The sequence below is a fragment of the Nelumbo lutea genome, chromosome 2 (genome assembly GCF_056320005.1).
Source record: "Nelumbo lutea isolate HS-2025 chromosome 2, American lotus-T2T, whole genome shotgun sequence".
Classification (NCBI taxonomy): Eukaryota; Viridiplantae; Streptophyta; class Magnoliopsida; order Proteales; family Nelumbonaceae; genus Nelumbo; species Nelumbo lutea.
This window is the reverse complement of record NC_142685.1, coordinates 844,929-905,876: the sequence shown is the minus strand read 5'-3', so window position 1 is coordinate 905,876 and position 60,948 is coordinate 844,929. Positions and strand designations below refer to the sequence as shown.

The 60,948-nt window shown below is 39.1% G+C and overlaps 2 protein-coding genes across 4 annotated transcripts; one reads left to right on the top strand and one right to left on the bottom strand.

Moving 5' to 3' along the window:
- Positions 1–7,655: 7,655 nt before the first annotated feature.
- Positions 7,656–10,712, top strand: LOC148867992 (methylesterase 17-like). Its single transcript, XM_088970382.1, has 4 exons — positions 7,656–8,140; positions 8,282–8,422; positions 9,911–10,045; positions 10,198–10,712. The coding sequence occupies exons 1-4, from the start codon at positions 7,865–7,867 to the stop codon at positions 10,474–10,476; spliced, it is 831 nt and encodes a 276-aa protein (XP_088826508.1). The 5' UTR covers positions 7,656–7,864; the 3' UTR covers positions 10,477–10,712.
- Positions 10,713–11,370: 658 nt separating this feature from the next.
- Positions 11,371–34,994, bottom strand: LOC148867991 (uncharacterized). Of its 3 annotated transcripts, none has more exons than XM_088970379.1 (8): positions 33,980–34,994; positions 30,407–30,487; positions 29,276–29,350; positions 21,720–21,764; positions 21,518–21,607; positions 20,888–20,989; positions 19,443–19,591; positions 11,371–12,066 (listed from the first exon to the last, which is right to left on the bottom strand). In XM_088970379.1, the coding sequence occupies exons 1-8, from the start codon at positions 34,721–34,723 to the stop codon at positions 11,925–11,927; spliced, it is 1,428 nt and encodes a 475-aa protein (XP_088826505.1). In that variant the 5' UTR covers positions 34,724–34,994; the 3' UTR covers positions 11,371–11,924. The 3 variants fall into 3 exon arrangements, with proteins under 3 accessions (XP_088826505.1, XP_088826506.1, XP_088826507.1); XM_088970380.1 differs by lacking the exon at positions 11,371–12,066 and adding an exon at positions 17,819–18,152; XM_088970381.1 differs by lacking the exon at positions 11,371–12,066 and adding an exon at positions 18,607–19,069.
- Positions 34,995–60,948: the final 25,954 nt, after the last annotated feature.

The following is a 60,948-nucleotide window of genomic DNA, read 5'->3' as shown; positions in this document are numbered from 1 at the left end:
ACCGGCTCAGTTTAAAACCCCTTCTGTACGAGCCCACCATCAGGTTGTCAAAGCACGACGAGGCGATCAACGACCTTCTTCTTGGCATCCTCGATGCCCTGAGAAAAGATCTCTGTCCTCTCCCTAATATCCTCTTGAAGGTATTTAGCCTGATGCTGCAAGTCCAACCTCAGATCCGCCATATGCTTCACCACCACTCCCATGACCTCGGTGTCTCTCTGAGACCTCGCTAGCCTGGCCTGTGCAGCATGAGAAGCTGCTTCGGCAGCGCAAAAAGCCTCTTCGGCAGCTCATGCCCGCCTCGAACTCCTCTCTGCTTGGGCCACTAAGGCATGGATAGAGGAGTTTACCTACCAAAAGGAAAAATAACGAGAATGAGCAACAGCGAGAAAGGTAATGACAAGGAGCCCGACAAGAAATCGCTGCATGCCCGCCTATATGGTTCAAAGGAAGCTCAGTCCAAGCCACAACCTCCTCGGGGTAAATGGCCTCCCTACTTTTTTGAAGGGCATGGTTCAGCGACAACACGCTCCTGAACTCGCCTTAGCCTCCCGAACCCCGAAGACCCAACTCGCATATAAGCAGTCTCAGTGTAAGGAGCCTCCGTATAAGCAGCCTCGGCGTAAGGGGCCCCTACCGCTTCTTGTATGGGCGGATCCACTGGCAGGTAGCCTGGCACCTCAGGCTCCGGATCTTGGGGCAGTTCGGCACAAGTCCGTTTGGCAACTCGCTTCCTCCTCTTCATGGCATGAAACAGGTTCCCACCACAGGTCTTCTCTGCGTCCATCACACCTGCACAAAGAGCTCGACATCAGGAAAACAAAAGAACGGAAAGGAAAACAAAAGGCAAGCCTCTGAGCAATGAACCTACCCGAACTCAGGCCGGCCTGGATGAGCTTGGCCTCCGTTAGATAATGGTGGCATTTTAGCCCAAGCTGGGCCCATTCCCGGAGGCCCTTCGTCGTCTCCCTATCTAGCATAACACCGGCATCGGGGGCAGCCATCCCCCACCCGGTTTGGAATGACCACCCCATTGCACTTCGCACCCCGAAGTAGTCATATTTTCATGCCGGGACCTTGTTGGGAAGATCGTGTAAAAGCTTGAAACCCGGGCGAGGAGACAGGTAGTATGCCCGCCTACGCCCGGGAAGGGGACCCACTTGCTTCTTAAGCATTAGAATGGAGGAAACGATCTCAAGGTCTAAAGGCAAAATCTGTTCGCAGAAGAGGGAGATAGTCCTAACCAAATTTCGGATAGAATTTGGGTGGAGCTGACCAATTGTAACGCCGAAGTGGTTCATAACCTTGACGATGAGATGGTGGAAAGGTAGGCGCAACACAGCGGCAAGCTGCTCCTGGAATATCACGATCTCGTTAGGACCGTGTTACCAAGGGAAGTTGCCCGAGGGTATAAAGTAGGTATACTCCCTAGGCCAGTTAAACTAGGTGATAAGGGAGTAAAGCCCCTCAGGTGTCATGGTTGAGGGCCCAAACTTGTCCAATGTCCGACCTCGACGGGAGGAGGACGCCAAACTACCCGAGGCGACAGTCTATGGGTTTGAACTCTTCCTTGAGCTCCTCCTTGAGCTCTACCTCAGGTTCACTAAGGCTGTCGGAGGTTGCAGCTCGGTTCGTAGAACCTGCATCTGACCCCCTCGAAGAACTGTCTGAGTTATCCGAGCTAGACATCGGGAGGAAAAGAATACTAGGAAGAAAGGACCAACTCACCCAGAAAAAACAAACGGACTACGGAAGGTTGACGTAAGCTAAAAACTTGGACGCGAGCTAAAAAAAATGGACGTGAGCTGGAACTTGGACGCGAGCTCAAGAAGCAAATGCAGGAGAATGGCAATGGAAAGCGACTGAGGATCCCCCACTATTTATACCCATAGTGACCGAAAACCGACGATTCTGATCGAGGCAAATCCAACGACCCACGATCAAGCTGACCGCACGCCTCCTAAGACCGAGATGTGATTGGTCGCACGTCTTTTGAAACTGAAGCAGCGCCGGTGCACGTCTCCCCGCATTGAAGGCAGTAGCAACGTGTTTTTCAAATTTGAAATAACGCCCACTGTCACGTCTCCCAGCCGCACGATTTTTTAAATTTTGAAATAATGTGCATTGTCACGTCTTCCAGCATTTAAAGACGGATTGGCGCGTTCCCTGACTTTTTTTGGCGCTCGAGAAACCCGAAAATCTTCTGACGAACGCACACTTCACGCTATTAGTAAACCGGTTCGAAGTACGGGTCAAATCCACCCGCCACCTCGCAAACTCCCCGTGCCAGGGCAAGCCCCTTAGCGCGAGGAGTGGGGGGCAATTGATGAAGGAAGATTTGGCCCGACCTCTTGACCACCCAACACGTGGCAGAAGCAACAGTTCAGCATGGCAGTACGCTCAAGGCGCAGGCTCCGAGGAGGAACCAGCGGTCCAAGCTCCCCCAAAAGGTGCCCGAACTCTCCCTTTGACCCCGAGCCTTACGAGGAGCGCAAAGGGCAACAACCCAAACTGGCCCGCCCAAGGGCAGTTCGGGTCACACCTCTACCCGAACTCAAGGCTTCACCTTGCACACCACTCCAGCACTTCGACTCCAGGCCACCGAACTGAACAACCGTACCTAACACCAAAGGAGTTCGTATCCTGAGGCGGCACACCTGACTGACTTAGGATCTGACGCTTGACAGCCGCACCTCAATGGCCACCTGCCATCGCCACCTCCAGTCAAAGAGACGGCTATGACGAAGAGAGCAGTGGCAGTTGTCTGCCTCAGTAGAGGTGATGACACCCGAACTGGCAGAAGTGCAGAGGTAATGATACCCGACCTAATATGAGCTTGGGAGTGAGTGCACGAAGTGGTTATAAAAGGCTTTCTTCCCCCGAAGAAGGAGGTATGTGATAACTTTGCGCCATCTGGTTTATTACCTTGCCTTTGAGAAGATACTAACTTGAGTTTCAGAGCACTCTCACCGGGTTTCTCCCCGGAGATATTTGCTTTCTTCTCCGTTTTAGGCACCTTCTACTCTAGTCATAGACAAGATCGTTGACAATTAAGACCGACCAGATTGCGCTCCATCAACATACGAAAACAAAATTTTTGGAAATATAAAAATAGAACGGGAGAAGTTGAAAACCTGGAAGGAGTGGGCCATTTCATTCTGGGCCACCTCCGACCTAAGCAAAATCACAGATGTAAAGTGGTGGTGGATTCGGGGAGGGAAGAAGACTAGAAATACGTAGAGGTATCACCGTATCAGGTAGCCGGACTGATGACGATGATCTTTGACAGTCTGAATATCCACAATAGCGATTGATGGGATTTGATGCGAATTGAATCATTTTTCTTGTAATTTTTGCAGGCGAATTATCTGCTTCGCTATCAACTTTAGTTGATTAGATTGGACCAGGCCCCTTTTGAGGGGGAGATACACACTTGAGAGAAGAGCCAAGCCCAGTTGGCGTACGGTTGACATGTCAACATCAAGACCATAGATGATTACGGACGAAAGGCAAATCGAGGTCGTTTGTGGGAGCCAGTTCTGCTGGCTGGTGAGATGCCAGACAAGGACAGGCCTGCCCTTAAATTAAGCGAATAACGGACATCCCCAACAGGATCAGGCTTTCTCCCGAACCACGAACCTCCCTCCCCCTTTCACCGTCCTCACCCAGATTAATCTAGATTTTAGAAGCAGCATCTATATTATATTATATAGTATATACAAACACGCCCTCTTTCTCTCTCTCTCTCTCTCTCTCTCTCGCTCATTAGGGTACTAGACACAAAAAGATAAGTTGCTCGTGAAAGTTTGGGATATCTGATCAGCCTGATCTCTCTCTCTCTTCTCCCAACTTCAGTGTAATAACTAAAGATTTTTTATTTTTTATTTTTTTTAAGGGATACGATTTATGTTGCAGAGAGGCCACGAAACGAATCTTCTGCTGGCTATTTCACATGAGCAACTGATTTAGAACACCACTATGACTCTATGAGTACGCCACGGATATTCAGATCCTTTCTTTTTCCATAGTTGAAAGTTTCAAGTTTTCAGTGCAGGTGTTCTATTAACATCTTCCGGCCACTTGAATAAAAAAAAAAAAAAAAGAGGACTTCTTTAAAAAAAATCAAAAATTGTGGTATATATGTTAAGAAGGGTATAGGCCCATCGTGATTCTTGAGTCTTGACTGACATAGACATGGCACGAGAGGACAATAAAAATAAACAATATGGATAATATTAAGTATTCCCCCACATTACATGGAAAGTTTGGATGTTCCGATTAATATTTCATCCCTCTCATCTGGCCCAAATCTCTCCTTTTGTCCCACAAATACCTCACACACACACCCCTCATATTCTGCCTTTGTTATTTTCTAATATATAATGTCTGTGAGACTTTTCTCGATCGAAAGATAAAACTTATGCTCTTAACAAACTATCACTAGATTTCCTAATTAAAGCCTAACATGGGAATCGATTCTAATTTTTAAAAGAAATTGATGTTGCACAATTTGGGTACTCCTATCTAGCACTGTTGACTGGTTCCTACCTGGCAACGAACGGCACTGAGAAGAAGATGGTGAAGAATTCTCGGGGGATTTGTCCGGTGGGAATACTCTGACGCTTAAGTTAGAACATTAGAGAAAATAGTGAAGAGTGTAAAAAAGGCTAAGAGTGTAGGTCACACTAGATCACTGAATTAGCTCGGGAGTAAGTAAGTTTCAGATAAGATCTTAGATGTTCAAGAGAGAGAGAGAGAGAGAGAGAGAGAGAGATTCCCTTCAACTAGGGAGCTCTTATATAGGCGTTCTTGTCAAATCGGGTGTAACCTCCACTAGGTTCTGTCATACCTGTTATCTACCAGGGCTGTGCAGGTAATCGTTGCAGGGTATTATCCAATCGGATGAATGACACGTCCCAAGAGGACAAGCACGCCACCATTTGTCGAGAGACGTGGATGCAGTCTGTTGAATTGGCAGGGACTGTGCCGTCGGTCAGGAAATGTGGCACAATCTGACGGGTACAGTCTTGTCAGATAGAAGCTTCTTGAAAGCATAGCGTCGTTTAGCCGTGAGCTATTCTGTCGCGTAGCGAGCTATCCTGTCGCGAATTACTTTGCAATAATCTCCTTAGGGTACTTCGAGGTGACCCCTCTCAAGGTTGCCTTTGGGGCAATTTTTCTGCCCAAGTGTTGGAGCGAGCCGATTATTCTAACTCACAAATTGGGGTAAACATGTCTTGAAGTATTCTCTTTCAGTAGCGAGCTCCCCCTATAACGATGTACCTAACTGCCGTATGAACTGATTACTTAGTCAACGTCAGATTGTGGTGTTTAGCTGTTCCTAGTAGTGAATTATATCCACGTATCATTTCAATAAATCGGATCAAATCATCATCCATCACAAATGTTTATCTTTTTCTTCTTCTTCCACGGCAGTCACAATCATCACAGGTTAATTGTTTTTTTTTGATAACATCATTTATTTGGTGACTCCAGCACGCACAACGTAACTTTGTCCTCTCTTTTTTATGCTAGTCATTGTCGCTCATGGGTGGTTGCGCCATTAATCCCACATTCTGGATCTCATTTTGATAAACTGCTGGACACATGTCGGATGAAAGACGAAGACACTAGTCTTTGGTAACGAAAGAAAGTTTCTCAAAGCAGGTTATTTCCTAAAAGAAACGAGATGCGTCCAACTCATAGAGGTTAATTACAACGATGAAATAATAGCAGGAGCAGGCTAATAGAATGGCCACGTCCTACAATAAAATGATAAACGTCCCGAGATACCCTTCCAAAGTGACAAACTGACAACCTTATAAAGTAGATAGCAGACAATTTCTTTTATAGTTGTTGAAGGTTAATATATTGCTATTTTAATTTTTATAGGAAAAAATAAAATATATACAAATTAAATATTACCATTTTAATATTTAGACATGAAAAAAGAAAAAAGTTTTAAAAAATATTTTCAAATATAAAATACATAAAAATATAAAAATTATAAAAACATAAAATATTATAAAAATTGTAAATAAAATAAAAAAATGTTTTTAAATTATAGAAACTATAGAAATTGATAAACAAAATCAGAAAATTAAAATTGTAGAAAAAACACCAAAAATTATAGAAAAACATGAAAATTACAAATAAATAACAAAAAATATAGGAAAATTTATAGATTGTAGAAAATAGAAAAATGTAAAAAAAAATAAAAATTATAAAAAACATTGGAAATTATAACAAAACACTAAAAAACAAGAAAACGGAAAACTGAAAAAGATCAATTTTCCTCTAACTCACCATTCAAGGTTGATTTGGTCATAAAAATTATTATTTATGTTGGCATAGACACCTCTATTAAGAAGTATTAATGGTATACTAACGGAAGATGAATTTTGAAAAATAAAAACTTAATAATATGATGAATTTTAGATATTTTAAAAATTTGTAATAAATACATTTAAGAAGAATGTTGAAAATTTATGATAAATTTTAAACAATTTCCCAAAAATAAATAGAAACTGACAGACAGTCTACCACCACAAGCACAAATATAATGCATGTGTTGACTCTTGAAATTAAATTAGTATTGGGCCAGTTATGGTTACAAGTTGTCAAAAAGACTCAAAACTCTGGCGTCAATCTGCTTATCTGCAGCCCTCGTCTGAGACGGTGACCTGTCAAGTAAATATATAACTATACATATATAGAGAGAGAGATTACTTGCTGCGCGCAGTTAAAAGTCGTCGTTTATATATATATATATATAATACAAGAGTTATTCTCTTTAAACGCAAGCGAATGCGACCCTGACCTCTACATTCAACGCAATTGACCTTGAAAACCCCTTCCATTCGCAAGAAGGCCTCTAATGCAACGCAACCGATAGATATGATTGACCGACCTTCTTCTATACATTATATTCTGTGTGCGCTACGTACGTGTGTCCATCTCCATACTCCATTCCCTATCATGCCAAAGCAATACCCTAAAGGAGGAAGTGACTAATTAGAAATGTATTGCTTGCTAGTTATACTTGCTATAGTTATAATTTGTAAAGCACAAATTAAAGCATATAATCATGTCCAATCTTGTTAATTAATCAAATCGCTTCATTAACAAAAGTAGATAGGAGTGATTAAACTAGACTTAATTTTTTTAATATATATATATATATATATATTTAAAAGAAAAAGAAACAATTCTTAATTTTTGTTAATTACATATAAAATCGAAAAAGAAAAATCAAGGAGGATTTTTGTTGGCCCATCAAAAATAATTTATGTATTAAGCTAGATAGGTCAAATATAAATTCAGTGAATTAAGCTAATTAAGAAGCAGACAAACGTCCTCTATAAAAATGAAATATATATTGGCCTTTGATTGATGATGATAAATCTCGGTTCCCAAGGACATCCGGTAGTCCTCTTTATTAATTTTATCACACTTGCAATATTCACGATATTATCTATTTGTATTTTTTATACGGTGTGGACTTTAAAGACTTAATTAGGAGGCGGCCCAAGTCCCAACCCGGCCGAAGACCAAAGTCGGTCCCAATTAAAACCCAAACCAAACTGGTCGGTCGACCTCACCTAAGGGGCACAAGGGCTGTCTCATAACTATATAAGCAGTGCAAAGTGCAAGGTGGAAAGTGGAAAGTGGAAAGTGGATACTGGAAAAGGAAGGGAGTTTTTTTTTTTTTCAGTAATTCATTTCACATAAATATAAAGCTGGGTTGTAACTTGTAACGTTTGTCATATTAATTAGGAAAAGTGAAGAGTGAAGACGCCTGACTCTAATAGGTAAGCTAGCTAACTAGGCCGACGGACGAGGGGAGAGGGAGAGAGAGAGAGAGATGGTAATAGCCAGTGAAGATGGGAAGGGGTTAGTAATGGGGATACCTCCCTTCTCTTCCAGAGCCGCTCACTTCGTGCTGCTGCATGGCATCGGAGGCGGTGCCTGGTGCTGGTATAAACTCCGGTGTCTCATGGAGAGTTCCGGTTACAAGGTAACGTGCATCGACCTCAAGAGCGCCGGCATCGATCCTTCTGATCCCGATTCAATTCTTTCGTTCGACCAATACAATCAGCCACTCGTCGACTTCTTGTCCCACTTGCCGCAGGACCAAAAGGTAAACTCTCATCCATCGCTACCTTCTTCTTCTACTTCTTCTGATTTCTGGTATTAATATATAAATATATATATTAATTTTGCTGGATTTAATTAGGCCAATATTAATATTAATTTTGCTTGGGTTGGGCTGATTGGTCAGGTAATATTGGTGGGACACAGTGCGGGAGGACTGAGCGTGACGGATGCGATTTATAAGTTTCCGAAGAAATTAGGGATGGCGATCTACATAGGAGCAACGATGCTTCGGTGGGGGTTCCAGACGGACCAGGATATCAAAGATGTAATTTTCATGACTAATTTGACTTGTTCTCATATTGCAACTATACATGAACTTAGCTAGTTAGCTAGTTGCCTAGTTCATACCATACTACCTAATCGTCAAACCCTTCCTCTTCTTCCTCCTCTCTCCTCAGACCTCACATTATCACATACATAGTACTAGTACGTACGTTTCTTAATTGCTTGTTCAAATTACAGAGTGAGTACAGAGACGGTAATTCCTTATTAATTAAGGGTATATCCTAATTTTGTATATATATATATAATCTATTGATGGAGTGGAGGATAGGATAGGAGGGTCCGAACTCTGAACTGTGAATTGTGAAATGGATGGATGGACATGGAAGCTGGAGCGGCCATTGGAATTGGAGGCGGCTGAGCTGCAGAAATGGCGCGTTGAGTCCTGTTTGGGGATGGAGGCAACCTAAAAGGTAAAAATAACATGGAATGAATGGGTTGAGACTTGGGTGGGGTTACATCTTACAATTTAGGATGGATTTAACTATTACACGACACGTATACCGTATACGTCAGGCCAGGCCAGGCATGAGTATGCCCAAAAGGTCAAGTTTTTACGTACTCTCCTCGTCCAGTCGTCCTCACTCCCCACTCCTCACTCCTCTCTCCTCCCTCCTAAGTCATATTATATACCACATAACATCACATATACTTTTATCATCATCTCCTTCCCTGCATGCCCAACCCTCTCTATCTCTCAAGGTTCAATAATAAATATAAATCAACACTGCACTTAATTACCCCCTATTCTTTCTTTCTTTTTTTTTTTTTTTTTAATTTTAGCGTTCTTGTGGAATCTGGAATCCTACACTTACGCCTTATCCTAATAAAAATTCATCAAAATTCAAAAGATGGTTCTCATTGATCAAGTCAAACTCTGAAAAGTGAGAGTGAGAGTGGATATATTGTTAACATTAGAAAAGAATTAAGTTTGACCAATCAGAACGACCCTGTGTACGTCTTACAAGGCCGTAAGCCACGGTTTTAAATCATCATCATATATCATGACGTATTGGTATTTAGTTATTTATCAATACCGAGGAGGACCAAGACTGGCACCGTTTTAGCTGAGGCCGAGGGTGAATTAGGATTTTTTTGGTATTCTGTGTCATACATCATTAATAACTTCCCCTTTTTTCCCAAAAGTACTGGTTGCGGGATTATTCCATTACTGAATAAACCAGCTAACACATGGCCCGTGTCATTCCATTTTCACCTGTAAAAAATTAAACAAGAGTTTGTAAGTACAATGCATGCAAGCTTTGCCTAGATTTTCTACTCATTTTTCCTGCCCACTCCCTATCCGCCCTGAGTTGCAGCCACACATCTCTTAATTCATAATAGAGATGTATGACTCTAATTCAGGGCGGGTAAGGAGTGGATAGAAAAAGTGAGTAGAAAATCCCGAATGGCTTTGTACATCTGATCTGACCTTGGTGGTGTATGATGATATGGAACAATGAACAAACAGGGGGCTCCAGATCTTTCCGAGTTTGGGGACGTGTATGAATTTGGATATGGATTGGGAAGGGATCATCCTCCCACCAGCGCCATTATAAAGAAAGAGTATCAGCGCAAGATCATCTATCACATGAGCCCTCAAGAGGTAATTTTCAATTTTGCCCCTGATCACATGTACATAATCTACTCCAAAAGTCATCAACTAAACTCATATGAATTATATATATCAGCCTCCCCTATTTCAAAACTCTTTTAAGTGTTGATTTATGTTTTTGTGAATTGTGGTGGGTGAAACAGGACTCTACTCTGGCATTAATGCTTCTGAAGCCAGGGCCGCTTCTGGCATTACTAGGAGCGCAGTTAATTGAAGGAATAGGTGCCGATGATATCACTCGAGTTTACATAAAGACATTGCACGATCAGGTCATCAAGCCCCAGCAGCAAGAAGCCATGATACAAAAGTGGCCGCCCTCTACTGTGTACACGTTGGAGAGTGACCACAGCCCTTTTTTCTCTGCTCCTTTCATGCTATTCACTTTGCTGCTCAAAGCCGCTGCTTCAGCAAACTGCATTTAGACTCTACCTATGACGTACCTATGTTTCTCAGCTTGCTTCTTCATCTCCATTCTCCATTCTTCATTCCACACGCATCAACCAACCTTTATATCAATATATATATATATATATATGTATGTATTTTTTACAAATAAAATTTTAGATTTTATTTATTAGCATTTAATTAAACAAGGTAAGGAGGCAGGGAGCTAGCCCTCACCTTAGACTTTAAAGTTCAATTAGAGAACAATTGAGTATATTTTCTTGTACGTGTAAGTCGAACAACATCAAAATCTAAGTCAAAATGGTACGCGAATAATAATAATAATAATAATAATAATAATAATAATAATAATAATTGATGACAGACAGGCCAGGCCACAGCAGCCACCTTTCAAAAATTAAGGCAGTTGGCATGCAATTGGGAAGGGAACTGAAATAAATAGAGGTAATAATTGCAATTGTATTGCATGGGGATGGGGAAGGTGCTTCAGCTTCGATACCAGAGAATCCGCACTCCAAAATAATACATGTTTAATTGTTTATATGGACTTTATTATTTACATATGGGGATGGCAAGGCTAAAATTTTCACCACTATTTATAATTACTATTATTTTGATTTCCAATTTCCTGTTTCCACACATACACATACAAAAAAAAATCCCATCTTGATAAACGTGAAATGAATAGTACTTATCCAATAACAAATAAGGTATTATTTATCAAAATTCATAGGTAGGTTTTGATTGGCAAAAACTCTTTTCATACCATATCTTAACATAATCCAAAAGTTTTTGCGTCTAGGCCTAGCGAGTGGAGAGATGGTGGTGGTGGTGGAGCCAATAGTCATTCGGGTTTGTGTAAACGGCATCAAAATAAATAGTACTTCATCCGGGGCCAACTGTACCTTCAGTTTTGGCTTTCAAAAACAAGGCTTCACTATTACTACTTTCACAGTTCACACGATCACGATGTGCGTGATGTTGAAAGCAAAACAACTACGCTTTGACAAAGGCAACCACATTACATTTATATATTATATCTTTACACATCACTAAACATTCCATTTCCTGATCCTGCTGTAAAAATCCATGTGGATTGTGGACCGAGATGTAGCAGACCTGAGGGAGGTTGAATCCAAACCAATATCCAAATTACCGACTCTCTCCTTCAGTTCAAACGTGGCCCATGTTTACTTTGGCCACTAGTGTGGCAATGGATGATACAGGCATCATGGAGAAATCAATAAAACCCCCTTTTTTTGTTTCTATAATTTTGGACATGAGCAATTAAGTCCTCCAACTCAGGTCCAGCACCCATATCCAATCCAGATAGCTGGGATATATGGCCTTTAACATCTTATCAGTTTCTATTGAAAAATGAAGTCACTATAACTTTGGAAGAGAAGCTTTGAGGTGCGTCTAAAAACATTATCTTTAGAATGTTATATGCCCCCACTCAGTTTCACTAAGTTTGCTGTTGGGTTATATGCTGTTGGATTACAGGCAAATCTGTTCTCAGGATACAACAGAGCCTTGGGCGAGAATCTGCAACCAGCAAAGTTGAAGAATATCTGGAGAAACCTTCTGTGAGACTGTAATAGACCGGACTGAAAGAGAGAGAAAGTGGATTTCAAAAATGTGTTTTTGAAGTCTGATTAATGCTCAAATAGTTTATGAAGAAATATGAAGAAAATGTAGGTATTGGCTTAGAGAAGGCACCTTGAACCGTCGCAATTTTAAACATTGTGACTGTTTAAAAAGTAGTTAACAGTTAATGACTATTAACTTTGAATTGTGCATCTTAATCACACCCGGTTGAATTGTAACCGTTGATCTCATCAACGGTGATCAACGGTCAACATCGCACCAAAACCAAAGCCACCCTTCGCGAGCCACGCGGGTGCACACGAAGTGCAAGCAAAGTGCGCCTCTAAGCGCTTCATTGCATTGCACACACGTTGCGCAGCATCAAAGCCCCATACTCTCCTCTACTATTTCTAAGGAGTGTAAATTAACTCCTATTAAAATACTGAAATCAAAGCGTACAATTTTCCAATGTGGGACAAGTTCAAAACTGGATTTTGTAAGAGAAAAGCTAATTTTTCAATCAAGTGTGTAGGTGCAATTTCTCATGTAATTGACCAATCAAACCCATTGGATTTAATCTTTTATGAGATTAAAATCCAATAGTCCCCCACATTGATTGATCAATTACATAGTTCTCTCTCAATTCAAACTACTATGACAGTTATGTATACAAAAGGTATTTATCAACTTAAACCTTTTTGTCAGTATAGATATATTAGAGCCTTGTCAAAGTTATTGGTGGTAAGACCTTAAACCAATTACTCTCAAGACAGGCTAGAGACACCCATACACACAATAATGTCCAGTCTCAAAAAGAGTTTCAAGTTTTGCTCAGCACTGCTATGACCATGTGCTTCTTTTCTGGTTTCATGAACAATCTAGAGAGCAAACCTAAACTCTCATGAGAAATGGCACAACTTCTATGTTCACATAGGTGAAGCTCCACCATGTGTTCCGTTATTTGACACATTTCAGAACTTCATTAAGAGTTTAACTCAACCTCTCATCATAATGGGCAAATGTATATATCAGCATTATTATGTTTAAAACCAAAAGCTAGAATGAAAAATCAAATTCCTCATGCCACTGTTTAGGTGCTTGTTTTAATCCATATAGTGATTTAACCAATTTACAGACTTTCTTCTCATTTCCAGGAAGAACAAATTCTTCTAGTTGTTTCATATAAACCTCTTCATTTAAATCACGATTTAGGAAAGCAGTTTTAACATCCATTTGATGAACAGATAAGTGATAAATGGATGCTAATGCTATGAGTGTTCTAATAGAAGTTCTAACCACTGGTGCATCGGTGTCAAAGTAATCGATCCCTTCCTTTTGAATAAATCCTTTGGCTACCAATCTAGTGTTATGGGCCCGTGAATAGGATCTCATCACGGGTCAGTCCATGGGGAAAACCTCATGTTTTTCCTTGTTCCTCCATTTCCTTGAAGAACCTATCTTTCCGCCCTAAAGGTGATTTGTTCAAGAGATCACCAACTCTCCTTTGCTTTCTTTTCTTGACTAAAATTTTTCATGCCTTTATTAAATAATATCAGCTCCTTAAATAGGAGATTACAAGAGGTAGAATCCTACTTTTAGGAGGACTCCTTGCTAATCTACTACTCTATCCTATTAAACTTATAAGATAAGACTGAACTGATAAGATAAGATAAGACTTCCTTAATCTATCCTACTGAATTGATAAGATAAGATAAGAACTGTAATTAGATAAGATAAGGCTCCCTTAATCTATCATACTAAACTGATAAGATAAGATAAGACTCCTACTAATCTCCGCTACTGAAAGCAGATAAGGTAAGAATACTGAATAGATAAGATAGGATGAGAACACTAAATTGCTACTGCTGAGAACACTAAATTACTACTGTTGTTGCACTAAATTACTACTGCTGCTGCCGGCGCCCACATCATTACCAAGATTTGACCTCCTGGATCGGGTTCCAATGAAGAAGGTTCATCCTCAGACATCTATAGTGAGATACCAAGATTTGACCATGCGTAGCTGCATTCTTTGTCGCGGCCAACTGTAGCCTTAAGGTACTTCTGAGATGTCTTGAACTGTAGAGTACAAAGATTGTGAAGGCCAAGCTGGTGCCACTGAACCACATCATCTGGATCCTCTTCTATTGCCTGTTTTAGTGTGTATAGAGCTTGCTCTTCCACTTCCGTCAAATCATTATGTCCAATTCCAAACATTGCTGCAATTTCATGTTGAGCGTTGTGAACCATGGCAAGTCCTGCCCATGCTATCCAAAGCTCAATTGTTGTAGAGTCCCCTTCTCTGAGTATTGAAGCCATTTCATTCGCAGCCCATGAAAGTTGTTCAGTGGGATCTTGAGACCTTTTTGCATCCTTGATACGATGAAGTGCAACAGCATATCAAATTGACATGCAATTAGGCTCCAACTTTGCTGCCTTCTCCAGGCATTTCCCAGCACTTCTATGATCACCAACCAAATAGTATGCATTAACAAGATTCATCCAGATATGTGCAACCCTAGGATCTGATTTGACTGTAGCTAACAAACTCTTTTGCAACATTTGTAGCCGCAACATGAGGCATGCGAGCTCCTTCACCAGCGATGATGACCTTGGAGTAGTTGCTTTTATTCTTCTTTGAACTCTCATCGATGGAATCCTCGATGACAACGGATTCCTGCTTAATCGGAACATTCTGGGTGTTGCTAACATACGCTAGGGCAACGACCTGCTGTTCGTCGGACGATTCTGCCATGTTTGGTCGGCGACGGTTGTGGTTGCGACCCCTTCCGGGTTCCTTTCCTTACTGAAAAAGTACAACTCCATCAAGCACCTTAATTCTCGGACGTCGTCCTTGATCTCGCGCACCCGCTTGCTGTTTTCCACGAGTTTGTACTCCAGATCATGAACCCTAGACATCAATTGCTCAAAATCACCCATGATGCGTTGCTCTGATACCAAATGTTATGGGCCCGCGAATAGGATCTCATCACGGGTCGATCCACGGGGAAAACCTCATGTTTTCCCTTGTTACTCCCTTTCCTTGAAGAACCTATCTTGCCGCCCTAAAGGTGATTTGTTCAAGAGATCACCAACTCTCCTTTACTCTATTTTCTTGACTGAAATTTTCGATGCCTTTATTGAATAATATCAGCTCCTTAAATAGAAAATTACAAGAGGTAGAATCCTACTTTTAGGAGGACTCCTTGCTAATCTATTACTCTATCCTATTAAACTTATAAGATAAGACTGAACTGATAAGATAAGATAAGACTTCCTTAATCTATCCTACTAAACTGATAAGATAAGATAAGAATTGTAATTAGATAAGATAAGGCTCCCTTAATCTATCCTACTGAAATGATAAGATAAGACTCCTATTAATCCCTGCTACTGAAAGTAGATAAGGTAAGAATGCTGAATAGATAAGATAGGATGAGAACACTAAATTGTTGTTGCTGAGAACACTAAATTACTACTGTTGTTGCACTAAATTATTGCTGCTGCTGTCGGCGCCCACATCATCTAGCCTTAAAAGTTTGTATAGTTCCATCAGTGTTGTATTTTCTTCTAAATACCCATTTACATTTTATTGGTTTTGATCATAGAGGCAAGTCTATTAGTACCCATGTGTTATTTGACATTATTGAATCCATTTAATCATTTATAGCTTTCTTCCAAAAAACAGCATCTCTAGAGGTCATGGCCTCATTGTAAGTTTTTGGATCATTTTCAATGTTTAGGACAATGAGTATCTTATTTAAAATCTTCTCTGTATCAGCCTCAACAAAAAATACAATTGACTGAGTAGAGATAAAATCTGAACTGAAGTGTTTTTCTGTTCTTTGTCTTTGACTTCTTCTAGGTCCTATTGTAGGTGTTACAGTTGTGTCATTTCTTCTTTCAGTCTCATTATTATCAACATATATTGAGATCTGAGTTTCTCTTTCAGGTTCTCTATCGTTTTCCGTGAATTCACTTTTTGTGAATTCAGAATAAAGTTTATTTTCAAATAATTCAACATCTCTAATTTCAATTATTATGTTGAACTCTAAATTAGAAGCATATAGGCTTTGCTATGTTCTGCATATCCAACAAGCATAATTCTCTTAGCTCTGAGTCATAACTTGGTTCTTTTAGGATGTAGAACTCTATAATATGCTAAGCACCCCTACACTTTTAGATATGCAAAATTAGGCTTTCTTCCTGTCCATAATTCATATGGGCATTTGTTATTAACTCTAGAAACAATTCTGTTATGTAAATGATATGCTGTTAAGAGTGCTTCCCCCTACAGGTTTAAAGGTGCATTAACTTTTAACATGCATTTTATCATTTTTGTAAGTGTTCTATTTTTCCTTTCGGTCAGACCATTCTGTTGAATGGTATAAAGAACAAAACACTGATGTATTATTTCAAATTCTTCATAGAAAGAATTAAACTCATTTTTAAAGTATTCAACACCCCTATCACTTCTAAGGATTTTATTTTTCTTTTATAGTTGATTTTCAACTTTAGTCTTATACAATTTAAACATGTCAAATGAATTAGTTGTAGAAGTTGAGAATTTCTCTCAACATTAGGAAAATGTTTCTTACCCATTTTAGATTTTACACATATCTCACATTTTTTAGTTGATTTATTCCTGTAAGCAATTATACCAAGTTTGCTCATCTTCTTTATAGACTTAAAATTCAAGTGTGTTAATCTATCATGCCATAAAGAGAGAATCAACAATATAAGCAGAAATTTTTCCTTCATTAATATTTAATTTGAACATACTATTACAACCATATTCCTTTCCAACAAACATCTCATTCTTGGATATGATTAGTTTGTCGGATTCAAGGACAACTTTGAATCCCCTCTTACAAATAAGATTTACTGAGACCAAGTTCTTTCTAATGTCAAGAACATGGAGAACATTCAGGAGAGTCGGTGTTTTTCCGAAGGTGAAGTTTAACTTTACGTTGCATCTTCCAACAACTTTGACACATGTTTTGGTTTCCCATCTGTACCTCATGGCCATCAATCACTTCTTCATGTGTCTTGAACAAGGACTTGTCCTTACAAACATCGACTGTGGCACCTGAATCAAACCACCATTTAAAAGACGATTCTGCCATATTGAGTTCAATAATCATGACCACTAGATTATCTTCTACCATATTTGTAGACTTGGTTTCGCCTTTTCGATGTCGACAGACTCGGGCATAATGCCCATTCTTTCCACAAACATAACAAGATCATTTCTTATTGTTGCTCTTCTTAAAGTTCGCATCATTCTTCTTTACTTGTAATGCAGGGTTAGTCTTCTTCGATCCGTTTTCCACAAAATTGACTCTAGAGTTCAACATACCGGTCAGGGTCTTATCCCTACTATCTCTAATTAGAGACTCTTCTTCAATACGTAGATGTTGAATTTGCTCCAATATAAGTTCTTCAGCCTTGTGCAGAAGGTTCTTCCTGTAATCCTTCAAAGAGGGTGGAAGTTTGACAATAATTGCTCCCACTTGGAAGTCATTCATGGTGAAGTCAAAATATTATGCAATAAGACACTTATTCGTACTTGTTTCTTGCACCTTGTATTTGAATTCCATGACCTTCTAGATTTCTTTTGGAGATGTAAGTTCCTTGTAGAAGTTATAGAGCCAGTCTGATAAGGCATTCAGTATGTGTCATCGGCACAAAAGTGAATCATCTTCTCGTTTTGCTCTTTCCTTCTTTAGTTTTTCTAAATCTTTATCAGTGGGTTCAAGAAGTGATTGCAGATTTGAGTCTAATAAATAGTATAGTTTTAATATAGTTAGAAAGAAAATCATCTTGTCTTGCCATCGGCTGAATTTTGCTCTATCGAACTGGTCTACTCAAACAAGATCTTGGTTCATCATCTTGGTCGAAACCATGCTTGTTTCTGCCTCCATTGCAAAATAACATTATAAAATTGTTGAAAAATCGAGTCATTGTAACTTTGGAGGAGAAGCTCTAAGGCGCGTCTGAATACACTGTCTTTAGAACGTCATTTGCCCCACTCAGTTTCACTGAGTTTGCTGTTGGGTTACAGGCAAATCCGTTCCTAAGATACAATAGAGCCTTGGGCGAGAATCTGCAACCAACAAAGTTGAAGAATCTTTAGAGAAACCTTTTGTGAGACTAGCAAACCGGACTGAGAGAAAGAAAGTGGATTTCGAAAATGTGTTTTTGAAGTCTGATTCATACTCCTTAAATAGTTTATGAAGAGGTATGAAAAAAATGTAGGTGCTAATTTAGAGAATGCACATTGAACATTCATAATTTCAAACATTGTGACTGTTTAAAAAGTAGTTAACAGTTAATGACTGTTAGCACCGCACCAAAACCTAAGTCGCCCTTCGCGAGTCACGCGAATGCGAGCAAAGTGCGCCTCATTGCGCCGCACGTGTGCACGTGTTGTGCGGTATCAAACCCCCATACCCTCCTCTACTATTTCTAAGGAATGTATATTAGTTCATATTAAAATACTGAAAACAAAATTTATAAATTTTTAATGTGAAACAAGTTCAAAACTGGGTTTTATAAGAAAAAAACTAATTTTTAATCAAATGTGTAAGTACAATTTCTCATGTAATTGACCAATCAAACCCATTGGATTTTAATCCAACAGTTTCACATACTCACATACCTGATTAGAGTTCCACTCATTTATATATTAGGCTGAGTTTGGTTAGGGAAAGGGAATTAGTGGGGTCGGGTCAGAAGCCACCTATGTCATTAAGTCATAGCCAGGCCCTATCCTGACCACAGTCCAAAACTATAAGCCCATATCCGGTTCTAGTTATATGTGGACTTGGACGGAAGAAGCCCATCCATTCATACTTCTATTCCACTACCAGACTAATCTTTCGAAGGAACAAAATTTTAGCCCCTGGAACTGGAAAGGTTCATTTAATTGAAGCAGCAGCAGCAGAAGAATATCTACGTGGTGCACCCGGAACTGTCATCAACCATAGCCCAACCCATACCAGTTCATCACCCCCGACCACCCTAAAAGAACCCAACGCAAGGACGTAAGCCAACTATAATAGAAATTCAGAAAACACATGAATGGACGTGCATATGCATGAAATGATGTAACTAGACTCTAAGAGACCAAGACTAAGAGTGTGGTGGGGCCTTTCCGAAGAGTGAACAGATAAAAGTCGTTTCTAAGGAACATTCTCCCCAAAGCCAGCGTGCCATTCTAAGGAAATCTTGTGAATTGTGACCGGTCCTAACTAGGCATCCAAATGCAACTTATGTAGTCGATGTTTAGATTACTATAAGCGTAATTTTTTAGTGCATATACACAAAATTAATTGTAAATACATGCATAGAGCTAGACTATACAAACATGCCGGTTGAGAGAGAGAGATGTTACAAATAATCCATTGGAAGTCCCCAATCGTCATCTTTCCTCTTTTTTGAACCAAACCGTCGTCTGAAACTTTTTGGGTTGCCTCTTGCAATATCAGAATATCCTCCAAACCCATCTTTGGTAGCTGCCACATACCGAGTATCCCAGAAACCCTGATTTCACCAATGGAAAAACAGTATTAGAAATGTCTCCAAATTTTTAGATGAGTTATAGGCTTGGTAAATAAATAAATAAATACACAAAAGTGGACCGTGTATTTCCATTCTGCTCACAATCAGCTTCCTTTTTCAACTGAATTTTTTAATTGCAACCACCCAATTTCTACAGATTTTCAGTTAATATTTCATACAATCATCACCTTCAGATCATTTCTAGAAAAGTCATAAGGCCAGCTATGTAGTGTTTTCTTTTTTTTTTTTTTTTTGATAAATTTATGGAGCAGAGTGTTGGACAATTAAGAAACAGCATGTCCAAAAGATGAATGTGATTGAAGCTTGTACATTTAGATGGATCATGGATGAGTGGTAAAACTAGAAAGGAGAGTCTGAAATGAGTCATATGTAGGAAGTTAAGAATAGAATAGGTGATAAAATGAGAGAAAACAGACTAAGGTAGTTTGTGCACATGCATAGAGAATCTACAATACCTGTGAGAAGTTTTCTATTAGAAGCTGAAGAAGCTACAAGAGCTAGGGGAAGACCGAAAAAGGACATAGGTGGAAGTAGTAGTAAGAAATGATTTAAGTGCCCATAATTTGATAATAGATAATATGGCACTGAACAGAATGGAATGGCGAAACAAGATTTGTGTAGCCAAACCTATATAGTTGGGACAAGGCTTAGATGATGACGATGATGATGATGATCACCTTCAGATCATTAATTTATTTTAACTAAAAGAGGTTGAGTCTGCAATTTACCACAAACTAATTTGATATCTCCTTGCTTCATTTATTTTAGGTGGAGAGGATTCAATCAAGTTAAACACCACAGCAATAAACCATCAAACTGAGCCATAAAAGACGCATCAGAACTTGTTCTCCGATGAGTAAACTAACACAGAATGGGTATAATGAAACAATGATTCATGGAAATTTAAGAGGGTAATTTGAGAACTACTGGTATAATACCCTTGATAAGACTACCGCTTTTATTTTGGAAAAAGAATGAGACTGACAAACCATTCAAAAGTGTACATTGATTATAACCAGGAACATGTAGCGGTTACTCCTAATTTTTAGGGTACTGTGCATCATTTTGATGCCACCATAACATACAGTAAGAATTCATGCTTATAGTGAGCAAATTTATTTTTGAAAGCAGACATGTTAAGTTGTCACATAAACAAGAGGCTGTCACAAATTTCCAGCTTACCCTTTGGCATGCTGCCCCAGAAACAACCTGAGAAACATGACAAGTGATACCTTATATACTTACGTCTAGACTTACCTTTGTTAGTCTTTGTACATGGGAGGCTGCAGCTTCATGCACTACCACAGTGTCGGAGGCAACTTCAAGAACATCATCAACAGACAAAGCATATGTGCTAACCTGAATCATCATAATCCAATTACATTTAAAATGTTGGTAGGTAGATGAATAAAAAAAAAAGTCGGTAGGTTCATTTAAAGATGTGGAAAAGCATCGCAAAGTCATATTGTGCAGACTGAACCAAATAATTAGTAAAATGCCATATGATAGATGTCCACTTCAGCAGACAAGATGCTAGTCTTCCAAATTCTTGGATAATGGACAGTGTTCCACTAGAACATAATGATTCAATATGCCATCACCAGACAAAGCATATGTGCTAACCTGAATCATCATAAGCCAATTACATTTAAAATGTTGGTAGGTTCATTTAAAGATGTGGCAGAGCATCACAAAGTCATATTGTGCAGACTGAACCAAATGATTGGTAAACTGCTATATGGCGGATGCCCACTTCGGCATACAAGTGCCAGTCTTCCAAATTCTTGGATAATGGACAATGTTCCACTTTAACATAATGATTCAATATGAAATTGGTATCTTATTGTTGTTTCCATAATAGCTATAAGTACAGCCTAATCAACTTACCAAACTTGATGGGATAACAGAAATTCCAAAAGAATCAAACTCAAGTGATTCCACTGCCCCTGAGTTGATGCTAAAATTGTAGCCTCGCACCTTGGAATGCAAAAGAACAAAAATGAGATATCTCTGGCATATACAATGAACTATGTGCATCTAAATGCAGGAGAAGCTGTGCTAGTCCTTGCATTCTCAGACTGACACTGACCTTTCCAATATTGTGTCTGCTAGGTGTTACAACATCGTATCCTACCTAAGAAAAAAAAATATACATCAGTCTTGCCATATACAAATTGAAACATAATTTGCCAGCAATCACAGAGCCACATGAAAGGCTAACAAGAAAGGGAACTGGTATTCGTTAGTACTACAATAGCAGTTTACCCAAGAAAGGGTACTAAAATAACAAATTCTTCTACGCTGCTTTGATCAAGGGGGTGGAAACAAATAGTGAAAATATTTTGAAGGATGCAAGTTCCAGTAGCTTGAGCAGGTTTGAAATCCTTCTTTTCATCCTTCTCTTGGGTGAAATGTTCTGTTCCCCCCCCCCCCCCCCCAAAGTGCTGACTAGTCAACCACAAAAGGGAATGGTGCTAAATTTAAGATAATGATGCATATTGTTTTAATAAAGACTGAAAAACAAACATATGATAACACTTAGCCTATGTTGTAAATGCAGAAGCTTTTTGATGTTTGGGTGCTAGCTCATCACCCTACACTCCATTGTGATCTTTGTGTTTTTAATGAAATTGTTTGATTTACTATGATTTGTGGTAAATCCTTTACAACACCACACCATAATTTGGAAGAAGACCTAAAAAAACTCCTCTACTCTTTCCTCCTTTATCTTATGCCTTGGTTCTATTTTATATACCTTCATCCAACCACATGCCATCAGAAACTTAAACCAATTCACATGCATACAACAACATAAATGTATATGGCATATCTAACAGTATTTTAAAAATCTAGAGATAGATACAAATGAGTTAATTTTTAAAACAATTTGGTGATCTACCAGATCAATTGACATAATGATCGTGAGAATTTGTCAAAAGTTTTAGTGCCGGCTTCCAATCTGACGCAACCTTCCTTTATCCAGGTTTGGGACTGATGGTGTAAGACAAGCTCATACTGATGGAATTCATCAATTGGCATAATTGATATTTATTTTTTTTCCCCAGGAGACATATGGTGTATATGCCAACTAGAACAAGTGCAGATAAATGTGGCCCCCAATTTATGTCAGGTCACTAATCAGTGCATTAATAACAATGACTAGGTGAAGCTTGAATATTTTTTTTTTTTTATCAATAACTGTGAATTGAATTGAATTAAGATTATGAAAAATTACAAAGCAAGGGGGCTAAACAATCTTAGCTCCTGAGTACAAGCATTGAATACCAAATTACAATTACAATACAGCCCAAAATATAGAATTTCTGTTCACCCCTTGCCTAGCTAGACCATCTGCCAGTGAGTTTGCACTTCTCTTTACCCATTTGTACCAAATTTCAATGTCCCTAGCCATTTAAAATTTCTATTTTCATTGCTGTAATTCCATAGCCTAGAGTTATACTCTTTTAACCAGTTCACCACAACTTCAGAGTCTCCTTCTATGATCAGCTTATTAAAATGCATATCCTTGACTCTTTGTACCCCTTCAAGAGCTGCAAGTATCTCAGCCCTCAAGGAGTCTCCCACCCCTATTGGTCCAGAGAACATAGCTAACAGATTCCCTTGTTCATCTCTTATTGCTCCCCCTATTCCAGATGGCCCTGGATTACCCATACTGTTGCCATCAAAATTCAGTTCAATAAAGCCATGAGGTGGAGGAATCCAACAAGAGTTTGATGCCTTCTTTGCTGAAGCTAATTCTGCAACCTCCTTCCAGCATGTGTACAAGGGAATCTGTTACATCAACTGAGAAGCTTGAATTTTTCATTTACATTTTCCTTTTGGTGTTGGGGGGGATGGCTCAATTACCAGTCATGTGTACAAGCATTTACCATGCTCGGTTCATTTTATTGGGAGAATCGACTGAGAATAAGTCACACAATTGCAGTAAAGTACATTAATTAATCAAGATATAAACACAAGTTTATATCATTTCCCTCTTTTCTTTTTCCCTTTTCTTTCCTCTTATTCATTTAGTTACCTTTCTATTTCTCCATGTTAGGCAATTGTGTAGCTAAACTTTGCACTTTGAAGAAGTTAATGTAGCAGTTATCAGGCATGTGATAAAGGGCAGACAACCAACATAGAGCATCTTTATCATCTGATCAACAGGGTACCACAATGGTACTCTCAAGATTTTATTGGTCCACATGCTTTGGCCAATGAAATTGGATGAATAGAGGGTTGGTTGTCATTCACTCAAGATTTTATTTCCTTAATTATGATCCCATTAAATATATCTAGTCTTATGCTGAAAAATATGTCCTTTCCAAATAATGACAGAATCAACACAAAGCAGGGATGACGTAAACCAAAGCATAACATTGCCACCATGACATTTTTTAGGTGATGATAGAAAAAAATTATTTTCCCTTAAAAGGATCACCAGTGATTGAATAACATTGGTCACAATTTTGATAATGAAAACCTCCACCACGGGTGCACTGGTAGTTGTTGTAGAGAATCTTCTCCAAAAGAGCAATTCCCTGTTTTATATGAAATAGCCCAAAACAGAAATGCTGATGTGAGGGATTGCTTAGAAAATAGGAATGATACGGCGATTTGGGGCCTAGAATTTAGAAGGAATTCAAATGATTGGGAGATAAACACAATGGCTGAGCTGTTGAGTGGGAGAAAGCAGGTCATTTCTGTTAGTGTCGAGTATTTAGGGGTATTTCTGTCTTTGTGTTTGTGTTTAGGTGCTGATGTGTAAGTTTATATTAGACTTAATGTCCCTAACTTAAGTAGGGACATATGTGACTCTTCCACATTATTTTAGTAATATAAAATACATCTGGCTGAATGGGAGAGTGTTTCTTTCTCTCATTCGAACCAGAATCTTTCCTCTTTGTTTCTCTTCTGCTCTTCTCTCTCTCTCTCCTTCTCTATTCTCTCTTCTCTCTCTCGTCCTTGACTGTTATCAGTCTAACAGGCAGACCAAACACTAACATGGTATTAGAGCTGAATTGAGCAAATCGGATCTGCCCAGAATTCTGTTATCTGCGCACCCAGCCTAGGGTTTTCTCTTGTTTTTTTCGCCATCAGCTAGAGATAAGGGAAAGGGCTGAAAAGGAGTGATCGCCCTCTTCCCTTGGAGGTTTCTATAACTTCAGTTGTGGTGTTTGTGGTCGGTTGCTGCAGTTTCTAAGAAGCCCTCCCCTCATTGATGAAGAGAAGAGGGCTGATTCATGTAGTGCAGTGGGTGTCTTGTGTGGTCTGATTTTCGGGTGATCAGGTAAGGTTTTATGCATTTTTTCTTGGTGTGAATCAAATGAGAAGTCTATTTCAGACTGTATGGTGGGATTTCAGATTGTAGTGTGCTAGGGTTTGTGCACCTTTAAGTGTGATTCAAAGGGGGGGGGGGGGGGTCCTCAAACAGTGTGGTGAAGTTTCAGGCAGTCGTGGAGTTGGGTTTGTGGTGTAAAGAGTGTAATTTGCAGCACTAGTAAGTGCTGAAATCAGCGTGCAGTGTGATATAGTGTGCAGTTTGCCAAATTCAGCAATGGGAAACAACAGTGATAGCAAGACTAGTGTGATGATCCCTATTGACTACCTGAATGTTCAAATGACCTCCATTAAGCTGAATGGAGAAAATTATGTACCTTGGGCCAAATTTGTAGAAGTCTTTCTTAAGACAAAGAAGAAGGTGAAGCACATAAGGGACGAAAAACCTTCCACCAATTCTCATGAGTATGATGATTGGGAGCAAGCAGATGCACAGATCATCACATAGTTATGGAATAGTATGGAACCCAAGATTAGTATAAATTTCATGTTCCTTGATACTGCCAAAGAAGTGTGGTACCATGCTAAGAAGTTGTATTCGAGTCAAGACAACACAACCAGAGTATATCAATTGTACTAGGAATACTTTAATCTACAACAGGGTAATCAGAGTCTTGAGGAGTACTATGCTAGTATGAGAAACATTCGTAATGAATTGAATGCTTATTACCCCCTTACTTCTGATGTCAAAATTCAACAACAACAGAGAGAACAACTTGATGTGACTCGGTTTTTGGTGGGGCTGAAATATGAATATGAACCAGTGCGGGCTTAGATACTAGGAGGGTCAGCTCTTCCTTCATTAGAAGAGGTGTTTGCTCGATTAAGGAGGATTTCCATTGGAAATACCGAGAACCCTAATATTTCCGATAGATCAGCCCTATCAGTATCCAGAGGTTGTGGTGTTAGAGGTGGAGCTCAGGGAGCTCAGTCTGGCCGTGGTGATAGTAGTGGACCGGCATATGGCCGGAGTGGTGGCAGTGGACCTACATATAACCGTGGTGGTAGTCGTACTAGAGGTCGAGATTTAGGGGGAGCCCGTGGCAGATGACGTAGTTCGGGTCCAAGGAGGTGTACACACTGTGGTATGGATGGGAATACCATTAATTAGTGCTATGACTTGCATGGTCCATCTTCAAGTTGGGCCAATCATGCCGTGACCAGTGACAGTAGCTTCAGACAGGAATGGACAAGTTAGATGCACGGTCTATTAAGTGCATCTTCCTTGGCTATATCCGGACTCAAAAAGGGTATGTGTTATCTAGCTCTTGACGTTCCTTTGTATGTGCTGATGTTACTTTCTTTGAGTCTACTTCATTCTTCTTTGGGTCCAGTGATGTCTCTTCCTCCTCATCACCTCCTCCCCTTCCTCTTCCAGTTGTGGACTTTGTTCCCGCAGTGACCAAGTCTTTGCCTCCGGTGCCACCACCTGTTGAACGACCACCAATCCATCGCATGTATACACATCGCCCACGTGTACTGGCTCCTCCTCCAGCTTCATCATCGTCAACAGATCTAGCAGTTGTTACCACACCAACCCCGACCCCAGTATCTGATCTTGATCTTTCCATTGCCTTGCGGAAAGGTAAGCGTAGTTGTACCCTTCATCCTATTTCTAATTATGTTTCACTGACTCACCTTTCCATTTCCCATCACTAGTTTATCTCTTTGTTATCCCCTGTTGTTATACCGAAGGATGTCCAGGAAGCCCTTGCCTCTCCAGGATGGTGCCGTGCGATGGAAGAAGAACTCTCAGCTCTGGCTCATAATCATACATAGAAACTCACCACTCTTCCTCTTGGTAAGTAGGTTGTTGGCTGTAAGTGGGTTTATACGGTTAAGTACTTACCTGATGGTAGTGTAGAGCGACTGAAAGCTAGATTGGTTGTCAAAGGGTATTCCCAAACCTATGGTATTGATTACACAAATATTTTTTCCCTGGTTGCTAAGATTGGTTCAACCTGTGTTGTGATTTCTCTTGCTGCGATGTATGATTGGCCCCTCTATCAGCTTGATATCAAGAATGCCTTCTTGCATGGTGATCTGCTCGATGAGGTTTATATGGAGCAACCACCAAGGTTTGCTGCTCAGGGGGAGGATCGTAAGGTGTGCCAACTACTAAAGGCCATTATGGGCTTAAATAGTCTCCTCGATGATGGTTTGGCAGATTTAATGAGATAGTAAAGAAGTTTTGTATGAAACAGTGCCAAGTTGACCATTCCGTCTTCAGTCATGACTCTCAAGCAGGGAGGATCCTATTAGTGGTGTATGTAGATGATATTGTCATTACCAAGAATGATAAAATGGGCATTGATAGGTTGAAGAAGATCTTTCTGCAGGAACATTTTCAGACAAAGGACTTTGGTAGATTGAAGTATTTCTTGGGGATAGAAATAGTAAGGTCCAATCATGGCATTAACTTGTGTTAGAGGAAATATGTTTTTGATTTGCTTGAAGAAACATGGTTGTTAGGTGCTAAACCAATTGAAACTCCTATAGAAACAAACACTAAGCTAAGCAATGATATGGGTGAAGTGTTTGAAGACCCTGGTAGATACCGGCGGCAGGTAGGTAAACTGAACTACCTAACCATCACTAGGCCGTCTTTCATTCGCAGTTAGTGTGGTAATCAGTTCATGCAGAAACCTCTGGTTCCACATTGGGATGCGGTCACAAGGATTGTAGGTATTTAAAGGGGGATCCTGGTCGCGGTTTGATATACAGAAGTGGTGGAAAACTTGAAATAGAAGGATATACTGATGCTGATTGGGCCGGTTTTGTATCTAATACGAGATCTACCACATGCTATTGCACTTTGGGGGTAATATGGTGACATGGAAAAGCAAGAAGCAGACAGTTGTGGCAAGAAGCAGTGTAGAGGCAGAATATAGAGCTAACCTTCTACAGGAGATGGGATACACTGTTGATACTCCAATGAAGCTCCACTATGACAATCAGGCTGTAGTTCACATTTCCTCTAATCCGGTGTTTCATGAGAGAACCAAACACATAGAGGTTGACTGTCACTTTCTTAGAGAGAAGGTGCTGAGTGAAGTGATAGACACTGCATATGTGAACACAGGGAACCAGTGGGCAGATTTGTTTACTAAATGATTGAGCTGGGGGAGAGTGGACTACATATATAACAAGCTGGGATTATATGATATATACTCTCCAGTTTGAGGGGGAGTTTTAGTGTTGAGTATGTAGGGGTGTTTCTGTTTTTGTGCTTGTGTTTAGGTATTGATGTGTAAGTTTATGTTAGATTTAAAATACATCTGGCCGAATGGGAGAGTGTGTTTTTCTCTCATTCGAACCAGAATCTTTCCTCGTTTCTCTTCTGCTCTTCTCCTTTCTCTCTTTCTCTCCTTCTCTCTTCTCTCTCTCTATTCCTTGACTGTTATCAGTCTAACAGGCTGACTGAACACTAACAATTTCACTGTTAAAATCTTACTTCAGAGCAGCCAAACTGTTTTCCTTGGGATCAAGTATGGAATCCCTGTATCCCATCTAAGGTGGCTTTTTTAGGGTGGATGGCCTCACTTGTCAAAGTCAATCTGATCAGAAGAGGAATGATACTGAATAGTGATATCTGTCCATTATGCAATGAACGCTCAGAATCGTAAAATCACCTCTTAATACATAGTGGTTTTTCTTTCCACTTATGGAGCCTAGCCTTACAATGCTTTGGGGTTCAATTCTGTTTACTGGAACCAATTTTGGAATTAATTAAAGGATGAAGCCTGCAGGGGTTAAGCAGAAGAGGGAAGGTCATATGGGGTATTTTACCTGCAGATATTATTTGGGCAGTTTGTTAGGAAAGGAATGTGTATTTTCTAGAACAAACACACAGACATAGATGTAAAAAGAAGCAAGTTAAAACGGTTATTATGTTCATGGTTAAGTATACAAAAAACTTTCAAGGGAGTCTAGCCAAATTCTTCTCTTTATGCTGGATCTCTGTTATTTATTTATTTTTTTTTTGTTCGATAAATTGGATCTCTGTTAATTTAGCCATACTTTTTGTCTAGTCTTGTATATCCCTACTGTACAGTCTCTCAATGCACATGGGTAAGTTGTGTGTGTGTGTGTGTATAATGAGTTGACATATCAAATGGCTATAAACACATAACTTGTTAAGCATTAAGTCCCCCCCCCCTCGGCCCTCTCACCTTGACAAGGCTAGTCATATGTTGAATTTCTATTTACCAAGTGCATTTTTGTATCCCAATCTTCCATTTTGCATATTGCAGTTTACATTTACAGTCTGATGTTATAGGCAGTAAAAGAAGAATGCCATACCAAAGTATCCAGTCCAATCATTTTAAGCTGATTCTCCAGTATGCACTCGTCTTGTACAAGCACAACATCCCCAACCTGTTAAAATAGATAGAATTTGATGAACACAATAGATAAGCAAGTAATAATGTAGAGAATTTTACATCAGGACAAGATTAAATAATTAATACAGCCTTTGGCTATAGGTATATCTACAGTTTCAGAACAATAGATGTCAGCTAAATGCCATTACCCAATGCTGGTCCCAGCTATCCATAGTCTTGGGAGAGAGAGAGAGAGGGGGGGGGACTGGATATAGACCAAACCTACAGCATTTGCAGCAAAAAGTTGCTGTTAAATCATACTCGCGCGTAAGTTTCTTGTGCTTGTCAGCCCAACATTTTACAATTGCACCAAGCTATTGCCCCCTAGAACTATAGCTATAAATTACAAACAGAACATCACGATAATTAGCCGTTGCAAACTTGCAATCATCCATTGATGAGAGCATTTGTCAAGTTTCCTATAGGGTCTTTCAGGCTTTTCAAAGCCCAGAGGACCAAAATTTGGTCTTTTCTGTTTGCAAAAGGACAGAAATCTGGTAAGATCCAATCCCCACAAAGTTCATGAAAGCCCAAAATGACCGAAAATCGGGAAGCTTCAAGTGAAAACTTTGATCTTTCTGTGCCTAAAATACCCTTCTACTTCATTTTTAACAGCCCAATAGACCAAGATACTTACCAAACAGCCTTGGTCTTTAAAGGTAAGCTCCAAAAAGCTCACTGTCTTTTGGCCTGCTGGGCTGTCGAAAGATCTACTTAAAAAGAATTGCAAAACAGCCTCTCTGACTTGATGCCGGAGATTCCCCAGGTAAGAACTACTACAAAATTAGTAGGTCCCAATTACAATGCCTGTATAAACAAGTCAAACAAAAATTCCATTTCTGAATACAAATAATTACTAGAATTCAAAACTTATTTTCTGCCACCTCCATGCCTATGTAATGGATGCCCTAAAAAGAGATTATCTGTTCTTCAGATTATACATGGTTCTTCAAAGAAATACATTTTCTCATACATACATCCAATCTTGCTCCCATATAGCATACTTTTATTGGTTATATACACATATATAATAGAGGAAAGTTAGACATACCCGGAAGACATCATCCAGAAGAAACCTTTCTGTTTCCCCAGATAGCAAGCTTGGCCGAACTTCTATGACAAGTACTTCCCACTGGACCAAATTTCACAAAATTAATAATGTTATGCAAAAGAACATTACTAAACAGCACTAGAGAATAAGTTATGAGAATGTCAGTAATATAAATGAACATAAAGCTTAAAAAATAAGAAATCCAATACAAATGAATTGTGTGGGGTTAAAAGAATAAAAATTAAATAAGAATAATAGAAAATCCAGACCTATAACAAACTTCACTGAAACGTTATTGGAAATGGCTTGACAACTGGAACTGCACAACTTTAAATTGAGGATACCAGACTCCATTAACAGTAACAGGGATGTGTATTGTGTTTCTTCTCTAATTAATGAAGTCCATATTTCATTACCATCATCATCCAAGCCTTATTCCAACAATATGGGGTCAGGTTACATTAATCCTATTTTTCCATTCCGTTCTATTTCTTTTTTTTTTTTTAAGAAAAGGTGAAGTATATTTTTCATTAACAAAAGACAAAAAACATGTATAACAAGTTGCTGTATACAGGGGTATAAACAATCAATACACATATAATCCTAAAACCCCACACCCTGCCTTACAAAAAGATTATCATATACCAAAAAGAAATTAAAATTTCTCTCCCTGAATAGTTTGTTAGTAGCAAGCCAAGAAAACAATTTCCCCAAGATTTTCTGGTATACTGTGTCTACTGAGCTGCTCTTGTTTTTGAAAATTCTTGCATTTCTCCTTCCATACACCAAGAAACTGCTGCAGGAGCAATGTTCCACACCACCTTCCCCCTCTTAGTTAGACCTTCAACTCTCCAGCTTTGTATGAAATCCACCACCAAATCTGGAATACAAGTTTGCACCTCAAATACTTTCCATATCTTTGACCAAGCCCCATGGGAAAATCTACAATGTAACATCAGATGGCTAACTGAGTCAACCTGCCCCTCACATAAAACGCGACTAGTGGACTCCAGATGCATACCCTTCCTGATCAAGTTATCCCTGGTTAAAATTATGTTTAGATAGGTAGTTCAAACAAAGGAAGCTACCTTTGAAGGGGCATTATTACACCAAACAATATTTACCGGAATGGCCTGATCCTCTGATCTGGAAATGTAATTGTAGGAAGACTTGACAGTAAAAGCTCCAGACCCGGTTCATAATTTCGATATCAATAGGCGTTTCGCCATGTAGAGATGGAGATATTTCTGAGATATTTGCTAAGATATTAGGAAAATCTTAAATATCAAGAAAGTTTTATAGAAACATGACATTGGTTAATAAACCTTTAAAGAATCAATAGAAAAAATATAATGCACATTTAAGGCTCAAAAACCATAGGAAAGGATGTATAAATCAAATAGGAAAAAATTACAAGACTTTAATAGGTACCTTTCTCTATCTCCCTTTTTGCCTTTTAACCATCTTCTTTTGTCTTTTTTGTTACTATTATGTTTTGATTAGATTGAGAACACTCTTTGTAGTTATATGCATTTTTCAACTTCTTTTGAATTATAGTGACTTAGTAAGTGAATCGCATGAAAATAGTAAGCCAATTATCCAGTCATGAATTCTCCATTGGTTCTTTTAAGAAAACACTTCTAAAAAATTATGATGATTGTAATAAAATATCAAAAAAATTATAATATTAACCTTACACAGTCTATCAACAAAATCTGAAATATCGATGACATATCAGCAAAATATCAGACATTTAGAGAAAAAAAAGATCCCCAGAAAATTTCAAATTGCTACTTAGCAAAACGGGATATATCAAGGATATTTTTCCAAATATCATCGATATTGCGAACCACAGATCCAGATTTCTCCCACTCCCACATCCTTCTATCATTGCTCCCTACCTCCACTTGTGTGCTATATAATTTGTGTAGCATTTGCACCATTGCCTCAACCTCCCAATCATTTAGGTTTCTTCTACATTGAGGATTTCATACCACAATCCCATTCTATACCTGCAGGCAATCTTCCACCCAAGCTTCTTTGTCCAGCGCCAACTCAAACAAGATAGGGAAAGTTTCTTTCAAAGGTCTGCCTTCACACCAAGAGTCTTTCCAGAATTTTACATGTTGGCCATCTCCAATCTTGAACCTTACTCCCTTTATGAATAGATCATAGACTTTCCTTAATTTCCCTCCAAGCAAAGCACCCATAAGATTGATTAGGCACCCCTGGCTCCCATCCCAAAGGACTCTGTCCATATTTGGCAATTACCATCCTTTTGCATAAGCCTCTTTGGCTCTCACCAAACCTCCAAAACTACTTTCCCAGAAGGGCTGTGTTAACATCCTTCACTCTCCATACACCCAATCCTCCTTGAAGTTTAGATTTACTTACCTTTTCCCAACCAACCAAGTTGTATTTCTTCTCATCCTTCCATCCTCCCCATAAAAAATCTCTCATTTTCTTTTCCATTACATGTATCATTCCAGCTGAAATTGGATGTAAAGATAGCAGGTACATAGGTAGAGAAGACAGTACAGTATTTTAGTAAAGTAACTTTTCCTCCATAAGAGAGATATTTGGCATTCCAAGAGGCCAGCCTCTTATCAATTCTCTCCCACAATGGGTTCCCACACTGCTTTGGAGTTGCATTTTACACCCAATGGCATCCCCAGATATTCCAGAGGCAAACTTCCTGTTCTGCACTCCCACTTATCTGCTCAACTTTGTAAGTTTTGCACTTCCCCGACTGTGACCAGCTCACTTTTGTACTTAGTTATGTGTAAACCTGACACAACCTCAAACTGCTAAGTACAGCCATTACATAGTTAAGCTGCTCAAGAGAAGCATCACAAGATATAAGTGTATCATCAGCAAACAGCAAATTGCAGCAAGGAAACCTCTCTGTTTCATCCCCCACTGCAAAGCCTCCTACAAAATCCCTGAAGTGGCCCTTTTCATCATTCTGTTCAAAGCTTCTGTCACACATATAAACAAAAAAGGGGAAAGTGGATCCCCTTGCCTCAGTCCACTTGTGCTCTTAAAACACCCACAAGAAACATCAATCACCAAGACAGAAAAATAACGGGTGTTGGTACAAACCTTCATCCAGCTACTCCATTTATATCCAAAATTCAATCCGTTCTATTTAATAAAACGATATAATCCAATCTCAAACTAAGTGATGGTTGACAACACGAAATATAACCAAGGTTCTGAAGATCTAAAATATGTGGTTAAAGGCTTGATTGTTCCCTAGGATGTTGAGAGAGGAAAAGAAAGGATGGAGGGAAGGAGGAAAGGAGTCTTAGTTTGCAGTCTATTCTATCCAATTCTCAAATACTCAGTGTAATTAATTAGTAGTTATAAAGTACCACTCAATGCTACTTTATCCATAAAAAAAGAGGTAGTATTCAATTCTAAAATCGAGTCCTGTTTATTGACTCGATTATACTAGCCAAGTATTTCTGAATAAAACCATTCGATCTTCTAAAAGGAACGTCAGTGGTGTACTAGATTCTTTCAAGTGAGAAACTAAAATAACGTGGGGAAAGAAAGGATCCCAGAACTTACTGAGTTGGTGTCAACCCAAAGTTGCGAGACAAAGCCCAAGCTAAGAGCAGACTGCACGCTAATCACTTGCTTTGCTAGCATGTTCGATCTCTTTATTACTTGCCTTCTTCCACCTTTCAAACCCGACTTTTCGATAGACTGCTCGAGATCCTCCGCCGAACCAGCCCTACTCGAGCCTTCAACTTGAGTCAAATCCTCACCCCCCACGTTCCCCAAAGTCGTGGTACTTCTATTCTCATTTTTCAAATCAGTCTTCGTCTCAAGGAAATCAAAATCCGAAGAGACAGATGCACTGTTATTGTCATTTTGTACTCTTTCCTCCTTATTGAAACCAATTCCTTTTTCCTTTGCCCAGTTGAGAGACGCACACTTTTCTTCTCCACCTTTATGTCGTGTCTCAAACTCATAATTTCTTTTATCTTTCTCCTTGAACCCGAATTCATCAAAAAGATCATAGTTTTCCGGGCCTAACACATCCGACTTGTTCATCTTTACAGAATTCATTGATCTCGAACCACCTATTTCGCACCCATTTTGTACAAAACGGTTTCCTGTAAACTGAAACCCACCATTTCTGTGAGCTGCTAGAACTGGATTACAGCCATTTGAAGGTTTTGTACAAAACCTGTAACTGATCATTCCTGACGGATCCGGTGTATAAATTGTCAGCTTAGAGTTACATCTTACTAACCCTAATCTTCGAGTTTCAATGCCCAAACACGCAAGACGAACACAATCGCACATATTGAACTTCCAAACCCTAGATTTTCGAGTTTCCTCTTCGAGGAATCATACAGGGAAGACGCGAAGGAAGCAACGAAAAATCAAAGGGTAAATTACAAAGATCCATGGGTCAGTGACAAAGACCCTTATTCTTTCTTTTGCAACACAGGCCCCCCTGAACTTTAGCCGTGAGACAAAGACCTCCTCCGTTGGCGTTCCGTCAGCTATCAGCGAAAAAGATTTATACAGGGAAGACGCGAAGGAAGCAACGAAAAATCAAAGGGTAAATTACAAAGATCCATGGGTCAGTGACAAAGACCCTTATTCTTTCTTTTGCAACACAGGCCCCCCTGAACTTTAGCCGTGAGACAAAGACCTCCTCCGTTGGCGTTCCGTCAGCTATCAGCGAAAAAGATTTTCATTTCACTATTACAAGAGTTGTAAATCTCCAAACTGCCCTTTTATAATTATTTGGATAATTTTACACTTACTATCATTTTTATACATAATAATCCCACTCTCAAATCTCTCTCCCCTATTTCACCCCCTTCAAGTTGCTCTCTTTCCAAATCCCAACCACACTGCCTGTCTCATGGGTGAGAGTGTTACTGCAACCATGAACCGCCACCATTATTCTTGTCACTAATCCATTTTCTTTATGCCCATATCGATTCTTCGGCTTTTGATAGCAAATGCTTGTCTAATGTGAATCTTTTTGATAGCATTCTAATTTTGCATGAATATGGGCATAGCTGACAAAAGGAAAGTGTGGTAGACCAGAAAGTGTTGGAATAACGATCATGGGTAACTTGTTAATTAATAAAAGTGAGCATGGTATGTACAAGTGCCACCGAGCTAGTGATAATTTTACCTTGTTACGTCAATAACTCCTTTGTCTCACCAGAACAAGAAAGGACGACCATTGTTTCTGGTGGTGACGAGAACAGGTTAGCATTAGCATACTGGGTGCTTGGATCAACAACCCCTTTGTCAATACTCCATGCACCTTTCATTGGATCAACAAAACCTTTATTTTATTTTATTTTTTTCCTTCACACCATCAGTGGACAGCAGACACAGTTGAGGTGAGTGGGAGTCCGCGTTCTGTGCACCAGTGGGTTCAGTAGACGCATGCATCGGTGGCCTTTGACCGTTAACATGGGATGGCCAGTTCAACCAGACACAAAAAGGCAAAAAACAAATGAAAAACTCCTGGTCCACGTTCCTCCACCGAACCCTACCCACACACCGGTGACCCAAACCAGCAGCCATCGGCGGCGAGAACTCTAGCGATACATTTTCTGGCCTCCTCCTCCTCTTCTTCTTCTTCTTACAAAACAAAGGATTTCCTATTTTCTCTTTTCAACAGACCGAAGCCTTACACCAGCGGGATTCTCCAAGCGAACGGAGGCGGGTCAATACCGGTAGGCTTTCTTTTGGCTATTTTGACAATAAGGTCTGATCTGAGTCTTGTCGTTGATCTATTGAAAACAGAAAACAAGGAACACCTTTTTACGAGGATGTTAGACAACGTACCGACGATGGCCGGTGTGGTGTGCTCGCCGATGTGTGGGATTGGAGGGTTCAGTAGAGGAGAAAAGAGAAAAGAGAAAATGAGAGGAAGGGTTCAAACTGAGAGGGGTTTCAATTTAGCTTTTGTCGTTTTGTGTTTGGTTCAACCGCACACTCCAATTAACGTCCACTTGTCCGTTAACGTTAGCCCATCGTTGCAAAGACGACGTGGTCGTCTCTCATTGGCAGGTTCACTTGTTTCGTGAGCCCACGGGTTAACAGAACACGGACTCGATGAATGGGGCCCTAATCATAATTGCTTTCTTGTTTTGCGTTTATCCAATCAAAACCTTACCTGAATTTCTTGTTTTGACTTTTCATTCCTTTTCCTACCTTTTCAGCTTTTCTTTCAAACCAATGGCAGCCTTAATGAAAATACATGTACCGAGATCTTCACTGCAATTGTTGTGAGGATAAATTTTGTGATGATTAAATCTATTTTCTTTATATTTATATTAGAATGATGGGCAAGGGAGGCTAAGGGTACCCTCACCATATATTTCATAAGAACCTCTAACATTCTTTCTTATTCAATCTCTCATATTCATTTTTATTTACTTGGATAAACGTGTTTATTTGCCTTCGTAAGCATGCTTTGCTTCCAACGTTTTTTATGCTATACATTTATCCGGCTAAAGGGCTAAAGAGAGAGATGAGAGAGGGAGAGAGCACCTACGGACTTCGATTAGCAAGCAAGTCACAAGAACTAATACCCTTAGATAGCATGGGGCCTAGTATAGCAAAAATTGAGCAAAGGTAAGATGGTAAGTGGTCAACTTATTGGTTGACCAACTTACCCCCAATAAATATCGAAAGCAAGCAAGGCCTAAATCTTTTATTTCTTATTAAATCTCTATTGACCCTTGTATAGACGATGATCACCCAATAGGCGCATAACTGCATCTGCAAGCTCATTCAATAGACCTCATGTGCACCATATTCTATGTTTGCCACTCAGGTGGCATTTAATAACACTTTTCAAATTTATGAAGTCTGAAAATATTGTTTTTCAGATGCCACCTATGTTTAGATCGAATTTGAAATGTATTTTTATATCTGAATTTGTAAGAAGTGGGCCAGTGACTTAGGTGTCGTTTGATTGCACTTTTTAGAGGTCTAAATTTGAAAATATTACTTTTTAGACCTCACCTCTTATTTGGTTGTACTTCTTAAATTAGATCTGAAACTAATTTTTATATATGAAAATCATAGACCTTGGGCTAGCTCTTAATGCGTTGTTTAGCGGTGTTTCTAACATTAAAGATGTTCTCGATAAATAAATAAATAAACAAAATGGGGTTATAAATTAGATGGATTGGATTGGGTTAAAGACTAGCGCAAGACTAACCATAGGCATTGATCTCGGCCTAGACCAAAACCGATGTCAAGACCCAATTTTTCTAGCCCAAGGCCCCAAACATAAACAAATTTGTATCCAACCCCCAATAGTCGATTTGATGAATAACAGCTGATTGATTGATGACCACTTTTATGATACCAGTTGTTTGGTTATCAGGTGTCTAGATATAATGACTTTCCGGTATCATAGTTGGATTTTGCTAGCTTAACCTCTCCAAAAGGTAAAAGACGAAATGAAACGAGGAATTAAAATCAATTCATTTCAACATTATTCATGAATCTGAATGAAACAATGATGTTGTTGCATCAAAGGATGTTCTCCTTACTAAGAGTAGGATGGGTATGTGCTTTATCAAAAGATAAAATCAGGCCGGTAAAGTACAATGCTCAAACGGTCTTCACCAACAATTAGCCCCCTTGTGCTTGCCATGGTTTCAAAACTGAGTATCGCTCCTCCGAAAACAAGATATGCAATTTTTGCATATCTCACGTGCTGATAGTTTGAACCTTGCCCCTGAGCCTGAGTGATGAAGCCAAGCCCGACTAAAAGCCAAAGCAACCATTGCAAAGATGGTTTGATTGGATAATCTTGCGAAGATGGTTGTTTCCACTTCCACGTGAATGCTTCACTAGAAGGGCGGGTTGGCATGTTCTAAGTTGGACGGTTGACCATATAGCATGTAAGAAACCACCGGCGTCTTCAACTGAACTGCATTCGATTTGATTCGCCTATGAGCGAAGAAAGAGGAAAAGAAGAGTGTAGAACTCAAGAATCAACCCCCAGTTCGTATCTTCCTCTCACTCGACACTTTGCTAACTCTGCCATTACCACCATCACATAGAAGCTATTCTACCTTATATCAAACCTTATCTCCCTTGGTGCTTCCTTCAACCTCCTAGCCTTCAGTTTAAGACTGCAGTTCCTTCTATCTTCACTTAATGCTGGCAGCACCACCATCTTTCTTGAAGATGATCCTGAAAAAAAAGCATTCACAGCAAATTCCAAAGTCAGCCACATCTACAAGATCGAGCATAATGTGCAAGAGAAGCATATAAATAAACAAGCAAAAGCAGACCCTACTTTCATTCCTCAAATGGGGCCACTCAACCTCAAGTTGCCAATTGGCAATGACACAGCCTCCAAGAGAGATATACCAGCTCGTGTTGGGGTCGATGGACTAAGCAGAAAATGTCTACATCACTAGCATGGTAGCAAGGGCTGGAAATATGAAGGCAATGGAATGACCAGATTTACTCCTTGTCTGCATTCAAGACCTCAATTTAATCAAGAAATACAAATCACTTGCATTGCTTGAGACAGCTAATACTAAGAACATTGGATTTGCTTTTCCAGTAGAGGCAGACCATTTGTTCAAATCACTACACATTTAAAGTAGGTCCCATTCCTCTCAGATCCTAAAGTCCCACTCTTGTAAACCAGTAGACATCTCTTAGATATGATCGCATATTCGTGATGTGTCCTAACAAGTCATCTGCAAACCGACTTCTTTGAATAGTAACAAGTATTGACTAACATGTTCTCATGATAGACAAATAAATGATGAGATTAATACATACCCAAAAAGCGAGAATTTGAAACCAGATGTTTTAAGGAAAACTAGAACATCCTTCAAGAACAATCAGCAGGACCGTCAAATTGACCTGTATCTTTTTGCTGCACAGAGAAAGAAACATATGTAATGCTTAGAGACAAAATAGCGTGAATATCAAATACACAATAATACTTTGTCAAATATTCCACATTTCTTTTGCTGGCAATATGGCAAGTTTAGCAAGTGGCCACAAATTCCCAAACTTTGTTTGGACTTTCAATAAATAAGGGAATCAATTGGCCCTGAGTTTGTGGGTGGAGCAGCTCCATTGTTTTCCATCTAGCCGATTTTCCCTATGAGGGGGAAGACTAAAGAGGAAATGCACACAGATTTCTTCCCATAATAGCAATATGACTATAAAGTTGATGTAAGCCTACTAGATGCACTATTACACATTTATTTTGCTGGCAGCATGGCAAATTTAACTAGTGGCCACAAACTCCCAAACTTTGTTCCAACTTCCAATAAATAGGGAAATCAATATGGCCTTGACGTAGTGGGTGGAGCTGCTAGGACAATGGTCATTGAGGTCATACCATCATGTCGGAAGGACAAACAATGGATTGACAAAAATTTCTTGGAACTTCTAATCCTAAGCATATCATACAGATTTTTGTACATCTTTGATGGATTCTTCAGCCACTAAAATCGAAATGTATGTCAAAGGGCTGAGAGTTGAAAAATTGGTCAGCAGCCCCATTGTTTTCATTCTAAACGATTTGTCCTATGAAGGGGATTACCAAAGAAGAAATGCACACATATTTCCTCCCATAATAGCAATAGGACTTAATAATTTATGTAAGTCAATCGGATTTACTGATCCATATTTCTCTTGCTGCCAACATGGCAAGTCTAGTAAGTGCCCACAAATTGCCAAACAATGTCCAGATTTCTATAAAAAGGGGACTCAATATGGCATTCAGTTAGTGGGTGGAGCTGCTAGGGGAAGGTGAAAGAGGAAATGCACACAGATTCCTTCCAAATGGAAAGTTAAGCAAGCAGCCATAAATACCAAAACAATGGTCGGACTTCCAATAAATAGGGGAATCAATATGGCCTTGAGCTAGTGGGTGGAGCTGCTAGGACAATGGTAATTCAGGTCTTACCATCATGTAGGAGGAACATACAATTGAACGACAAAAACGTCATGGAACTTCTATCTTAACTATACCATACAAATTTCCTACAACTCAGATGAACTCTTCAGCCATTAACATTGAAATGAATGTGTGGAAAGGGTAAAAAATCTGGAATTTATGTCAGATGTTCCATTGTTTTCATTCTTTCCGATTTGTGCTATTATTTCTTCCCATAATAGCAATATGACTATAAAGTTGATGTAAGCCTACTGGATGCACTACTCCACATTTATTTTGCTGGTAGCATGGCAAATTTAGCAAGTGGCCACAAATTCCCAAACTTTGTTCCGACTTCCAATAAATAGGGAAATCAATATGGCCTTGACTTAGTGGGTGGAGCTGCTAGGACGATGGTAATTGAGGTCAAACCATCATGCTGGATGGACAAGCAATGGATCGACAAAAATTTATTGGAACTTCTAATCATTGGCAGATGGTTTAGCTAGACAAGGGGTGAACAGAAATTATATATTTTGGGCTGTATTGTAATCGTGCTTTTGGTGTTCAATGGTTGTTCTCAGGAGATAAGATTGTTTAGCTCCCTTGCTCTATAATTTTTCATAATATTGATACAATTCACAGTTATTGATAAAAAAAAAAAAGCTTCTAATCCAAAGTATATCATATAGATTTTTGTACATCTTTGATGGATTCTTCAGCCACTAAAATCAAAATGTAAGTATGTCAAAGGGCTGAGAGTCGAAAATTTTGGTCAGTATCCCCATTGTTTTAATTCTAAACGATTTATCCTACAAAAGGGAAGACCAAAGAGGAAATGCACAAAGATTTTTTCCCATAATAACAATAGGACTTTATACTTGATGTAAGTCAATCGGATGCACTACTTGTTAGACAGTTTTGTATGCCCTTAGCTTCAATCAGAATGATGTATTTTATGAGTTTATTGTAAATGAATAAAAGTGCATATTTGATTCATGTTCCCTTGATATGTTTCTGTGTAATACCCTTAAACTGGACACTTAATGAGACTCGTATTAGTTTAGAATGTTCACAGCCAGTGGGTCGGTCTGGGGAGACCTATCTTGACAATGCTGACACTGTGGTGCCACCAAGTCGGTTGGGGTGGCCTGTCTCAGCTGCCAGGGTGAGACCCTAGGCACATACAGTGTAGGATTAATTGAATCTTTGAATTGGACCAAATTTCCAGTATTGCCCTGGACCTTGGAGATTGATGGGCAAAACTGGAAAGTTACACCTGACCCCTAGACTCGATTATGATAATGCACTAGGTATCGGATTGGGCTGTCTTTGATATACCAATCAGTGAGATCCTTAGCGGGGGTCAAAACCTGGGTATGTTGGGACAGTTTGAGAATTCATCTGAGTGGGTGATCATAGTGACAGGATCGGCCCCTTTGTCGGACAAAGGTAATGATCGGGGATGCACTCTCACTGATGGAAACCAAGACTGTCGACAGTCGATTTCAATCGTTGAGATTTGTTTTGCAAAATATAGTTTATATGAGATATAAAAGTATATATATTATGGTTTCGAAATGATTTGCAAAATGTTTTAATTCCCAGGATCCATATGAGCAGAGAGTGCAACACTGTTCCTTACAGCCGAGGGAGAGGTCCTCTCTTGTCGGTCAGTGTATGATCATTATGGGCTGAGAGGTTAAGTGTAAGACCATTGAGGATAATACCTGATGGGCTAATCTTGCATCTGCCCACAGTCCTTGGGTGTTATAGGGTAGCTTGGCCCAAGGACCACTTAGGATAAGTGTTGCGCCCATAGAGCCCATAAGATGGGTTTCAGGGGGTGCACTGTCCATAACAGAGTATTCGGCCAGGCTTTGTAATAAAGGTTGGGCCGAACCTATGTGGCTGATGTGTATATCAATGTTTGGGTCCCACGCCATACAAGGAAGCCCAACTGGGCAGCATTTTTGAAGGCTAAGTGAATACATAACCTTAAATGGGCCTTAAGCCCATTCGAACTGGGTTGATTTGATCAGTCAATTAAAATGGACAAATTTTGAGATGGATCAGCTGATAGGATTGGGCCTAGACCCTATCGACTTAGAGAGTCCAAGATCTAAATAAGATTTAGATTTGGAAGCCTCCTAATTAGATTAGGAGATGGTTGATCTGACCTGCAAATAAGATAAGAGTTATCCCTTATCACTTAAAGGAACTTCTAATCCAAATATGATTTGGATTAACAACTCCTAATGGGATTAGGAGCTGATCCCTTTAAGATTATAAAAGGAGGAGGGGGCGGCAGCCTTTAGAGATGCAACCAACACATTCTTGTTTTCAAAGCTGAAATCACAAGAAGAGAGAATTCTGCACCCTGCGAATACTCTCTTGCCGTCTCCTTCCTACAGCCGCCGCCTCTAGTAGTTCAATCTCCTCCTCTCTATAGGAGTAATCAAGATTTGATCTTGATACCAATCTTTTGGAGAAAAGATTGATTGGAGCTGTATTCACAAGCCATCATGTTGATTCTTGCGAAGGGTCAAGTTCTTTTGGAAGAACACTGCTGATTCTGCTCCATCCTGCACTGCACCATCTTCAGTGGGAGCAGATTTTGGATCCTTCCTTGGACGTGAACACCTCCATTGGGAGATACTCCGTATCATGTATAATTCCTTCATACTCCTTTTGGTTCAGATCACGTATAATTTGCCCCCTTAATCCGCAATCTTTGGGTGTCCATGTAATGGATATCCTATCCCTTCACTACTCCATATTTCTCTTGCTGCCAACATGGCAAGTTTAGCTAGTGGCCACAAATTCCCAAACCATGTTCGGATTTCAATAAAAATGGGAATCAAAATGGCTTTCAGTTAGTGGGTGGAGTTGCTTGGATGATGGTAATTCAGGTCATACCATCATGTAGGAGGGATATACTATGGATCGACAAAAATGTCCAAGAACTTTAATCTTGAGGATATCATACAACATTCATACATCTTTGATGAATTCTTCAGCCGCTAAAATCGAAATGTAAGTACGTGGAAGGGCTGAGAAGTTGGCAATTTTGGTGAGCAGCTCCTTTGTTTTCATTCTAACCGATTTGTCCTATAAGGAGAAGGTAAAAGAGGAAATGCACACAGATTCCTTCCCTTAATAGAAAAATGACTTTATAGTTGATGTAAGTCAATTTGATCGATTGCTCCATATTTCTTTTGCTGCCAAATGGAATGTTAACAAGCAACCAAAAATTCCAAAACAATGGTCAGACTTCCAATAAATAGAAGAATCAATATGGCCCTGAGTTAGTGGGTGGAGCTGCTTGGATGATGGTAATTCAGGTCATACCATCGTGTAAGAGGGACATACCATGGTTCGACAAAAAAGTCATGGAATTTTAATCTTAAGGATATCATACAACTTTCATACATCTTTGATGAATTCTTCAGCCGCTAAAATCGAAATGTAAGTATGTGGAAGGACTGAGAAGTCGGCAATTTTGGTGAGCAGATCCTTTGTTTTCATTCTAACCAATTTTGCTGGTAGCAAGGCAAATTTAGCAAGTGGCCACAAATTCGCAAACTTTGTTCCGACTTCCAATGAATAGGGAAATAAATATGGCCTTGACGTACTGGGTAGAGCTGCTAGGACAATGGGAATTGAGGTCATACCATTATTGGAAGGACAAACAATGGATTGACAAAAATTTCTTGGAGCTTCTAATCCTAAGCATATCATACAGATTTTTTTACATCTTTGATGGATTCTTCAGCCACTAAAATCGAAATGCAAGTATGTGAAAGGGCTGAGAGTTGAAAAATTGGTCAGCAGCCCCATTGTTTTAATTCTAAACGATTTGTCCTATGAAGGGAAAGACCAAAGATAAAATGCATACAGATTTCTTCCCATAATAGCAACAGGACTTTGTACTTGATGTAAGTCAATCGGATGCACTACTTCATATTTCTCTTTCTGCCAACATGACAAGTTTAGCAAGTGGCTACAAATTCCCAAACATTGTTCGGGTTTCAATAAAAAGGGGAATCAAAATGGCTTTCATTTAGTGGGTGTAGCTGCTTGGATCATGGTAATTCAGGTCTTACCATCACATAGGAGGGACATATTATGGATCGAAAAAAAGGTCCTGGACATTAATCTTGACATTAATCTTGAGGATGTCATAAAACCTACATACATCTTTGATGAATTCTTCAGTCACTAACATCGAAATGTAAGAATGTGGAAGGGCTGAGAAGTCAGAAATTTTGGTGAGCAACTCTTTTGTTTTCATTCTAACTGATTTGTTCTATAAGCGGAAGGTGAAAGAGGAAATGCACACAGATTTCTTCCCATAATAGCAATATGACTATAAAGTTGATGTAAGCCTACGGGATGCAATACTCCGCATTTATTTTTCTGGCGACATGGCAAATTTAGCAAGTGACCACAAATTCAAAAACTTTGTTCCGACTTCCAATAAATAGGGAAATCAATATGACCTTGACATAGTGGGTGGAGTTGTTAGGATGATGGTAATTGAGGTCATACCATCAAGTCGTAAGGACAAACAATGGATTGACAAAAATTTTTTGGAACTTCTAATCCTAAGCATATGAAACAGATTTTTGTACATCTTTAATGGATTCTTCAGCCACTAAAATCGAAATGTAAGTATGTGAAAGGGCTGAGAGTCGAAAAATTGATCAGCAACCCCATTGTTCTAATTCTAAACGATTTGTCCTATGAAGGGGATCACCAAAGAGGAAATGCACACAGATTTCTTCCCATAATAGCAATAAGACTTAATAAATTCTGTAAGTCAATCGGATTTACTGATCCAAATTTCTCTTGCTGCCAACATGGCAAGTATAGCAAGTGCCCACAAATTCCCAAACAACGTCCGGATTTCTAGAAAATGGGGACTCAATATGGCATTCAGTTAGGGGGTGGAGCTGCCAGGACGATGGTAATTCAGGTCATACAATAATGTAGGAGGCACATACTAACGTTCGACAAAAACAGCTTCGAACTTTAATCTTAAGAATATCATACAACTTTCGTACATCTTTGATGAATTCTTCAGCCACTAACATCGAAATGTAAGTATGTGGAAGGGATGAGAAGTCTACAATTTTGGTGAGCAACTCCTTTATTTTCATTCTAACCGATTTTTCCTATAAGGGGAAGGTGAAAGAGGAAATGCACATAGATTAAAATACATAATGGCGATAGGACGGTATAATTGATGTAAGTCAATCAGATGCACTACTCCATATTTCTCTTGCTGCAAACATGGCAAGTTTAGCAAGAGGCCATGAATTCCGGAACAATGTTCGGATTTCAAAAAAAAAGTATAATCAAAATGGCTTTCAGTTAGTGGGTGCAGCTGCTTGCATGATGGTAATTCAGGTCATACCTTCATGATCGACAAAAATGTCCCAGAACTTTAATCTTGAGGATATCATAAAACTTTCATATATCTTTGATGAATTCTTCAGCCGCTAAAATCGAAATGTAAGTATGTGAAAGGGATGAGAAGTCGGCAAGTTTGGTGAGCAGCTCCTTTGTTTTCATTCAAACCGATTTGTCCTATGAAGGGGAAGACCAAAGAGGAAATGCACACAGATTCCTTCGGAGGAATCAATATCTTTTGCTGCCAAGTGGAAAGTTTAGCACACGGCCATAAATTCCAAAACAATGGTCACACTTCCAATAAATAGGGGAATCAATATCGCCTTGAGCTAGTGGGTGGTTCTGTTCTAACGATGGTAATTCAGGTCTTACCATCATGCAGGAGGAACATACAATTGAACGACAAAAACAACATTGAACTTCTATATTAACCATGGCATACAAATTTTCTACAACTCAGATGAATTCTTCGGCCATTAGCATCGAAATGAATGTGTGTGGAAAGGCTGAGAAATCGGGAATTTATGTTAGCAGCAACATTGTTTTCATTCTTCCCGATTTGTCCAATGAAGAAGAAGACTAAAGAAGAAATGCACACAGATTTCTTCCCATAATAGCAATATGACTAGAAAGTTGATGTAAGCCTACTGAATGCACAACTCCACATTTATTTTGCTGGCAGCATGGCAAATTTAACAAGTGGCCGTAAATTCCCAAACTTTGTTTCGACTTCCAATAAATAGGAAAATCAATATGGCCTTGATGGTAATTGAGGTCATACCATCATGTCAGAAGGACAAAGGATGGATCGACAAAAATTTACTGGATCCTCTAATCCTAAGCATATCATACAGATTTTTGTACATCTTTGATGGATTCTTCAGCCACTAAAATCGAAATGTAAGTATCAGTAAGGGCTGAGATTCGAAAATTTTGGTGAATAGCTCCATTGTTTTCATTCCAAGCAATTTGTCCTATGAAGGGGAAGACCAAAGAGGAAATGCATATAGATTTCTTCCCATAATAGCAATAGGACTGTATACTTGATGTAAGTCAATCGGATGCACTACTCCATATTTCTCTTTTTGCCAACACGGCAAGTTTAGCAAGTGGAGCTGCTTGCATGATGGTAATTCAGGTCATACCATCATGTAGGAGGACATACTATGGGTCGACAAATGTCCTGAATTTTAATCTTGAGGATATCAAACAACTTTCATATATCTTTGATGAATCAGCTCCTAAAACAGAAATATAAGTACGTGGAAGGGAGGGCTGAGAAGTCGGCAATTTTGGTGAGCAACTCCTTTGTTTTCATTGTAACCGATTTGTCCTATGAAGGGGAAGGTGAAAGAGGTAATGCACATAGATTTCTTCTCATAATAGCGATAGGACTTTATAATTAATGTAAATCAATCGGAAGCACTACTACATATTTCTCTTGCTTCCAACATGGCAAGCTTAGCAAGTGGCCACAAATTCCCAAACAATTTTCGGATTTCAATAACAAGGGGAATCAAAATGGCTTTCAGTAGTGGGTGGAGCTGCTTGGACGATGGTAATTCATTTCATACCATCATGTAGGAAGGGCATACTATGGATCGACAAAAATGTCCTGGACTTTAATCTTAATGCTATCATACATCTTTGATGAATTCTTCAGCCACTAAAGTTGATATGTAAGTAAGTAGAAGGGCAGAGAAGTCGGCAATTTTGGTGAGCAGCTCCTTTGTTTTCATTCTAACCGATTTGTCCTATAAGGAGAAGGTGAAAGAGGAAATGCACACAGATTATGTCCCTAAATAGCAATATGACTTTATAGTTGATGCAAGTCAATCGGATCCACTGCTCCATATTTCTTTTGCTGCCAAATGGAAAGTTTAGCACGCGGCCATTAATTCCAAAACAATGGTCGGACTTCCAATAAATAGGGGAATCAATATGGCCTTGAGCTAGTGGGTGGAGCTGCTAGGACGATGGTAATTTAGGTCTGACCATCATGCAGGATGAACACGCAATTGAACGACAAAAACATCATTGAACTTGTATCTTAACCATAGCACACAAATATCAATATGGCCTCACGTAGTGGGGTAGCTGCTAGGACAATGGTAATTGAGGCCATACCATCATGTCGAAATGTAAGCATGTGAAAGGGCTGAGGGTAGAAATGTAAGTATGTTTAAGGGCCGAGAGACAAAAATTTTGGTCAGCAACTCCATTGTTTTAGTTCTAAACGATTTGACCTATGAAAGGGAAGACCAATGAGGAAATGCACACAGATTTCTTTCCATAAATAGCAGCAATAGGACTCTATCATTCATGTAATTCAAACGGATGCACTACTCCATATTTCTGTTTCTGCCAACATGACAAGTTTAGCAAGTGGCCACAAATTCACAAACAACGTTCGAATTTCATTAAAAAAGAGAATCAATATGGCTCCCAGTTACTTGGTGGAGCTGCATCCATGATGGTAATTCAGGTCATACCTTCATGAAGGAAGACATACTATGGATCGACAAAAATATCCTGGAACTTTAATCTTGAGGATATCAAAGAACATTCATATATCTTTGATGATTTCTTCAGCTGCTAAAATCGAAATGCAAGTATGTGGAAGGGCTGAGAAGTCGGGAATTTTGGTGAGCAGGTCCTTCGTTTTCATCTTAATCAATTTGTCCTATGAAGGGGAAGACCAAAGAGGAAATGCACACAGATTCCCTCCCATAATTGCAATAGGACTTTATAATTAATGTAAGTCAATTGGAAGCACTACTTCATATTTCTCTTGGTGCCAACATGGCAAGTTTAGCAAGTGGCCACAAATTCTGAAACAATGTTCGGATTTCTAGAAAAAGGGGAATCAAAATGGCTTTCAAGATGATGGTAATTCAGGTCACACCATCATGTAGGTGGGACAAACTATGAATCGACAAAACTTTCCTGGAACTTTAATCTTTATGATATCATACCACTTTCATACATCTTTGAGGAATTCTTCAGCCGCTAAAATTGAAATGTAAGTATGTGGAAGAGATGAGAAGTCGGCAATTTTGGTGAGCAGCTCCTCTCTTTTCATTCTAACCGATTTGTCCTATATGGGGAAGGTGAAAGAGGAAATGCACATAGATTCCTTCCCTTAATAGCAATAGGACCGTATAATTAATGTGAGTTAATCGGAGCATACAATTGAGCTAGATGGTGGAGCTGCTAGGACAATGTTAATTCAGGTCTTACCATCATGCAGGAGGAACATACAATTGAACGACAAAAACAACATTAAACTTCTATCTTAACCATAGGATACAAAATTCCTACAACTCTGATGAATTCTTCAGTCATTAGCATTGAAATGATTGTGTCTGGAAAGGCTGAGAAATCAGGAATTTATGTCAGCAGCTCCATCGTTTTCATTCTTTCCAATTTGCCCTATTAAGGGGAAGACTAAAGGGAAAATGCACACAGATTTCTTTCCATAATAGCAATATGACTATAAAGTTGATGTAAGCCTACAGAATGCACTACTCCGCATTTATTTTGCTGACAGCATGTCAAATTTAGCATGTGGGTGGAGCTGCTAGGACAATGGTAATTGAGGACCTACAATCATATCATACAGATTTTTGTACATCTTTGATGGATTCTTCAGCCACTAAAACCGAAATGTAAGTATGTGTAAGGGCTGCGAGTCAAAAATTTTGGTCAGCAGGTTCATTGTTATAATTATAACCGATTTGTCCTATGAAGAGGAAGACCACAGGAAATGCACACAGATTTCTTCCCATAATAGCAATAGGACTTTATATTTAATGTAAGTCAATCGAAAGCATTACTTCATATTTTCCTTGCTGCCAACATGGCAAGTTTTGCAAGTGGCTACAAATTCCAAAACAATGTTTGGATTTCAATAAAAAGGGGATTCAAAATGGCTTTCAATTAGTGGGTGGAGTTGCTTTGATGATGGTAATTCAGGTCATACATCATGTAGGAGGGGCATACTATGTATCGAAAAAAATATCCTGGAACTTTAATCTTAGTGATATCATACAACTTTCATATATCTTTGATGAATTCTTCTGCCACTAAAATTGAAATGTAAGTATGTGGAAGGGATGAGAAGCCGGCAATTTTGGTGAGCAGCTCCATTGTTTTCATTCAAACCGATTTGTCCTATGAAGGGGAAGACCACAGAGGAAATGCACACAGATTTCTTCCCATAATAGCAATAGGACTTTATAAGTCAATCGGAAGCACTACTTCATATTTTTCTAGCTGCCAACATGGGAAGTTTAGCAAGTGGCCACAAATTCCCAAACAATGTTCGGATTTCAATAAAAAGGGGAATCAAAATGCCTTTCACTTAATGGGCGGAGCTGCTTGGATGATGGTAATTCTGGTCATACCATCATGTAGGAGGGACATATTATGGATCGACAAATGTTCGGATTTCAATAAAAAGGGGAATCAAAATGCCTTTCACTTAAAGGGTGGAGCTGCTTGGATGATGGTAATTCTGGTCATACCATCATGTAGGAGGGACATATTATGGATCGACAAAAACGTCCTGGAACATTAATCTTGAGGATATCATACAACTCTGAGATATCTTTGATGAATTGTTTAGTCACAAAAATCGAAATGTAAGTATGTGGAAGGACTGAGAAGTAGGAAATTTTGGTGAAAAGCTCCTTTGTTTTCATTCTAACCTATTTGTCCTATGAAGGGGAAGACCAAAGAGGAAAGACATACAGATTTCTTCCCATAATAGCAATAGGACTTTATAATTGATGTAAGTCAATCAGAAGCACTCTTTCATATTTCTCTTGCTGCGAAAGTGGCAAGTTTAGCAAGAGGCCACTAATTACTTTAGTGGGTGAAGTTGCTTGGATGAGGGTAATTCAGGTCATACCAACATGTAGGAAGGACATACTATGGATCAACAAAAATGACCTGGAAATTTAATCTTAATGCTATCTTACTCTAATGAATTCGTCACCCAATAGCATCGAAATGAATGTGTGGAAAGGCTGAGAAATCGGGAATATATTTTAGCAGCTCCACTGTTTTCATTCTTTCTGATTTGTCCTATGAAGGGGAAGACTAAAGAGGAAATGCACACAGATTTCTTCCCATAATAGCAATATGACTATAAAGTTGATGGAAGCCTTTTGAATGCACTACTACACATTTATTTTGTAGCATGGCAAATTTAGCAATTGGCCACAAATTCCCAAACTTTGTTTCGACTTCCATTAAACTGGGAAATCAATATGGCCTTGACGTAGTGGGTGGAACTACTAGGACGATGGTAATTGAGGCCATCCCATCATGTTGGAAGGATAAACGATGGATCAACAAAAATTTAATGGATCCTCTAATTCTAAGCATATCATACAGATTTTTGTACATCCTTGATGGATTCTTCAGCCACTAATATCGAAATGTAAGTATGTGTAAGGGATGAGAGTTGAAAATTTTGGTCAGCAACTCCATTGTTTTAGTTCCAAACGATTTGTCCTATGAAAGGGAAGACCAAAGACGAAATGCACACAGATTTCTTCCCATAACAGCAAAAGGGCTTTATAATTAATGTAAGTCAATCGGATGCACTAGTCTACATTTCTCTTGCCGCTAACATGGCAAGTTTAGCAAATGGCCACAAATTGCCAAACAATGTTCCGACTTCAAAAATGTTGGGTGGAGCAACTTGCATGATGGCAATTCAGGTCATACCTTCATGTAGGAGGGAGATATTACGGATTGACAAAAATGTCTTGGAACTTTAATTTTGAGGATATTATACAACTTTCATATATCTTTGATGAATTTTTCAGCCACTAAATTTGAAATGTAAGTATGTGGAAGGGCTTAGAAGTTGGCAATTTTGGTGAGCAACTTCTTTATTTTCAATGTAATCGATTTGTCCTTTGAAGAGGAAGACCAAAGAGGAAATGCACACAGATTTCTTCCCATAATAGCAATAGGAATTCACAATTAATGTAAGTGAATCGGCAGCAGTAATTTATATTTCTCTTTCTGCTAACGTGCCAAGTTTAGCAAGTGGACACAAATTCCCAAACAATATTCGGATTTCAATAAAAAGGGGAATCAAAATGCCTTTCAGTTAGTGGGTGGAGCTGCGTGGATGATGGTAATTCAGGTCATACCATTATGAAGGAGGGACATACTATCGTACAAATTTCATACATCTTTGATGAATTCTTCAGCTCCTTTGTTTTCAATCTAACTGATTTGTCCTATAAGGGGAAGGTGAAAGAGGAAATGCACACAGATTCCTTCCCTTAATAGCAATAGGACTTTATAGTTGATGTAAGTCAACTGAATCCACTGCTCCATATGTCTTTTGCTACCAAATGGAAAGTTTAGCACACTGCCATAAATTCCAAAACAATTGTCAGACTTCCAAAAAATAGGGGAATCAATATGGCCTTGAGATAGTGGGTGGAGCTGCTTGGACGATGGTAATTCAGGTCTTACCATCATGTAGGAGGAACATACAATTAAATGACAAAAACATCATTGAATTCCTATCTTAACCATAGCATACAAATTTCCAACTCAGATGAATTATTCAGCCATTAGCATCGAAATGAATGTGTGTGGAAAGGCTCAGAAATCAGAAATTTATGTCAGCAGTTCTATTGTTTCCGGTTTTTTCTATGAAGGGGAAGTCAATATGGCCTTGATGTAGTGGTTGGAGCTGCTCGGGCGATGGAAATTGAGGTCATACAATCATGTTGGAAGGAGAAACGATGGATCGACAACAAATTATTCGATCCTCTAATCCTAAGAATATCATACAGATTTTTGCCCATCCTTAACGGATTCTTCAGCCACTATTATCGAAATGTAAGTATGTGTAAGGGCTGAGAGTCAAAAATTTTGGTTAGCAGCTCCATTACTTTAGCTTAAACATTTGTCCAATGAAGGGGAAGACCAAAGAGGAAATGCACACAAATTTATTCGCATAAATAGCAATAGGACTTTATAATTGATGTAAGTCGATCGGATGCACTACTCCATATTTCCCTTGCTGCCACCATGGCAAGTTTAGCAAGTGGCCACAAATTCCCAAAAATGTTCCGATTTCAATAAAAAGGGGAGTCAAAATGGCTCCCAATTAGTGGGTGGAGCTGCTTGCAAGATTGTAATTCAAGTACCTTCATATAGGAAGACATACTATGGATCCACAAAAGTGTCCTTGAACTTTAATCTTGAGAAGGAACATACTATGTATCGACAAAAATGTCCTGGAACTTTTATCTTAATATAATCATGCAACTTTCATACACATTTGATGAATTCTTCACTCACTAAAATCGAAATATAAGTTTGTGGAAGGGCTGAGAACTCGGCAATTTTGGTGAGTTGCTCCTTTGTTTTCAATCTAACCGGTTTTTCATAGAAGGGGAAGGGGAAAGACGAAATGCACACAAGTTTCCAAACAATATGGCCACTAAAACAATGGTCGGACTGTCAATAAATAGGGGAATCAATATGTCCTTGAGCTAGTGGGTGGAGCTGCTAGGACGATGGTAATTCAGCTCTTACCATCATGCAAGGGGAACAAGAAATTGAACGACAAAAACATCATTGAACTTCTATATTAACAATAGCATGCAAATTTCCTACAACTCTGACGAATTCTTCAACCATTAGCATCAAAATGAATGTGTCTAAAAAGGCTAAGAAATCGGGAAGTTATGTTAGCAGCTCCATTGTTTTCATTCTTTCCGATTTATCCAATAAAGGGGTAGACTAAACAGGAAATGCACACATATTTCTTCCCATAATAGCAATGCAACTATGAAGTTGATGCACTACTCCACATTTATTTTGCTGGCAGAATGGCAAATTTTGCAAGTTGCAACAAATTCCCAAACTTTGTTTTGACTTCCAATAAATAGGGAAATCAATATGACCTCAACATCGTGGGTGGAACATCTAGGACGATGGTAATTGAGGTCATACCATCATGTTGGAAGGACAAACGATGGATCAACAAAAATTTCTTGGATCTTCTATTTCTAAGCATATCATATAGATTTTTGTACAACACTGATGGATTCTTCAGCCACTAAAATCGAAATGTAAGTATGTGTAATGGCTGAGAGTTGGAAATTTTGGTTAGCAGTTCCATTGTTATAATTCTAAACGATTTGTGCTATGAAGGGAAGAGAACAGACGAATTGGTATACCATCATGTCCTATGTTCGGAATTCAATAAAAAGGGGAATCAAAAAGGCTCTCAGTTAGTGGGTGGAGCAATTTCTATGATTGTAATTCAGGTCATACCTTCATGTAGGAGAGACATACTATGTATTGACAAAAATGTCCAGGAACTTTAACCATGAGGATATCATACAACTTTCATATATCTTTGATGAATTCTTCAGCCGCTAAAATCGAAATGTAAGTATGTGGAAGGGCTCAGAAGTCGGAAATTTTGGTGAGCAATTCCTTTGTTTTCATTGTAACCGATTTGTCCTATGAAGGGGAAGACCAAAGACGAAATGCACACAGATTTCTTCCCATAATAGCAATAGGACTTTACAATTAATGTAAGTTAATTGGAAGCACTACTTCATATTTCTCTTGATGCTTAGGTGGCAAGTTTAGCAAGTGGCCACAAATTCTCAAACAATGTTTGGATTTCAAAAAAAAAAGGGTATTAAAATGGCTTTCAGTTAGTGGGTGGAGCTGCTTGGATGATAGTAATTCAGGTCATACCATCATGTAGGAAGGACATACTATGGATTGACAAAAATTTCTTGCACTTTAATCTTAATCATATCATACATCTTTGATGAATTCTTCAGCCGCTAAAATCGAAATTTAAGTATGTGGAAGGGATTAGAAGTCAGCAATTTTGGTGAGAAGATCATTCTAACCGATTTGTCATATACGGGAAAGGTGAAAGAGGAAATGCACGCAGATTCCTTCCCTTAATAGCAATAGGATTATAGTTGATGTGATTCAATCATATACATTTTTCCAAGACCTGTTCATGGGTCGGGCCGGGCTTCCACTCTGTATTAATAGATTTTTCTAAGGACTGAGCCCGACCCGACCATCGGGCCTACAACTTGGGCCCGAGCCCTGCTCTCATAAAAAGCCCGAAGCCCGAAATTTAGCCCATACTGTTACTACTGCTGAAGCGGCAGAAGAAAGAGAGAGAGAGAGAAAGAAATTATAAAGAAAATAATAAAAAATGTATATAATAAATTATAAATATATATTTCAGTAAATATTATATTATATATATATTTTATATAATATATAAAATACATATTATATATTTTATAAAATATATAATGTTGAGTCAGGCTGGGCTTTTTTGACAAATCCCAAGCCCGACCCGAAACACAGTCAGGCTTATTGTGTTAGGCCCGAGATCAGGCCCACGGGCCTAATTACTTGACCAAGCCTAACCAGGGTGCAGGCCGGATGGAAATTCAGGTCATACCATCAAGTAGGAAGGACATACTATGGATCGACAAAAATGACTTGGAACTTTAATCTTAATGATATCATGCAACTTGCATACATCTTTGATGGATTCTTCAGCCGCTCAAATCGAAATGCAAGTATGTGGAAGGGCTGAGAAGTCGGTAATTTTGGTGAGCAGCTCCTTTGTTTTCAGTCTAACCGGTTTGTCCTATATGGGGAAGGTGAAAGAGGAAATGCACACATATTCCATCCCTTAATAGGAATACGACTTTATAGTTGATGTATGTCAATCGGATCCATTGCTCCATATTTCTTTTGCTGTAGGTGGACATACTATGCATCATGTAGGAGGACATACTATGCATCGACAAAAATGTCCTGGAACTTTAATCATGAGGATATCAAACAACTTTCATATACCTTTGATGAATTCTTCAGTCACTAAAATCGAAATGTAAATATTTGGACGGGCTGACGAGTCGGCAATTTTGGTGAGTAGCTCCTTTATTTTCATTCTTACCGATTTGTGCTATGAAGGGGAAGACCAAAGAGGAAATGCACACAGACTTCTTCCCATAATAGCAATAGGACTTTAGCCGCAAAAATAGAAATGCTAGTATGTGAAAGGGCTGAGACGTCGTAAGTTTTGGTCAGCAGCTCCTTTGCTTTCATTCTAACCGACTTGTCCTGTAAGGGGAAGGTGAAAGAGGAAATGCACACAGATTCCTTCCCTTAATAACTATAGGACTTTATAGTTGATGTGAGTAAATCAGATACACTACTCCATATTTCTTTTGCTGCCAAATGGATTCATGCACATCTTTGATGGATTCTTCAGATTCCTTCCCGTATAGCTATAGGACTTTATAGTTGATCTGAGTCAAAAGGATACACTGCTCCATCTTTGATGGATTCTTGTACAACTCTTATGAATTATTCAGCCATTAGCATCGAAATGAATGTGAAAGATAGTTTATGTGAGTCAACTTTCATAATGGCTTTCAAAACGGCTTTGTTCAGCCATTAGCATCGAAATAATTAGCAATAGGAATTTATAAATGACGTAAGTCAATTGAACGCACTACTCCATATTTCTCTTTCTGCTAGCATGGCAAGTTTCGCGAGTGGCCACAAATTCCCAAGAATTTTCCGATTTCAATAAAAAAGGGAATCAAAATGGCTCTCAGTTAGTGGGTGGAGAGGTTTACATGATGGTAATTTTGGTCATTCAATCAATAGCAATAGGACATTATAACCTAAAACACGAGGTTATCAAAAAACTTTCATATATCTTTGATGAATTCTTCAGCCGCTAAAATCGAAATGTAAGTATGAGGAAGGGCTGAAAAGTCGGCAGTTATGGTGAGCAGCCCCTTTGTTTTCATTCTAACCGATTTGTCCAATAAGGGGTAGGTGAAAGACGAAATGCACACAGACTCCTTCCCTGAATAGCTATAGGACTTGATAGTTGATGTGAGTCAATCGTATACACAGCTCCATATTTCTTTTGCTGCCAAATGGAAAGTTTAGCAAGCCGCCATAAATTCCAAAACAGTGGTCGGACTGGCAATAAAAAGATGAATCAATATGGCCTTGAGCTACTGGGTGGAGCTGCTACGACGATGGTAATTCAGGTCTAACCATCATGCAGGAGGAACATACAATCGAACGACAGAAGCATCATTGAACTTTTATCTTAACCATAGCATACAAATTTCCTACAACTCTGGTGAATTACACAGCCATTAGAGCATCAAAATGAATGTCTGTGTAAAGGCTGAGAAATCGGGAATTTTAGTCAACAGCTCCATTCTTTTCATTCTTACCTATTTGTCCTATGAAGGTGAAGCCTAAGGAAGAAATGCACGCGGATTTCTTCCCATAACAGCAATATGACCACTGAATGCACTACACCACATTTATTTTGCTGGCAGCATCGCAAATTTACCAAGTGGCCACAAATTCCCAAACTTTGATTCATCTTCCAATAAATAGAAAAAATAATATGGCCCGGACATAGTGGGTGGAGCTGCTAGGACGATTGTAATTGAGGTCAAACCATCACGTCGGAAGGTCAAACGTTGGATCAACAAAAATTTATTGGCTCCTCTAATCCTAAGCATATCATAAAGATTTTTGTGCATCTTTGATGGATTCTTCAGCAACTAAAATCGAAACGTAAGCATGTGTAAGGACTGAGAATCGAAAATTTTGGTTTGCAGCTCGATTGTTTTAGTTCTAAACGATTTGTCCTATGAAAGGAACACCAAAGATGAAATGCACACAGATTTCTTCCAATCAATAGCAATAGGACATTATAATAATTGATGTAAGCCAATAGGATGCACTACTCCATATTTCTCTTTCTGCCAACATTGCATGGAAAGTGGCCACAAATTCCCAAACAATGTTCGGATTTCAACAAAACGGGGAATCAAAATGGCTCGAAGTTAGTGGGTGGAGCTGCTTGCAGGATAGAAATTTAGGTCATACCTTCCTCAGCTAAAATCGAAATGTAAGTATGTGGAAGGGCTGAGAAGTCAGAAATTTTGGTGAGCAGCTCCTTTGTTTTCATCTAACCAATTTGTCCTATGAAGGGGGGGACCAAAGAGAAAATGCACACAGATTTCTTCCCATAATAACAATAGGAGTTCAGAATTAATGTAAGTCAATCGGAAGCATTACTTCATATTTCTCCTGCTGCCAACATGGCAAGTTTAGCAAGTGGCCACAAATTCCCAAGCAATGTTCGGAATTCAATAAAAAGGGGAATCAAAATGGTAATTCAGGTCATACCATAATTTAGGAAGGACATACTATGGATCGACAAAAATGACTTGGAACTTTAATCTTAATGATATCATGCAACTTGCATAAATCTTTGAGAATTCTTCAGCCGCTCAAATCGAAATGCAAGTATGTGGAAGGGCTGAGAAGTCGGTAATTTTGGTAAGCAGCTCCTTTGTTTTCAGTCTAACTGGTTTGTCCTATATGGGGAAGGTGAAAGAGGAAATGCACACATATTCCTTCCCTCAATAGGAATACGACTTTATAGTTGATATAAGTCAATCGGATCCACTGCTCCATATTTCTTTTGCTGCCAAATGGAAAGTTTAGCATGCGGCCATTAATTCCAAAACAATGGTCGGACTTCCAATAAATAGGGGAATCAATATTACCTCGAGCTAGTGAGTGGAGCTGCTAGGACAATGGGTGGAGCTGCTAGGAACACGCAATTGAACGACAAAAACTTCATTGAACTTATATCTCAACCATAGCACACAAATATCCTACAACTCTGACAAATTATTCAGCCATTAGCATCGAAATGATTGTGTGTGGAATGGCTGAGAAATCGGGAATTTATGTCAGATGCTCCGTTCTTTTCATTCTTTCCGATTTGTCCTATGAAGGAGAAGACTAAAGAGGAAATGCACACAAGTTTCCTCCCATAATAGCAATACGACTATAAAGTTGATGTAAGCCCACTGAATGCACTACTCCTCATTTATTTTGCTTGCAACATGGCGAAATTAGCAAGTGGCCACAAATTCCCAAACCTTGTTTCGACTTCCAATAAATTGGGAAAACAATATGGCCCTGACGTAGTGGGTGGAGCTGCTAGGACGATGGAAATTGAGGTCATTCCATCATGTCGAAGGTCGAACGGTGGATCGACAAAAATTTATTGGATCCTCTAATCCTAAGCAAATCATACAGATTTGTGTACATCTTTGATCGATTCTTCAGCCACTAAAATCAAAATGTAAGTATGTGTAAGGGCTGAGAGTAGGAAATTTTGGTTAGAAGCTCAACTGTTTTAGTTCAAAACGATTTGCCCAATGAAGGGGCAAACCAAAGAGGAAATGCACACAGATTTCTTCACGTAAAGACCAATAGGAATTAACAATTGATGTATGGCAATCGGTTGCACTACTACGTATTTCTCTTTCTGGCAAAATGGCAAGTTTAGCAAGTGGCCACAAATTCCCAAACAATGATCGGATTTCAGTAAAGAGGGGAATCAAAATGGCTCTCAGTTAGTGGGTGGAGCTGGCTGCTTGCAGGATGGCAATTCTGGTTATACCTTCATGTAGGAGGACATACTATGGATCGAAAAAAATGTCCTATAACCTAAATCATGAGGTTATCAAACAACTTTCATATATCTTTGATGAATTCTTCAACCGCTAAAATCGAAATGTAAGTATGAGGAAGGGCTGAAAATCGGCAATTATGGTGAGCAGCTCCTTTGTTTTCATTCTAACCGATTTGTCCAATAAGGGGTAGGTGAAAGACGAAATGCACACAGATTCCTTCCCTTAATAGCTATAGGACTTTATAGTTGATGTGAGTCAATCGGATACACTGCTCCATTTTTCTTTTGCTGCCAAATGGAAAGTTTAGCAAGCCGCCATAAATTCCAAAACAGTGGTCGAACTTGCAATAAAAAGGGGCATCAATATGGCGTTGAGCTACTGGGTGGAGCTGCTAGGACGATGGTAATTCAGGTTTAACCATCATGCAGGAGGAACATACAATCGAACGACAAAAGCATCATTGAACTTTTATCTTAACCATAGCATACAAATTTCCTACAACTCTGATGAATTACTCAGCCATTAGAGCATCAAAATGAATGTCTCTGTGAAGGCTGAGAAATCGGGAATTTAAGTCAACAGCTCCATTCTTTTCATTCTTACCTATTTGTCCTATGAAGGTGAAGCCTACGGAAGAAATGCACGCGGATTTCTTCCCATAACAGCAATATGACCACTGAATGCACTACTCCACATTTATTTTGCTGGCAGCATCACAAATTTACCAAGTGGCCACAAATTCCCAAACTTTGATTCGTCTTCCAATAAATAGAAAAATCGATATGGCCAGGACATAGTGGGTGGAGCTGCTAGGACGATGGTAATTGAAGTCATACCATCACGTCGGAAGGTCAAACGTTGGATCGACAAAAATTTATTGGCTCCTCTAATCCTAAGCATATCATAAAGATTTTTGTGCATCTTTGATAGATTCTTCAGCCACTAAAATCGAAACGTAAGCATGTGTAAGGACTGAGAATCGAAAATTTTGGTTTGCAGCTCGATTGTTTTAGTTCTATACGATTTGTCCTATGAAAGGAACACCAAAGATGAAATGCACACAGATTTCTTCCTATCAATAGCAATAGGACATTATAATTGATGTAAGTCAATAGGATGCACTACTCCATATTTCTCTTTCTGCCAACATTGCATGTTTGGAAAGTGGACACAAATTCCCAAACAATGTTCGGATTTCTACAAAACGGGGAATCAAAATGGCTCGAAGTTTGTCGGTGGAGCTGCTTGTAGGATAGTAACTTAGGCCATACCTTCAACAGCTAAAATCGAAATGTAAGTATGTGGAAGGGCAGAGAAGTAATCAATTTTGGTGAGCAGATCCTTTGTTTTCATCTAACCGATTTGTCCTATAAAGGGGGGGACCAAAGAGGAAATGCACACAGATTTCTTCCTATAATAACAATAGGACTTCAGAATTAATGTAGTCAACCGGAAGTACTACGTCATATTTCTCCTGCTGCCAACATGGCAAGTTTAGCAAGTGGCCACAAATTCCCAAGCAATGTTCGGAATTCAATAAAAAGGGGAATCAAAATGGTAATTCAGGTCATACCATCATGTAGGAAGAACATACTATGGATCGACAAAAACGAATTGAAACTTTAATCTTAATGATA

Bases quoted from the DNA above. Each gene is read 5' to 3' on its own strand.
- LOC148867992 (XM_088970382.1), top strand. From the start codon at position 7,865: ATGGTAATAGCCAGTGAAGATGGGAAGGGGTTAGTAATGGGGATACCT. The intron at 8,141-8,281 runs GTAAACTCTCAT...CTGATTGGTCAG, and splicing joins ACTTGCCGCAGGACCAAAAG to GTAATATTGGTGGGACACAG. The intron at 10,046-10,197 runs GTAATTTTCAAT...TGGGTGAAACAG, and splicing joins ATCACATGAGCCCTCAAGAG to GACTCTACTCTGGCATTAAT.
- LOC148867991 (XM_088970379.1), bottom strand. From the start codon at position 34,723: ATGTGCGATTGTGTTCGTCTTGCGTGTTTGGGCATTGAAACTCGAAGA. The intron at 29,351-30,406 runs GTATGTCTAACT...CTATTTTAACAG, and splicing joins TTCTGGATGATGTCTTCCGG to GTTGGGGATGTTGTGCTTGT. The intron at 19,592-20,887 runs GTAAGTCTAGAC...TGGTGAAATCAG, and splicing joins ATGTACAAAGACTAACAAAG to GGTTTCTGGGATACTCGGTA.